A 71,424-nucleotide genomic window follows, 5' to 3' on the forward strand; every position below is an offset into this window, starting at 1 on the left:
AACGGAGCTTTCATAATGGGAAAAGAAGCCTTATGCCATCAGTCTCCAATTTCTAGGTTGACACGCAGCATACACACAGGACCAGAGCTTACTGTCTCTACGCAGTGTTCTGGTACCGAAACGGTTGCTTAAGCAAAGTCCCTAGGAGTCTTGGAAAGCTTACTACCATGAAACTAAAGCAGAACAGCGATGAAGGCCTCATGGAGCTGCTGCACGCCTCCCGTTTTGCCAGGATAATCTGGGCCTTACTTCGAGGCTAGTGCTCACATTGACTTTCACGTTTGGTATAGAGCAGAGCAGGGTGAGCTTCCAACTAGGAACTGGAAGCACAAGGTTTCTTTCGAGAAAACTCATTTTCTTCTATGAGCCATGCCGGCTGTAAGTAAAAGCACGGTAACAACAGTGCTTTTCAGGTAGCTTCGGGGCCGCATCAACGGAGCTTTCATAATGGGAAAACTAGCCTTGTGCCATCAGTCTCTAATTTCTAGGTTGACACGCAGCATACACGCAGGAGCAGAGCTTCCTGGTTCTACGCAGTGTTCTGGTACTGAAACGGGTGCTGAAGCAAGGCCCCTAGGAGTGTTGAAAAGCTTACTACCTTGACACTAAAGCAGAACAACGATGAAGGCCTCATGGAGCCGCTGCACGCCTCTCGTTTTGCAAGGATAATCAGGGCCTTACTTCGAAGCTTGGGCTCACGTTGACTTTCACTTTAGGTATAGAGCAGAGCAGGGTGAGCTTCCAACAAGGAACTGGAAACCCAAGGTTTCTTAGGAGAAAACTCATTTTCTTCTCAGAACCATGCCGGCAGTGAGGAAAACCCCGGCAACAACAATGCTTTTCAGGTAGCTTCGAGGCCGCATGAACGGAGCTTTCATAATGGGAAAAGAAGCCTTATGCCATCAGTCTCCAATTTCTAGGTTGACACGCAGCATACACGCAGGACCAGAGCTTACTGTCTCTACGCAGTGTTCTGGTACCGAAACGGTTGCTTAGGCAAAGTCCCTAGGAGTCTTGGAAAGCTTACTACCGTGAAACTAAAGCAGAACAGCGATGAAGGCCTCATGGAGCTGCTGCACGCCTCCCGTTTTGCCAGGATAATCAGGGCCTTACTTCGAGGCTAGTGCTCACATTGACTTTCACGTTTGGTATAGAGCAGAGCAGGGTGAGCTTCCAACTAGGAACTGGAAGCACAAGGTTTCTTTCGAGAAAACTCATTTTCTTCTATGAGCCATGCCGGCTGTAAGTAAAAGCACGGTAACAACAGTGCTTTTCACGTAGCTTCGGGGCCGCATCAACGGAGCTTTCATAATGGGAAAACTAGCCTTGTGTCATCAGTCTCTAATTTCTAGGTTGACAGGCAGCATACACGCAGGAGCAGGGCTTCCTGGTTCTACGCAGTCTTCTGGTACTGAAACGGGTGCTGAAGCAAGGCCCCTAGGAGTGTTGAAAAGCTTACTACCTTGACACTAAAGCAGAACAACGATGAAGGTCTCATGGAGCCGCTGCACGCCTCTCGTTTTGCAAGGATAATCAGGGCCTTACTTCGAAGCTTGGGCTCACGTTGACTTTCACTTTAGGTATAGAGCAGAGCAGGGTGAGCTTCCAACAAGGAACTGGAAACCCAAGGTTTCTTAGGAGAAAACTCATTTTCTTCTCAGAACCATGCCGGCAGTGAGGAAAACCCCGGCAACAACAATGCTTTTCAGGTAGCTTCGAGGCCGCATGAACGGAGCTTTCATAATGGGAAAAGAAGCCTTATGCCATCAGTCTCCAATTTCTAGGTTGACACGCAGCATACACGCAGGACCAGAGCTTACTGTCTCTACGCAGTGTTCTGGTACCGAAACGGTTGCTTAAGCAAAGTCCCTAGGAGTCGTGGAAAGCTTACTACCGTGAAACTAAAGCAGAACAGCGATGAAGGCCTCATGGAGCTGCTGCACGCCTCCCGTTTTGCCAGGATAATCAGGGCCTTACTTCGAGGCTAGTGCTCACATTGACTTTCACGTTTGGTATAGAGCAGAGCAGGGTGAGCTTCCAACTAGGAACTGGAAGCACAAGGTTTCTTTCGAGAAAACTCATTTTCTTCTATGAGCCATGCCGGCTGTAAGTAAAAGCACGGTAACAACAGTGCTTTTCAGGTAGCTTTGGGGCCGCATCAACGGAGCTTTCATAATGGGAAAACTAGCCTTGTGTCATCAGTCTCTAATTTCTAGGTTGACACGCAGCATACACGCAGGAGCAGGGCTTCCTGGTTCTACGCAGTCTTCTGGTACTGAAACGGGTGCTGAAGCAAGGCCCCTAGGAGTGTTGAAAAGCTTACTACCTTGACACTAAAGCAGAACAACGATGAAGGCCTCATGGAGCCGCTGCACGCCTCTCGTTTTGCAAGGATAATCAGGGCCTTACTTCGAAGCTTGGGCTCACGTTGACTTTCACTTTAGGTATAGAGCAGAGCAGGGTGAGCTTCCAACAAGGAACTGGAAACCCAAGGTTTCTTAGGAGAAAACTCATTTTCTTCTCAGAACCATGCCGGCAGTGAGGAAAACCCCGGCAACAACAATGCTTTTCAGGTAGCTTCGAGGCCGCATGAACGGAGCTTTCATAATGGGAAAAGAAGCCTTATGCCATCAGTCTCCAATTTCTAGGTTGACACGCAGCATACACGCAGGACCAGAGCTTACTGTCTCTACGCAGTGTTCTGGTACCGAAACGGTTGCTTAAGCAAAGTCCCTAGGAGTCTTGGAAAGCTTACTACCGTGAAACTAAAGCAGAACAGCGATGAAGGCCTCATGGAGCTGCTGCACGCCTCCCGTTTTGCCAGGATAATCAGGGCCTTACTTCGAGGCTAGTGCTCACATTGACTTTCACGTTTGGTATAGAGCAGAGCAGGGTGAGCTTCCAACTAGGAACTGGAAGCACAAGGTTTCTTTCGAGAAAACTCATTTTCTTCTATGAGCCATGCCGGCTGTAAGTAAAAGCACGGTAACAACAGTGCTTTTCAGGTAGCTTCGGGGCCGCATCAACGGAGCTTTCATAATGGGAAAACTAGCCTTGTGCCATCAGTCTCTAATTTCTAGGTTGACACGCAGCATACACGCAGGAGCAGGGCTTCCTGGTTCTACGCAGTCTTCTGGTACTGAAACGGGTGCTGAAGCAAGGCCCCTAGGAGTGTTGAAAAGCTTACTACCTTGACACTAAAGCAGAACAACGATGAAGGCCTCATGGAGCCGCTGCACGCCTCTCGTTTTGCAAGGATAATCAGGGCCTTACTTCGAAGCTTGGGCTCACGTTGACTTTCACTTTAGGTATAGAGCAGAGCAGGGTGAGCTTCCAACAAGGAACTGGAAACCCAAGGTTTCTTAGGAGAAAACTCATTTTCTTCTCAGAACCATGCCGGCAGTGAGGAAAACCCCGGCAACAACAATGCTTTTCAGGTAGCTTCGAGGCCGCATGAACGGAGCTTTCATAATGGGAAAAGAAGCCTTATGCCATCAGTCTCCAATTTCTAGGTTGACACGCAGCATACACGCAGGACCAGAGCTTACTGTCTCTACGCAGTGTTCTGGTACCGAAACGGTTGCTTAAGCAAAGTCCCTAGGAGTCGTGGAAAGCTTACTACCGTGAAACTAAAGCAGAACAGCGATGAAGGCCTCATGGAGCTGCTGCACGCCTCCCGTTTTGCCAGGATAATCAGGGCCTTACTTCGAGGCTAGTGCTCACATTGACTTTCACGTTTGGTATAGAGCAGAGCAGGGTGAGCTTCCAACTAGGAACTGGAAGCACAAGGTTTCTTTCGAGAAAACTCATTTTCTTCTATGAGCCATGCCGGCTGTAAGTAAAAGCACGGTAACAACAGTGCTTTTCAGGTAGCTTCGGGGCCGCATCAACGGAGCTTTCATAATGGGAAAACTAGCCTTGTGCCATCAGTCTCTAATTTCTAGGTTGACACGCAGCATACACGCAGGAGCAGGGCTTCCTGGTTCTACGCAGTCTTCTGGTACTGAAACGGGTGCTGAAGCAAGGCCCCTAGGAGTGTTGAAAAGCTTACTACCTTGACACTAAAGCAGAACCACGATGAAGGCCTCATGGAGCCGCTGCACGCCTCTCGTTTTGCAAGGATAATCAGGGCCTTACTTCGAAGCTTGGGCTCACGTTGACTTTCACTTTAGGTATAGAGCAGAGCAGGGTGAGCTTCCAACAAGGAACTGGAAACCCAAGGTTTCTTAGGAGAAAACTCATTTTCTTCTCAGAACCATGCCGGCAGTGAGGAAAACCCCGGCAACAACAATGCTTTTCAGGTAGCTTCGAGGCCGCATGAACGGAGCTTTCATAATGGGAAAAGAAGCCTTATGCCATCAGTCTCCAATTTCTAGGTTGACACGCAGCATACACGCAGGACCAGAGCTTACTGTCTCTACGCAGTGTTCTGGTACCGAAACGGTTGCTTAAGCAAAGTCCCTAGGAGTCTTGGAAAGCTTACTACCATGAAACTAAAGCAGAACAGCGATGAAGGCCTCATGGAGCTGCTGCACGCCTCCCGTTTTGCCAGGATAATCTGGGCCTTACTTCGAGGCTAGTGCTCACATTGACTTTCACGTTTGGTATAGAGCAGAGCAGGGTGAGCTTCCAACTAGGAACTGGAAGCACAAGGTTTCTTTCGAGAAAACTCATTTTCTTCTATGAGCCATGCCGGCTGTAAGTAAAAGCACGGTAACAACAGTGCTTTTCAGGTAGCTTCGGGGCCGCATCAACGGAGCTTTCATAATGGGAAAACTAGCCTTGTGCCATCAGTCTCTAATTTGTAGGTTGACACGCAGCATACACGCAGGAGCAGAGCTTCCTGGTTCTACGCAGTGTTCTGGTACTGAAACGGGTGCTGAAGCAAGGCCCCTAGGAGTGTTGAAAAGCTTACTACCTTGACACTAAAGCAGAACAACGATGAAGGCCTCATGGAGCCGCTGCACGCCTCTCGTTTTGCAAGGATAATCAGGGCCTTACTTCGAAGCTTGGGCTCACGTTGACTTTCACTTTAGGTATAGAGCAGAGCAGGGTGAGCTTCCAACAAGGAACTGGAAACCCAAGGTTTCTTAGGAGAAAACTCATTTTCTTCTCAGAACCATGCCGGCAGTGAGGAAAACCCCGGCAACAACAATGCTTTTCAGGTAGCTTCGAGGCCGCATGAACGGAGCTTTCATAATGGGAAAAGAAGCCTTATGCCATCAGTCTCCAATTTCTAGGTTGACACGCAGCATACACGCAGGACCAGAGCTTACTGTCTCTACGCAGTGTTCTGGTACCGAAACGGTTGCTTAAGCAAAGTCCCTAGGAGTCTTGGAAAGCTTACTACCGTGAAACTAAAGCAGAACAGCGATGAAGGCCTCATGGAGCTGCTGCACGCCTCCCGTTTTGCCAGGATAATCAGGGCCTTACTTCGAGGCTAGTGCTCACATTGACTTTCACGTTTGGTATAGAGCAGAGCAGGGTGAGCTTCCAACTAGGAACTGGAAGCACAAGGTTTCTTTCGAGAAAACTCATTTTCTTCTATGAGCCATGCCGGCTGTAAGTAAAAGCACGGTAACAACAGTGCTTTTCAGGTAGCTTCGGGGCCGCATCAACGGAGCTTTCATAATGGGAAAACTAGCCTTGTGCCATCAGTCTCTAATTTCTAGGTTGACACGCAGCATACACGCAGGAGCAGGGCTTCCTGGTTCTACGCAGTCTTCTGGTACTGAAACGGGTGCTGAAGCAAGGCCCCTAGGAGTGTTGAAAAGCTTACTACCTTGACACTAAAGCAGAACAACGATGAAGGCCTCATGGAGCCGCTGCACGCCTCTCGTTTTGCAAGGCTAATCAGGGCCTTACTTCGAAGCTTGGGCTCACGTTGACTTTCACTTTAGGTATAGAGCAGAGCAGGGTGAGCTTCCAACAAGGAACTGGAAACCCAAGGTTTCTTAGGAGAAAACTCATTTTCTTCTCAGAACCATGCCGGCAGTGAGGAAAACCCCGGCAACAACAATGCTTTTCAGGTAGCTTCGAGGCCGCATGAACGGAGCTTTCATAATGGGAAAAGAAGCCTTATGCCATCAGTCTCCAATTTCTAGGTTGACACGCAGCATACACGCAGGACCAGAGCTTACTGTCTCTACGCAGTGTTCTGGTACCGAAACGGTTGCTTAAGCAAAGTCCCTAGGAGTCTTGGAAAGCTTACTACCGTGAAACTAAAGCAGAACAGCGATGAAGGCCTCATGGAGCTGCTGCACGCCTCCCGTTTTGCCAGGATAATCAGGGCCTTACTTCGAGGCTAGTGCTCACATTGACTTTCACGTTTGGTATAGAGCAGAGCAGGGTGAGCTTCCAACTAGGAACTGGAAGCACAAGGTTTCTTTCGAGAAAACTCATTTTCTTCTATGAGCCATGCCGGCTGTAAGTAAAAGCACGGTAACAACAGTGCTTTTCAGGTAGCTTCGGGGCCGCATCAACGGAGCTTTCATAATGGGAAAACTAGCCTTGTGCCATCAGTCTCTAATTTCTAGGTTGACACGCAGCATACACGCAGGAGCAGGGCTTCCTGGTTCTACGCAGTCTTCTGGTACTGAAACGGGTGCTGAAGCAAGGCCCCTAGGAGTGTTGAAAAGCTTACTACCTTGACACTAAAGCAGAACCACGATGAAGGCCTCATGGAGCCGCTGCACGCCTCTCGTTTTGCAAGGATAATCAGGGCCTTACTTCGAACCTTGGGCTCACGTTGACTTTCACTTTAGGTATAGAGCAGAGCAGGGTGAGCTTCCAACAAGGAACTGGAAACCCAAGGTTTCTTAGGAGAAAACTCATTTTCTTCTCAGAACCATGCCGGCAGTGAGGAAAACCCCGGCAACAACAATGCTTTTCAGGTAGCTTCGAGGCCGCATGAACGGAGCTTTCATAATGGGAAAAGAAGCCTTATGCCATCAGTCTCCAATTTCTAGGTTGACACGCAGCATACACGCAGGACCAGAGCTTACTGTCTCTACGCAGTGTTCTGGTACCGAAACGGTTGCTTAAGCAAAGTCCCTAGGAGTCTTGGAAAGCTTACTACCATGAAACTAAAGCAGAACAGCGATGAAGGCCTCATGGAGCTGCTGCACGCCTCCCGTTTTGCCAGGATAATCTGGGCCTTACTTCGAGGCTAGTGCTCACATTGACTTTCACGTTTGGTATAGAGCAGAGCAGGGTGAGCTTCCAACTAGGAACTGGAAGCACAAGGTTTCTTTCGAGAAAACTCATTTTCTTCTATGAGCCATGCCGGCTGTAAGTAAAAGCACGGTAACAACAGTGCTTTTCAGGTAGCTTCGGGGCCGCATCAACGGAGCTTTCATAATGGGAAAACTAGCCTTGTGCCATCAGTCTCTAATTTCTAGGTTGACACGCAGCATACACGCAGGAGCAGAGCTTCCTGGTTCTACGCAGTCTTCTGGTACTGAAACGGGTGCTGAAGCAAGGCCCCTAGGAGTGTTGAAAAGCTTACTACCTTGACACTAAAGCAGAACCACGATGAAGGCCTCATGGAGCCGCTGCACGCCTCTCGTTTTGCAAGGATAATCAGGGCCTTACTTCGAAGCTTGGGCTCACGTTGACTTTCACTTTAGGTATAGAGCAGAGCAGGGTGAGCTTCCAACAAGGAACTGGAAACCCAAGGTTTCTTAGGAGAAAACTCATTTTCTTCTCAGAACCATGCCGGCAGTGAGGAAAACCCCGGCAACAACAATGCTTTTCAGGTAGCTTCGAGGCCGCATGAACGGAGCTTTCATAATGGGAAAAGAAGCCTTATGCCATCAGTCTCCAATTTCTAGGTTGACACGCAGCATACACGCAGGACCAGAGCTTACTGTCTCTACGCAGTGTTCTGGTACCGAAACGGTTGCTTAAGCAAAGTCCCTAGGAGTCTTGGAAAGCTTACTACCGTGAAACTAAAGCAGAACAGCGATGAAGGCCTCATGGAGCTGCTGCACGCCTCCCGTTTTGCCAGGATAATCAGGGCCTTACTTCGAGGCTAGTGCTCACATTGACTTTCACGTTTGGTATAGAGCAGAGCAGGGTGAGCTTCCAACTAGGAACTGGAAGCACAAGGTTTCTTTCGAGAAAACTCATTTTCTTCTATGAGCCATGCCGGCTGTAAGTAAAAGCACGGTAACAACAGTGCTTTTCAGGTAGCTTCGGGGCCGCATCAACGGAGCTTTCATAATGGGAAAACTAGCCTTGTGCCATCAGTCTCTAATTTCTAGGTTGACACGCAGCATACACGCAGGAGCAGAGCTTCCTGGTTCTACGCAGTCTTCTGGTACTGAAACGGGTGCTGAAGCAAGGCCCCTAGGAGTGTTGAAAAGCTTACTACCTTGACACTAAAGCAGAACCACGATGAAGGCCTCATGGAGCCGCTGCACGCCTCTCGTTTTGCAAGGATAATCAGGGCCTTACTTCGAAGCTTGGGCTCACGTTGACTTTCACTTTAGGTATAGAGCAGAGCAGGGTGAGCTTCCAACAAGGAACTGGAAACCCAAGGTTTCTTAGGAGAAAACTCATTTTCTTCTCAGAACCATGCCGGCAGTGAGGAAAACCCCGGCAACAACAATGCTTTTCAGGTAGCTTCGAGGCCGCATGAACGGCGCTTTCATAATGGGAAAAGAAGCCTTATGCCATCAGTCTCCAATTTCTAGGTTGACACGCAGCATACACGCAGGACCAGAGCTTACTGTCTCTACGCAGTGTTCTGGTACCGAAACGGTTGCTTAAGCAAAGTCCCTAGGAGTCTTGGAAAGCTTACTACCGTGAAACTAAAGCAGAACAGCGATGAAGGCCTCATGGAGCTGCTGCACGCCTCCCGTTTTGCCAGGATAATCAGGGCCTTACTTCGAGGCTAGTGCTCACATTGACTTTCACGTTTGGTATAGAGCAGAGCAGGGTGAGCTTCCAACTAGGAACTGGAAGCACAAGGTTTCTTTCGAGAAAACTCATTTTCTTCTATGAGCCATGCCGGCTGTAAGTAAAAGCACGGTAACAACAGTGCTTTTCACGTAGCTTCGGGGCCGCATCAACGGAGCTTTCATAATGGGAAAACTAGCCTTGTGTCATCAGTCTCTAATTTCTAGGTTGACAGGCAGCATACACGCAGGAGCAGGGCTTCCTGGTTCTACGCAGTCTTCTGGTACTGAAACGGGTGCTGAAGCAAGGCCCCTAGGAGTGTTGAAAAGCTTACTACCTTGACACTAAAGCAGAACAACGATGAAGGTCTCATGGAGCCGCTGCACGCCTCTCGTTTTGCAAGGATAATCAGGGCCTTACTTCGAAGCTTGGGCTCACGTTGACTTTCACTTTAGGTATAGAGCAGAGCAGGGTGAGCTTCCAACAAGGAACTGGAAACCCAAGGTTTCTTAGGAGAAAACTCATTTTCTTCTCAGAACCATGCCGGCAGTGAGGAAAACCCCGGCAACAACAATGCTTTTCAGGTAGCTTCGAGGCCGCATGAACGGAGCTTTCATAATGGGAAAAGAAGCCTTATGCCATCAGTCTCCAATTTCTAGGTTGACACGCAGCATACACGCAGGACCAGAGCTTACTGTCTCTACGCAGTGTTCTGGTACCGAAACGGTTGCTTAAGCAAAGTCCCTAGGAGTCTTGGAAAGCTTACTACCGTGAAACTAAAGCAGAACAGCGATGAAGGCCTCATGGAGCTGCTGCACGCCTCCCGTTTTGCCAGGATAATCAGGGCCTTACTTCGAGGCTAGTGCTCACATTGACTTTCACGTTTGGTATAGAGCAGAGCAGGGTGAGCTTCCAACTAGGAACTGGAAGCACAAGGTTTCTTTCGAGAAAACTCATTTTCTTCTATGAGCCATGCCGGCTGTAAGTAAAAGCACGGTAACAACAGTGCTTTTCAGGTAGCTTTGGGGCCGCATCAACGGAGCTTTCATAATGGGAAAACTAGCCTTGTGTCATCAGTCTCTAATTTCTAGGTTGACACGCAGCATACACGCAGGAGCAGGGCTTCCTGGTTCTACGCAGTCTTCTGGTACTGAAACGGGTGCTGAAGCAAGGCCCCTAGGAGTGTTGAAAAGCTTACTACCTTGACACTAAAGCAGAACAACGATGAAGGCCTCATGGAGCCGCTGCACGCCTCTCGTTTTGCAAGGATAATCAGGGCCTTACTTCGAACCTTGGGCTCACGTTGACTTTCACTTTAGGTATAGAGCAGAGCAGGGTGAGCTTCCAACAAGGAACTGGAAACCCAAGGTTTCTTAGGAGAAAACTCATTTTCTTCTCAGAACCATGCCGGCAGTGAGGAAAACCCCGGCAACAACAATGCTTTTCAGGTAGCTTCGAGGCCGCATGAACGGAGCTTTCATAATGGGAAAAGAAGCCTTATGCCATCAGTCTCCAATTTCTAGGTTGACACGCAGCATACACGCAGGACCAGAGCTTACTGTCTCTACGCAGTGTTCTGGTACCGAAACGGTTGCTTAAGCAAAGTCCCTAGGAGTCTTGGAAAGCTTACTACCGTGAAACTAAAGCAGAACAGCGATGAAGGCCTCATGGAGCTGCTGCACGCCTCCCGTTTTGCCAGGATAATCAGGGCCTTACTTCGAGGCTAGTGCTCACATTGACTTTCACGTTTGGTATAGAGCAGAGCAGGGTGAGCTTCCAACTAGGAACTGGAAGCACAAGGTTTCTTTCGAGAAAACTCATTTTCTTCTATGAGCCATGCCGGCTGTAAGTAAAAGCACGGTAACAACAGTGCTTTTCAGGTAGCTTCGGGGCCGCATCAACGGAGCTTTCATAATGGGAAAACTAGCCTTGTGCCATCAGTCTCTAATTTCTAGGTTGACACGCAGCATACACGCAGGAGCAGGGCTTCCTGGTTCTACGCAGTCTTCTGGTACTGAAACGGGTGCTGAAGCAAGGCCCCTAGGAGTGTTGAAAAGCTTACTACCTTGACACTAAAGCAGAACCACGATGAAGGCCTCATGGAGCCGCTGCACGCCTCTCGTTTTGCAAGGATAATCAGGGCCTTACTTCGAAGCTTGGGCTCACGTTGACTTTCACTTTAGGTATAGAGCAGAGCAGGGTGAGCTTCCAACAAGGAACTGGAAACCCAAGGTTTCTTAGGAGAAAACTCATTTTCTTCTCAGAACCATGCCGGCAGTGAGGAAAACCCCGGCAACAACAATGCTTTTCAGGTAGCTTCGAGGCCGCATGAACGGAGCTTTCATAATGGGAAAAGAAGCCTTATGCCATCAGTCTCCAATTTCTAGGTTGACACGCAGCATACACGCAGGACCAGAGCTTACTGTCTCTACGCAGTGTTCTGGTACCGAAACGGTTGCTTAAGCAAAGTCCCTAGGAGTCTTGGAAAGCTTACTACCGTGAAACTAAAGCAGAACAGCGATGAAGGCCTCATGGAGCTGCTGCACGCCTCCCGTTTTGCCAGGATAATCAGGGCCTTACTTCGAGGCTAGTGCTCACATTGACTTTCACGTTTGGTATAGAGCAGAGCAGGGTGAGCTTCCAACTAGGAACTGGAAGCACAAGGTTTCTTTCGAGAAAACTCATTTTCTTCTATGAGCCATGCCGGCTGTAAGTAAAAGCACGGTAACAACAGTGCTTTTCAGGTAGCTTCGGGGCCGCATCAACGGAGCTTTCATAATGGGAAAACTAACCTTGTGCCATCAGTCTCTAATTTCTAGGTTGACACGCAGCATACACGCAGGAGCAGGGCTTCCTGGTTCTACGCAGTCTTCTGGTACTGAAACGGGTGCTGAAGCAAGGCCCCTAGGAGTGTTGAAAAGCTTACTACCTTGACACTAAAGCAGAACAACGATGAAGGCCTCATGGAGCCGCTGCACGCCTCTCGTTTTGCAAGGATAATCAGGGCCTTACTTCGAAGCTTGGGCTCACGTTGACTTTCACTTTAGGTATAGAGCAGAGCAGGGTGAGCTTCCAACAAGGAACTGGAAACCCAAGGTTTCTTAGGAGAAAACTCATTTTCTTCTCAGAACCATGCCGGCAGTGAGGAAAACCCCGGCAACAACAATGCTTTTCAGGTAGCTTCGAGGCCGCATGAACGGAGCTTTCATAATGGGAAAAGAAGCCTTATGCCATCAGTCTCCAATTTCTAGGTTGACACGCAGCATACACGCAGGACCAGAGCTTACTGTCTCTACGTAGTGTTCTGGTACCGAAACGGTTGCTTAAGCAAAGTCCCTAGGAGTCTTGGAAAGCTTACTACCGTGAAACTAAAGCAGAACAGCGATGAAGGCCTCATGGAGCTGCTGCACGCCTCCCGTTTTGCCAGGATAATCAGGGCCTTACTTCGAGGCTAGTGCTCACATTGACTTTCACGTTTGGTATAGAGCAGAGCAGGGTGAGCTTCCAACTAGGAACTGGAAGCACAAGGTTTCTTTCGAGAAAACTCATTTTCTTCTATGAGCCATGCCGGCTGTAAGTAAAAGCACGGTAACAACAGTGCTTTTCAGGTAGCTTCGGGGCCGCATCAACGGAGCTTTCATAATGGGAAAACTAGCCTTGTGCCATCAGTCTCTAATTTCTAGGTTGACACGCAGCATACACGCAGGAGCAGAGCTTCCTGGTTCTACGCAGTCTTCTGGTACTGAAACGGGTGCTGAAGCAAGGCCCCTAGGAGTGTTGAAAAGCTTACTACCTTGACACTAAAGCAGAACAACGATGAAGGCCTCATGGAGCCGCTGCACGCCTCTCGTTTTGCAAGGATAATCAGGGCCTTACTTCGAAGCTTGGGCTCACGTTGACTTTCACTTTAGGTATAGAGCAGAGCAGGGTGAGCTTCCAACAAGGAACTGGAAACCCAAGGTTTCTTAGGAGAAAACTCATTTTCTTCTCAGAACCATGCCGGCAGTGAGGAAAACCCCGGCAACAACAATGCTTTTCAGGTAGCTTCGAGGCCGCATGAACGGAGCTTTCATAATGGGAAAAGAAGCCTTATGCCATCAGTCTCCAATTTCTAGGTTGACACGCAGCATACACGCAGGACCAGAGCTTACTGTCTCTACGCAGTGTTCTGGTACCGAAACGGTTGCTTAAGCAAAGTCCCTAGGAGTCTTGGAAAGCTTACTACCGTGAAACTAAAGCAGAACAGCGATGAAGGCCTCATGGAGCTGCTGCACGCCTCCCGTTTTGCCAGGATAATCAGGGCCTTACTTCGAGGCTAGTGCTCACATTGACTTTCACGTTTGGTATAGAGCAGAGCAGGGTGAGCTTCCAACTAGGAACTGGAAGCACAAGGTTTCTTTCGAGAAAACTCATTTTCTTCTATGAGCCATGCCGGCTGTAAGTAAAAGCACGGTAACAACAGTGCTTTTCAGGTAGCTTCGGGGCCGCATCAACGGAGCTTTCATAATGGGAAAACTAGCCTTGTGCCATCAGTCTCTAATTTCTAGGTTGACACGCAGCATACACGCAGGAGCAGAGCTTCCTGGTTCTACGCAGTGTTCTGGTACTGAAACGGGTGCTGAAGCAAGGCCCCTAGGAGTGTTGAAAAGCTTACTACCTTGACACTAAAGCAGAACAACGATGAAGGCCTCATGGAGCCGCTGCACGCCTCTCGTTTTGCAAGGATAATCAGGGCCTTACTTCGAAGCTTGGGCTCACGTTGACTTTCACTTTAGGTATAGAGCAGAGCAGGGTGAGCTTCCAACAAGGAACTGGAAACCCAAGGTTTCTTAGGAGAAAACTCATTTTCTTCTCAGAACCATGCCGGCAGTGAGGAAAACCCCGGCAACAACAATGCTTTTCAGGTAGCTTCGAGGCCGCATGAACGGAGCTTTCATAATGGGAAAAGAAGCCTTATGCCATCAGTCTCCAATTTCTAGGTTGACACGCAGCATACACGCAGGACCAGAGCTTACTGTCTCTACGCAGTGTTCTGGTACCGAAACGGTTGCTTAAGCAAAGTCCCTAGGAGTCTTGGAAAGCTTACTACCGTGAAACTAAAGCAGAACAGCGATGAAGGCCTCATGGAGCTGCTGCACGCCTCCCGTTTTGCCAGGATAATCAGGGCCTTACTTCGAGGCTAGTGCTCACATTGACTTTCACGTTTGGTATAGAGCAGAGCAGGGTGAGCTTCCAACTAGGAACTGGAAGCACAAGGTTTCTTTCGAGAAAACTCATTTTCTTCTATGAGCCATGCCGGCTGTAAGTAAAAGCACGGTAACAACAGTGCTTTTCAGGTAGCTTCGGGGCCGCATCAACGGAGCTTTCATAATGGGAAAACTAGCCTTGTGCCATCAGTCTCTAATTTCTAGGTTGACACGCAGCATACACGCAGGAGCAGAGCTTCCTGGTTCTACGCAGTCTTCTGGTACTGAAACGGGTGCTGAAGCAAGGCCCCTAGGAGTGTTGAAAAGCTTACTACCTTGACACTAAAGCAGAACCACGATGAAGGCCTCATGGAGCCGCTGCACGCCTCTCGTTTTGCAAGGATAATCAGGGCCTTACTTCGAAGCTTGGGCTCACGTTGACTTTCACTTTAGGTATAGAGCAGAGCAGGGTGAGCTTCCAACAAGGAACTGGAAACCCAAGGTTTCTTAGGAGAAAACTCATTTTCTTCTCAGAACCATGCCGGCAGTGAGGAAAACCCCGGCCACAACAATGCTTTTCAGGTAGCTTCGAGGCCGCATGAACGGAGCTTTCATAATGGGAAAAGAAGCCTTATGCCATCAGTCTCCAATTTCTAGGTTGACACGCAGCATACACGCAGGACCAGAGCTTACTGTCTCTACGCAGTGTTCTGGTACCGAAACGGTTGCTTAAGCAAAGTCCCTAGGAGTCTTGGAAAGCTTACTACCGTGAAACTAAAGCAGAACAGCGATGAAGGCCTCATGGAGCTGCTGCACGCCTCCCGTTTTGCCAGGATAATCAGGGCCTTACTTCGAGGCCAGTGCTCACATTGACTTTCACGTTTGGTATAGAGCAGAGCAGGGTGAGCTTCCAACTAGGAACTGGAAGCACAAGGTTTCTTTCGAGAAAACTCATTTTCTTCTATGAGCCATGCCGGCTGTAAGTAAAAGCACGGTAACAACAGTGCTTTTCAGGTAGCTTTGGGGCCGCATCAACGGAGCTTTCATAATGGGAAAACTAGCCTTGTGTCATCAGTCTCTAATTTCTAGGTTGACACGCAGCATACACGCAGGAGCAGGGCTTCCTGGTTCTACGCAGTCTTCTGGTACTGAAACGGGTGCTGAAGCAAGGCCCCTAGGAGTGTTGAAAAGCTTACTACCTTGACACTAAAGCAGAACAACGATGAAGGCCTCATGGAGCCGCTGCACGCCTCTCGTTTTGCAAGGATAATCAGGGCCTTACTTCGAACCTTGGGCTCACGTTGACTTTCACTTTAGGTATAGAGCAGAGCAGGGTGAGCTTCCAACAAGGAACTGGAAACCCAAGGTTTCTTAGGAGAAAACTCATTTTCTTCTCAGAACCATGCCGGCAGTGAGGAAAACCCCGGCAACAACAATGCTTTTCAGGTAGCTTCGAGGCCGCATGAACGGAGCTTTCATAATGGGAAAAGAAGCCTTATGCCATCAGTCTCCAATTTCTAGGTTGACACGCAGCATACACGCAGGACCAGAGCTTACTGTCTCTACGCAGTGTTCTGGTACCGAAACGGTTGCTTAAGCAAAGTCCCTAGGAGTCTTGGAAAGCTTACTACCGTGAAACTAAAGCAGAACAGCGATGAAGGCCTCATGGAGCTGCTGCACGCCTCCCGTTTTGCCAGGATAATCAGGGCCTTACTTCGAGGCTAGTGCTCACATTGACTTTCACGTTTGGTATAGAGCAGAGCAGGGTGAGCTTCCAACTAGGAACTGGAAGCACAAGGTTTCTTTCGAGAAAACTCATTTTCTTCTATGAGCCATGCCGGCTGTAAGTAAAAGCACGGTAACAACAGTGCTTTTCAGGTAGCTTCGGGGCCGCATCAACGGAGCTTTCATAATGGGAAAACTAGCCTTGTGCCATCAGTCTCTAATTTCTAGGTTGACACGCAGCATACACGCAGGAGCAGGGCTTCCTGGTTCTACGCAGTCTTCTGGTACTGAAACGGGTGCTGAAGCAAGGCCCCTAGGAGTGTTGAAAAGCTTACTACCTTGACACTAAAGCAGAACCACGATGAAGGCCTCATGGAGCCGCTGCACGCCTCTCGTTTTGCAAGGATAATCAGGGCCTTACTTCGAAGCTTGGGCTCACGTTGACTTTCACTTTAGGTATAGAGCAGAGCAGGGTGAGCTTCCAACAAGGAACTGGAAACCCAAGGTTTCTTAGGAGAAAACTCATTTTCTTCTCAGAACCATGCCGGCAGTGAGGAAAACCCCGGCAACAACAATGCTTTTCAGGTAGCTTCGAGGCCGCATGAACGGAGCTTTCATAATGGGAAAAGAAGCCTTATGCCATCAGTCTCCAATTTCTAGGTTGACACGCAGCATACACGCAGGACCAGAGCTTACTGTCTCTACGCAGTGTTCTGGTACCGAAACGGTTGCTTAAGCAAAGTCCCTAGGAGTCTTGGAAAGCTTACTACCGTGAAACTAAAGCAGAACAGCGATGAAGGCCTCATGGAGCTGCTGCACGCCTCCCGTTTTGCCAGGATAATCAGGGCCTTACTTCGAGGCTAGTGCTCACATTGACTTTCACGTTTGGTATAGAGCAGAGCAGGGTGAGCTTCCAACTAGGAACTGGAAGCACAAGGTTTCTTTCGAGAAAACTCATTTTCTTCTATGAGCCATGCCGGCTGTAAGTAAAAGCACGGTAACAACAGTGCTTTTCAGGTAGCTTCGGGGCCGCATCAACGGAGCTTTCATAATGGGAAAACTAACCTTGTGCCATCAGTCTCTAATTTCTAGGTTGACACGCAGCATACACGCAGGAGCAGGGCTTCCTGGTTCTACGCAGTCTTCTGGTACTGAAACGGGTGCTGAAGCAAGGCCCCTAGGAGTGTTGAAAAGCTTACTACCTTGACACTAAAGCAGAACAACGATGAAGGCCTCATGGAGCCGCTGCACGCCTCTCGTTTTGCAAGGATAATCAGGGCCTTACTTCGAAGCTTGGGCTCACGTTGACTTTCACTTTAGGTATAGAGCAGAGCAGGGTGAGCTTCCAACAAGGAACTGGAAACCCAAGGTTTCTTAGGAGAAAACTCATTTTCTTCTCAGAACCATGCCGGCAGTGAGGAAAACCCCGGCAACAACAATGCTTTTCAGGTAGCTTCGAGGCCGCATGAACGGAGCTTTCATAATGGGAAAAGAAGCCTTATGCCATCAGTCTCCAATTTCTAGGTTGACACGCAGCATACACGCAGGACCAGAGCTTACTGTCTCTACGTAGTGTTCTGGTACCGAAACGGTTGCTTAAGCAAAGTCCCTAGGAGTCTTGGAAAGCTTACTACCGTGAAACTAAAGCAGAACAGCGATGAAGGCCTCATGGAGCTGCTGCACGCCTCCCGTTTTGCCAGGATAATCAGGGCCTTACTTCGAGGCTAGTGCTCACATTGACTTTCACGTTTGGTATAGAGCAGAGCAGGGTGAGCTTCCAACTAGGAACTGGAAGCACAAGGTTTCTTTCGAGAAAACTCATTTTCTTCTATGAGCCATGCCGGCTGTAAGTAAAAGCACGGTAACAACAGTGCTTTTCAGGTAGCTTCGGGGCCGCATCAACGGAGCTTTCATAATGGGAAAACTAGCCTTGTGCCATCAGTCTCTAATTTCTAGGTTGACACGCAGCATACACGCAGGAGCAGAGCTTCCTGGTTCTACGCAGTCTTCTGGTACTGAAACGGGTGCTGAAGCAAGGCCCCTAGGAGTGTTGAAAAGCTTACTACCTTGACACTAAAGCAGAACAACGATGAAGGCCTCATGGAGCCGCTGCACGCCTCTCGTTTTGCAAGGATAATCAGGGCCTTACTTCGAAGCTTGGGCTCACGTTGACTTTCACTTTAGGTATAGAGCAGAGCAGGGTGAGCTTCCAACAAGGAACTGGAAACCCAAGGTTTCTTAGGAGAAAACTCATTTTCTTCTCAGAACCATGCCGGCAGTGAGGAAAACCCCGGCAACAACAATGCTTTTCAGGTAGCTTCGAGGCCGCATGAACGGAGCTTTCATAATGGGAAAAGAAGCCTTATGCCATCAGTCTCCAATTTCTAGGTTGACACGCAGCATACACGCAGGACCAGAGCTTACTGTCTCTACGCAGTGTTCTGGTACCGAAACGGTTGCTTAAGCAAAGTCCCTAGGAGTCTTGGAAAGCTTACTACCGTGAAACTAAAGCAGAACAGCGATGAAGGCCTCATGGAGCTGCTGCACGCCTCCCGTTTTGCCAGGATAATCAGGGCCTTACTTCGAGGCTAGTGCTCACATTGACTTTCACGTTTGGTATAGAGCAGAGCAGGGTGAGCTTCCAACTAGGAACTGGAAGCACAAGGTTTCTTTCGAGAAAACTCATTTTCTTCTATGAGCCATGCCGGCTGTAAGTAAAAGCACGGTAACAACAGTGCTTTTCAGGTAGCTTCGGGGCCGCATCAACGGAGCTTTCATAATGGGAAAACTAGCCTTGTGCCATCAGTCTCTAATTTCTAGGTTGACACGCAGCATACACGCAGGAGCAGAGCTTCCTGGTTCTACGCAGTGTTCTGGTACTGAAACGGGTGCTGAAGCAAGGCCCCTAGGAGTGTTGAAAAGCTTACTACCTTGACACTAAAGCAGAACAACGATGAAGGCCTCATGGAGCCGCTGCACGCCTCTCGTTTTGCAAGGATAATCAGGGCCTTACTTCGAAGCTTGGGCTCACGTTGACTTTCACTTTAGGTATAGAGCAGAGCAGGGTGAGCTTCCAACAAGGAACTGGAAACCCAAGGTTTCTTAGGAGAAAACTCATTTTCTTCTCAGAACCATGCCGGCAGTGAGGAAAACCCCGGCAACAACAATGCTTTTCAGGTAGCTTCGAGGCCGCATGAACGGAGCTTTCATAATGGGAAAAGAAGCCTTATGCCATCAGTCTCCAATTTCTAGGTTGACACGCAGCATACACGCAGGACCAGAGCTTACTGTCTCTACGCAGTGTTCTGGTACCGAAACGGTTGCTTAAGCAAAGTCCCTAGGAGTCTTGGAAAGCTTACTACCGTGAAACTAAAGCAGAACAGCGATGAAGGCCTCATGGAGCTGCTGCACGCCTCCCGTTTTGCCAGGATAATCAGGGCCTTACTTCGAGGCTAGTGCTCACATTGACTTTCACGTTTGGTATAGAGCAGAGCAGGGTGAGCTTCCAACTAGGAACTGGAAGCACAAGGTTTCTTTCGAGAAAACTCATTTTCTTCTATGAGCCATGCCGGCTGTAAGTAAAAGCACGGTAACAACAGTGCTTTTCAGGTAGCTTCGGGGCCGCATCAACGGAGCTTTCATAATGGGAAAACTAGCCTTGTGCCATCAGTCTCTAATTTCTAGGTTGACACGCAGCATACACGCAGGAGCAGAGCTTCCTGGTTCTACGCAGTCTTCTGGTACTGAAACGGGTGCTGAAGCAAGGCCCCTAGGAGTGTTGAAAAGCTTACTACCTTGACACTAAAGCAGAACCACGATGAAGGCCTCATGGAGCCGCTGCACGCCTCTCGTTTTGCAAGGATAATCAGGGCCTTACTTCGAAGCTTGGGCTCACGTTGACTTTCACTTTAGGTATAGAGCAGAGCAGGGTGAGCTTCCAACAAGGAACTGGAAACCCAAGGTTTCTTAGGAGAAAACTCATTTTCTTCTCAGAACCATGCCGGCAGTGAGGAAAACCCCGGCAACAACAATGCTTTTCAGGTAGCTTCGAGGCCGCATGAACGGAGCTTTCATAATGGGAAAAGAAGCCTTATGCCATCAGTCTCCAATTTCTAGGTTGACACGCAGCATACACGCAGGACCAGAGCTTACTGTCTCTACGCAGTGTTCTGGTACCGAAACGGTTGCTTAAGCAAAGTCCCTAGGAGTCTTGGAAAGCTTACTACCGTGAAACTAAAGCAGAACAGCGATGAAGGCCTCATGGAGCTGCTGCACGCCTCCCGTTTTGCCAGGATAATCAGGGCCTTACTTCGAGGCCAGTGCTCACATTGACTTTCACGTTTGGTATAGAGCAGAGCAGGGTGAGCTTCCAACTAGGAACTGGAAGCACAAGGTTTCTTTCGAGAAAACTCATTTTCTTCTATGAGCCATGCCGGCTGTAAGTAAAAGCACGGTAACAACAGTGCTTTTCAGGTAGCTTCGGGGCCGCATCAACGGAGCTTTCATAATGGGAAAACTAGCCTTGTGCCATCAGTCTCTAATTTCTAGGTTGACACGCAGCATACACGCAGGAGCAGAGCTTCCTGGTTCTACGCAGTCTTCTGGTACTGAAACGGGTGCTGAAGCAAGGCCCCTAGGAGTGTTGAAAAGCTTACTACCTTGACACTAAAGCAGAACAACGATGAAGGCCTCATGGAGCCGCTACACGCCTCTCGTTTTGCAAGGATAATCAGGGCCTTACTTCGAAGCTTGGGCTCACGTTGACTTTCACTTTAGGTATAGAGCAGAGCAGGGTGAGCTTCCAACAAGGAACTGGAAACCCAAGGTTTCTTAGGAGAAAACTCATTTTCTTCTCAGAACCATGCCGGCAGTGAGGAAAACCCCGGCAACAACAATGCTTTTCAGGTAGCTTCGAGGCCGCATGAACGGAGCTTTCATAATGGGAAAAGAAGCCTTATGCCATCAGTCTCCAATTTCTAGGTTGACACGCAGCATACACGCAGGACCAGAGCTTACTGTCTCTACGCAGTGTTCTGGTACCGAAACGGTTGCTTAAGCAAAGTCCCTAGGAGTCTTGGAAAGCTTACTACCGTGAAACTAAAGCAGAACAGCGATGAAGGCCTCCTGGAGCTGCTGCACGCCTCCCGTTTTGCCAGGATAATCTGGGCCTTACTTCGAGGCTAGTGCTCACATTGACTTTCACGTTTGGTATAGAGCAGAGCAGGGTGAGCTTCCAACTAGGAACTGGAAGCACAAGGTTTCTTTCAAGAAAACTCATTTTCTTCTATGAGCCATGCCGGCTGTAAGTAAAAGCACGGTAACAACAGTGCTTTTCAGGTAGCTTCGGGGCCGCATCAACGGAGCTTTCATAATGGGAAAACTAGCCTTGTGCCATCAGTCTCTAATTTCTAGGTTGACACGCAGCATACACGCAGGAGCAGAGCTTCCTGGTTCTACGCAGTGTTCTGGTACTGAAACGGGTGCTGAAGCAAGGCCCCTAGGAGTGTTGAAAAGCTTACTACCTTGACACTAAAGCAGAACAACGATGAAGGCCTCATGGAGCCGCTGCACGCCTCTCGTTTTGCAAGGATAATCAGGGCCTTACTTCGAAGCTTGGGCTCACGTTGACTTTCACTTTAGGTATAGAGCAGAGCAGGGTGAGCTTCCAACAAGGAACTGGAAACCCAAGGTTTCTTAGGAGAAAACTCATTTTCTTCTCAGAACCATGCCGGCAGTGAGGAAAACCCCGGCAACAACAATGCTTTTCAGGTAGCTTCGAGGCCGCATGAACGGAGCTTTCATAATGGGAAAAGAAGCCTTATGCCATCAGTCTCCAATTTCTAGGTTGACACGCAGCATACACGCAGGACCAGAGCTTACTGTCTCTACGCAGTGTTCTGGTACCGAAACGGTTGCTTAAGCAAAGTCCCTAGGAGTCTTGGAAAGCTTACTACCGTGAAACTAAAGCAGAACAGCGATGAAGGCCTCATGGAGCTGCTGCACGCCTCCCGTTTTGCCAGGATAATCAGGGCCTTACTTCGAGGCTAGTGCTCACATTGACTTTCACGTTTGGTATAGAGCAGAGCAGGGTGAGCTTCCAACTAGGAACTGGAAGCACAAGGTTTCTTTCGAGAAAACTCATTTTCTTCTATGAGCCATGCCGGCTGTAAGTAAAAGCACGGTAACAACAGTGCTTTTCAGGTAGCTTCGGGGCCGCATCAACGGAGCTTTCATAATGGGAAAACTAGCCTTGTGCCATCAGTCTCTAATTTCTAGGTTGACACGCAGCATACACGCAGGAGCAGGGCTTCCTGGTTCTACGCAGTCTTCTGGTACTGAAACGGGTGCTGAAGCAAGGCCCCTAGGAGTGTTGAAAAGCTTACTACCTTGACACTAAAGCAGAACAACGATGAAGGCCTCATGGAGCCGCTGCACGCCTCTCGTTTTGCAAGGATAATCAGGGCCTTACTTCGAAGCTTGGGCTCACGTTGACTTTCACTTTAGGTATAGAGCAGAGCAGGGTGAGCTTCCAACAAGGAACTGGAAACCCAAGGTTTCTTAGGAGAAAACTCATTTTCTTCTCAGAACCATGCCGGCAGTGAGGAAAACCCCGGCAACAACAATGCTTTTCAGGTAGCTTCGAGGCCGCATGAACGGAGCTTTCATAATGGGAAAAGAAGCCTTATGCCATCAGTCTCCAATTTCTAGGTTGACACGCAGCATACACGCAGGACCAGAGCTTACTGTCTCTACGCAGTGTTCTGGTACCGAAACGGTTGCTTAAGCAAAGTCCCTAGGAGTCTTGGAAAGCTTACTACCGTGAAACTAAAGCAGAACAGCGATGAAGGCCTCATGGAGCTGCTGCACGCCTCCCGTTTTGCCAGGATAATCTGGGCCTTACTTCGAGGCTAGTGCTCACATTGACTTTCACGTTTGGTATAGAGCAGAGCAGGGTGAGCTTCCAACTAGGAACTGGAAGCACAAGGTTTCTTTCGAGAAAACTCATTTTCTTCTATGAGCCATGCCGGCTGTAAGTAAAAGCACGGTAACAACAGTGCTTTTCAGGTAGCTTCGGGGCCGCATCAACGGAGCTTTCATAATGGGAAAACTAGCCTTGTGCCATCAGTCTCTAATTTCTAGGTTGACACGCAGCATACACGCAGGAGCAGAGCTTCCTGGTTCTACGCAGTCTTCTGGTACTGAAACGGGTGCTGAAGCAAGGCCCCTAGGAGTGTTGAAAAGCTTACTACCTTGACACTAAAGCAGAACCACGATGAAGGCCTCATGGAGCCGCTGCACGCCTCTCGTTTTGCAAGGATAATCAGGGCCTTACTTCGAAGCTTGGGCTCACGTTGACTTTCACTTTAGGTATAGAGCAGAGCAGGGTGAGCTTCCAACAAGGAACTGGAAACCCAAGGTTTCTTAGGAGAAAACTCATTTTCTTCTCAGAACCATGCCGGCAGTGAGGAAAACCCCGGCAACAACAATGCTTTTCAGGTAGCTTCGAGGCCGCATGAACGGAGCTTTCATAATGGGAAAAGAAGCCTTATGCCATCAGTCTCCAATTTCTAGGTTGACACGCAGCATACACGCAGGACCAGAGCTTACTGTCTCTACGCAGTGTTCTGGTACCGAAACGGTTGCTTAAGCAAAGTCCCTAGGAGTCTTGGAAAGCTTACTACCGTGAAACTAAAGCAGAACAGCGATGAAGGCCTCATGGAGCTGCTGCACGCCTCCCGTTTTGCCAGGATAATCAGGGCCTTACTTCGAGGCTAGTGCTCACATTGACTTTCACGTTTGGTATAGAGCAGAGCAGGGTGAGCTTCCAACTAGGAACTGGAAGCACAAGGTTTCTTTCGAGAAAACTCATTTTCTTCTATGAGCCATGCCGGCTGTAAGTAAAAGCACGGTAACAACAGTGCTTTTCAGGTAGCTTCGGGGCCGCATCAACGGAGCTTTCATAATGGGAAAACTAGCCTTGTGCCATCAGTCTCTAATTTCTAGGTTGACACGCAGCATACACGCAGGAGCAGGGCTTCCTGGTTCTACGCAGTCTTCTGGTACTGAAACGGGTGCTGAAGCAAGGCCCCTAGGAGTGTTGAAAAGCTTACTACCTTGACACTAAAGCAGAACAACGATGAAGGCCTCATGGAGCCGCTGCACGCCTCTCGTTTTGCAAGGATAATCAGGGCCTTACTTCGAAGCTTGGGCTCACGTTGACTTTCACTTTAGGTATAGAGCAGAGCAGGGTGAGCTTCCAACAAGGAACTGGAAACCCAAGGTTTCTTAGGAGAAAACTCATTTTCTTCTCAGAACCATGCCGGCAGTGAGGAAAACCCCGGCAACAACAATGCTTTTCAGGTAGCTTCGAGGCCGCATGAACGGAGCTTTCATAATGGGAAAAGAAGCCTTATGCCATCAGTCTCCAATTTCTAGGTTGACACGCAGCATACACGCAGGACCAGAGCTTACTGTCTCTACGTAGTGTTCTGGTACCGAAACGGTTGCTTAAGCAAAGTCCCTAGGAGTCTTGGAAAGCTTACTACCGTGAAACTAAAGCAGAACAGCGATGAAGGCCTCATGGAGCTGCTGCACGCCTCCCGTTTTGCCAGGATAATCAGGGCCTTACTTCGAGGCTAGTGCTCACATTGACTTTCACGTTTGGTATAGAGCAGAGCAGGGTGAGCTTCCAACTAGGAACTGGAAGCACAAGGTTTCTTTCGAGAAAACTCATTTTCTTCTATGAGCCATGCCGGCTGTAAGTAAAAGCACGGTAACAACAGTGCTTTTCAGGTAGCTTCGGGGCCGCATCAACGGAGCTTTCATAATGGGAAAACTAGCCTTGTGCCATCAGTCTCTAATTTCTAGGTTGACACGCAGCATACACGCAGGAGCAGAGCTTCCTGGTTCTATGCAGTCTTCTGGTACTGAAACGGGTGCTGAAGCAAGGCCCCTAGGAGTGTTGAAAAGCTTACTACCTTGACACTAAAGCAGAACCACGATGAAGGCCTCATGGAGCTGCTGCACGCCTCTCGTTTTGCAAGGATAATCAGGGCCTTACTTCGAAGCTTGGGCTCACGTTGACTTTCACTTTAGGTATAGAGCAGAGCAGGGTGAGCTTCCAACAAGGAACTGGAAACCCAAGGTTTCTTAGGAGAAAACTCATTTTCTTCTCAGAACCATGCCGGCAGTGAGGAAAACCCCGGCAACAACAATGCTTTTCAGGTAGCTTCGAGGCCGCATGAACGGAGCTTTCATAATGGGAAAAGAAGCCTTATGCCATCAGTCTCCAATTTCTAGGTTGACACGCAGCATACACGCAGGACCAGAGCTTACTGTCTCTACGCAGTGTTCTGGTACCGAAACGGTTGCTTAAGCAAAGTCCCTAGGAGTCTTGGAAAGCTTACTACCGTGAAACTAAAGCAGAACAGCGATGAAGGCCTCATGGAGCTGCTGCACGCCTCCCGTTTTGCCAGGATAATCAGGGCCTTACTTCGAGGCTAGTGCTCACATTGACTTTCACGTTTGGTATAGAGCAGAGCAGGGTGAGCTTCCAACTAGGAACTGGGAGCACAAGGTTTCTTTCGAGAAAACTCATTTTCTTCTATGAGCCATGCCGGCTGTAAGTAAAAGCACGGTAACAACAGTGCTTTTCAGGTAGCTTCGGGGCCGCATCAACGGAGCTTTCATAATGGGAAAACTAGCCTTGTGCCATCAGTCTCTAATTTCTAGGTTGACACGCAGCATACACGCAGGAGCAGAGCTTCCTGGTTCTACGCAGTCTTCTGGTACTGAAACGGGTGCTGAAGCAAGGCCCCTAGGAGTGTTGAAAAGCTTACTACCTTGACACTAAAGCAGAACAACGATGAAGGCCTCATGGAGCCGCTGCACGCCTCTCGTTTTGCAAGGATAATCAGGGCCTTACTTCGAAGCTTGGGCTCACGTTGACTTTCACTTTAGGTATAGAGCAGAGCAGGGTGAGCTTCCAACAAGGAACTGGAAACCCAAGGTTTCTTAGGAGAAAACTCATTTTCTTCTCAGAACCATGCCGGCAGTGAGGAAAACCCCGGCAACAACAATGCTTTTCAGGTAGCTTCGAGGCCGCATGAACGGAGCTTTCATAATGGGAAAAGAAGCCTTATGCCATCAGTCTCCAATTTCTAGGTTGACACGCAGCATACACGCAGGACCAGAGCTTACTGTCTCTACGCAGTGTTCTGGTACCGAAACGGTTGCTTAAGCAAAGTCCCTAGGAGTCTTGGAAAGCTTACTACCGTGAAACTAAAGCAGAACAGCGATGAAGGCCTCATGGAGCTGCTGCACGCCTCCCGTTTTGCCAGGATAATCAGGGCCTTACTTCGAGGCTAGTGCTCACATTGACTTTCACGTTTGGTATAGAGCAGAGCAGGGTGAGCTTCCAACTAGGAACTGGAAGCACAAGGTTTCTTTCGAGAAAACTCATTTTCTTCTATGAGCCATGCCGGCTGTAAGTAAAAGCACGGTAACAACAGTGCTTTTCAGGTAGCTTCGGGGCCGCATCAACGGAGCTTTCATAATGGGAAAACTAGCCTTGTGCCATCAGTCTCTAATTTCTAGGTTGACACGCAGCATACACGCAGGAGCAGAGCTTCCTGGTTCTACGCAGTGTTCTGGTACTGAAACGGGTGCTGAAGCAAGGCCCCTAGGAGTGTTGAAAAGCTTACTACCTTGACACTAAAGCAGAACAACGATGAAGGCCTCATGGAGCCGCTGCACGCCTCTCGTTTTGCAAGGATAATCAGGGCCTTACTTCGAAGCTTGGGCTCACGTTGACTTTCACTTTAGGTATAGAGCAGAGCAGGGTGAGCTTCCAACAAGGAACTGGAAACCCAAGGTTTCTTAGGAGAAAACTCATTTTCTTCTCAGAACCATGCCGGCAGTGAGGAAAACCCCGGCAACAACAATGCTTTTCAGGTAGCTTCGAGGCCGCATGAACGGAGCTTTCATAATGGGAAAAGAAGCCTTATGCCATCAGTCTCCAATTTCTAGGTTGACACGCAGCATACACGCAGGACCAGAGCTTACTGTCTCTACGCAGTGTTCTGGTACCGAAACGGTTGCTTAAGCAAAGTCCCTAGGAGTCTTGGAAAGCTTACTACCGTGAAACTAAAGCAGAACAGCGATGAAGGCCTCATGGAGCTGCTGCACGCCTCCCGTTTTGCCAGGATAATCAGGGCCTTACTTCGAGGCTAGTGCTCACATTGACTTTCACGTTTGGTATAGAGCAGAGCAGGGTGAGCTTCCAACTAGGAACTGGAAGCACAAGGTTTCTTTCGAGAAAACTCATTTTCTTCTATGAGCCATGCCGGCTGTAAGTAAAAGCACGGTAACAACAGTGCTTTTCAGGTAGCTTCGGGGCCGCATCAACGGAGCTTTCATAATGGGAAAACTAGCCTTGTGCCATCAGTCTCTAATTTCTAGGTTGACACGCAGCATACACGCAGGAGCAGGGCTTCCTGGTTCTACGCAGTCTTCTGGTACTGAAACGGGTGCTGAAGCAAGGCCCCTAGGAGTGTTGAAAATCTTACTACCTTGACACTAAAGCAGAACCACGATGAAGGCCTCATGGAGCCGCTGCACGCCTCTCGTTTTGCAAGGATAATCAGGGCCTTACTTCGAAGCTTGGGCTCACGTTGACTTTCACTTTAGGTATAGAGCAGAGCAGGGTGAGCTTCCAACAAGGAACTGGAAACCCAAGGTTTCTTAGGAGAAAACTCATTTTCTTCTCAGAACCATGCCGGCAGTGAGGAAAACCCCGGCAACAACAATGCTTTTCAGGTAGCTTCGAGGCCGCATGAACGGAGCTTTCATAATGGGAAAAGAAGCCTTATGCCATCAGTCTCCAATTTCTAGGTTGACACGCAGCATACACGCAGGACCAGAGCTTACTGTCTCTACGCAGTGTTCTGGTACCGAAACGGTTGCTTAAGCAAAGTCCCTAGGAGTCTTGGAAAGCTTACTACCGTGAAACTAAAGCAGAACAGCGATGAAGGCCTCATGGAGCTGCTGCACGCCTCCCGTTTTGCCAGGATAATCAGGGCCTTACTTCGAGGCTAGTGCTCACATTGACTTTCACGTTTGGTATAGAGCAGAGCAGGGTGAGCTTCCAACTAGGAACTGGAAGCACAAGGTTTCTTTCGAGAAAACTCATTTTCTTCTATGAGCCATGCCGGCTGTAAGTAAAAGCACGGTAACAACAGTGCTTTTCACGTAGCTTCGGGGCCGCATCAACGGAGCTTTCATAATGGGAAAACTAGCCTTGTGCCATCAGTCTCTAATTTCTAGGTTGACACGCAGCATACACGCAGGAGCAGGGCTTCCTGGTTCTACGCAGTCTTCTGGTACTGAAACGGGTGCTGAAGCAAGGCCCCTAGGAGTGTTGAAAAGCTTACTACCTTGACACTAAAGCAGAACCACGATGAAGGCCTCATGGAGCCGCTGCACGCCTCTCGTTTTGCAAGGATAATCAGGGCCTTACTTCGAAGCTTGGGCTCACGTTGACTTTCACTTTAGGTATAGAGCAGAGCAGGGTGAGCTTCCAACAAGGAACTGGAAACCCAAGGTTTCTTAGGAGAAAACTCATTTTCTTCTCAGAACCATGCCGGCAGTGAGGAAAACCCCGGCAACAACAATGCTTTTCAGGTAGCTTCGAGGCCCCATGAACGGAGCTTTCATAATGGGAAAAGAAGCCTTATGCCATCAGTCTCCAATTTCTAGGTTGACACGCAGCATACACGCAGGACCAGAGCTTACTGTCTCTCCGCAGTGTTCTGGTACCGAAACGGTTGCTTAAGCAAAGTCCCTAGGAGTCTTGGAAAGCTTACTACCGTGAAACTAAAGCAGAACAGCGATGAAGGCCTCATGGAGCTGCTGCACGCCTCCCGTTTTGCCAGGATAATCAGGGCCTTACTTCGAGGCTAGTGCTCACATTGACTTTCACGTTTGGTATAGAGCAGAGCAGGGTGAGCTTCCAACTAGGAACTGGAAGCACAAGGTTTCTTTCGAGAAAACTCATTTTCTTCTATGAGCCATGCCGGCTGTAAGTAAAAGCACGGTAACAACAGTGCTTTTCAGGTAGCTTCGGGGCCGCATCAACGGAGCTTTCATAATGGGAAAACTAGCCTTGTGCCATCAGTCTCTAATTTCTAGGTTGACACGCAGCATACACGCAGGAGCAGGGCTTCCTGGTTCTACGCAGTCTTCTGGTACTGAAACGGGTGCTGAAGCAAGGCCCCTAGGAGTGTTGAAAAGCTTACTACCTTGACACTAAAGCAGAACAACGATGAAGGTCTCATGGAGCCGCTGCACGCCTCTCGTTTTGCAAGGATAATCAGGGCCTTACTTCGAAGCTTGGGCTCACGTTGACTTTCACTTTAGGTATAGAGCAGAGCAGGGTGAGCTTCCAACAAGGAACTGGAAACCCAAGGTTTCTTAGGAGAAAACTCATTTTCTTCTCAGAACCATGCCGGCAGTGAGGAAAACCCCGGCAACAACAATGCTTTTCAGGTAGCTTCGAGGCCGCATGAACGGAGCTTTCATAATGGGAAAAGAAGCCTTATGCCATCAGTCTCCAATTTCTAGGTTGACACGCAGCATACACGCAGGACCAGAGCTTACTGTCTCTACGCAGTGTTCTGGTACCGAAACGGTTGCTTAAGCAAAGTCCCTAGGAGTCTTGTAAAGCTTACTACCGTGAAACTAAAGCAGAACAGCGATGAAGGCCTCATGGAGCTGCTGCACGCCTCCCGTTTTGCCAGGATAATCAGGGCCTTACTTCGAGGCTAGTGCTCACATTGACTTTCACGTTTGGTATAGAGCAGAGCAGGGTGAGCTTCCAACTAGGAACTGGGAGCACAAGGTTTCTTTCGAGAAAACTCATTTTCTTCTATGAGCCATGCCGGCTGTAAGTAAAAGCACGGTAACAACAGTGCTTTTCAGGTAGCTTCGGGGCCGCATCAACGGAGCTTTCATAATGGGAAAACTAGCCTTGTGCCATCAGTCTCTAATTTCTAGGTTGACACGCAGCATACACGCAGGAGCAGGGCTTCCTGGTTCTACGCAGTCTTCTGGTACTGAAACGGGTGCTGAAGCAAGGCCCCTAGGAGTGTTGAAAAGCTTACTACCTTGACACTAAAGCAGAACCACGATGAAGGCCTCATGGAGCCGCTGCACGCCTCTCGTTTTGCAAGGATAATCAGGGCCTTACTTCGAAGCTTGGGCTCACGTTGACTTTCACTTTAGGTATAGAGCAGAGCAGGGTGAGCTTCCAACAAGGAACTGGAAACCCAAGGTTTCTTAGGAGAAAACTCATTTTCTTCTCAGAACCATGCCGGCAGTGAGGAAAACCCCGGCAACAACAATGCTTTTCAGGTAGCTTCGAGGCCGCATGAACGGAGCTTTCATAATGGGAAAAGAAGCCTTATGCCATCAGTCTCCAATTTCTAGGTTGACACGCAGCATACACGCAGGACCAGAGCTTACTGTCTCTCCGCAGTGTTCTGGTACCGAAACGGTTGCTTAAGCAAAGTCCCTAGGAGTCTTGGAAAGCTTACTACCGTGAAACTAAAGCAGAACAGCGATGAAGGCCTCATGGAGCTGCTGCACGCCTCCCGTTTTGCCAGGATAATCAGGGCCTTACTTCGAGGCTAGTGCTCACATTGACTTTCACGTTTGGTATAGAGCAGAGCAGGGTGAGCTTCCAACTAGGAACTGGAAGCACAAGGTTTCTTTCGAGAAAACTCATTTTCTTCTATGAGCCATGCCGGCTGTAAGTAAAAGCACGGTAACAACAGTGCTTTTCAGGTAGCTTCGGGGCCGCATCAACGGAGCTTTCATAATGGGAAAACTAGCCTTGTGCCATCAGTCTCTAATTTCTAGGTTGACACGCAGCATACACGCAGGAGCAGAGCTTCCTGGTTCTACGCAGTGTTCTGGTACTGAAACGGGTGCTGAAGCAAGGCCCCTAGGAGTGTTGAAAAGCTTACTACCTTGACACTAAAGCAGAACAACGATGAAGGCCTCATGGAGCCGCTGCACGCCTCTCGTTTTGCAAGGATAATCAGGGCCTTACTTCGAAGCTTGGGCTCACGTTGACTTTCACTTTAGGTATAGAGCAGAGCAGGGTGAGCTTCCAACAAGGAACTGGAAACCCAAGGTTTCTTAGGAGAAAACTCATTTTCTTCTCAGAACCATGCCGGCAGTGAGGAAAACCCCGGCAACAACAATGCTTTTCAGGTAGCTTCGAGGCCGCATGAACGGAGCTTTCATAATGGGAAAAGAAGCCTTATGCCATCAGTCTCCAATTTCTAGGTTGACACGCAGCATACACGCAGGACCAGAGCTTACTGTCTCTACGCAGTGTTCTGGTACCGAAACGGTTGCTTAAGCAAAGTCCCTAGGAGTCTTGGAAAGCTTACTACCGTGAAACTAAAGCAGAACAGCGATGAAGGCCTCATGGAGCTGCTGCACGCCTCCCGTTTTGCCAGGATAATCTGGGCCTTACTTCGAGGCTAGTGCTCACATTGACTTTCACGTTTGGTATAGAGCAGAGCAGGGTGAGCTTCCAACTAGGAACTGGAAGCACAAGGTTTCTTTCGAGAAAACTCATTTTCTTCTATGAGCCATGCCGGCTGTAAGTAAAAGCACGGTAACAACAGTGCTTTTCAGGTAGCTTCGGGGCCGCATCAACGGAGCTTTCATAATGGGAAAACTAGCCTTGTGCCATCAGTCTCTAATTTCTAGGTTGACACGCAGCATACACGCAGGAGCAGGGCTTCCTGGTTCTACGCAGTCTTCTGGTACTGAAACGGGTGCTGAAGCAAGGCCCCTAGGAGTGTTGAAAAGCTTACTACCTTGACACTAAAGCAGAACAACGATGAAGGCCTCATGGAGCCGCTGCACGCCTCTCGTTTTGCAAGGATAATCAGGGCCTTACTTCGAAGCTTGGGCTCACGTTGACTTTCACTTTAGGTATAGAGCAGAGCAGGGTGAGCTTCCAACAAGGAACTGGAAACCCAAGGTTTCTTAGGAGAAAACTCATTTTCTTCTCAGAACCATGCCGGCAGTGAGGAAAACCCCGGCAACAACAATGCTTTTCAGGTAGCTTCGAGGCCGCATGAACGGAGCTTTCATAATGGGAAAAGAAGCCTTATGCCATCAGTCTCCAATTTCTAGGTTGACACGCAGCATACACGCAGGACCAGAGCTTACTGTCTCTCCGCAGTGTTCTGGTACCGAAACGGTTGCTTAAGCAAAGTCCCTAGGAGTCTTGGAAAGCTTACTACCGTGAAACTAAAGCAGAACAGCGATGAAGGCCTCATGGAGCTGCTGCACGCCTCCCGTTTTGCCAGGATAATCAGGGCCTTACTTCGAGGCTAGTGCTCACATTGACTTTCACGTTTGGTATAGAGCAGAGCAGGGTGAGCTTCCAACTAGGAACTGGAAGCACAAGGTTTCTTTCGAGAAAACTCATTTTCTTCTATGAGCCATGCCGGCTGTAAGTAAAAGCACGGTAACAACAGTGCTTTTCAGGTAGCTTCGGGGCCGCATCAACGGAGCTTTCATAATGGGAAAACTAGCCTTGTGCCATCAGTCTCTAATTTCTAGGTTGACACGCAGCATACACGCAGGAGCAGAGCTTCCTGGTTCTACGCAGTGTTCTGGTACTGAAACGGGTGCTGAAGCAAGGCCCCTAGGAGTGTTGAAAAGCTTACTACCTTGACACTAAAGCAGAACAACGATGAAGGCCTCATGGAGCCGCTGCACGCCTCTCGTTTTGCAAGGATAATCAGGGCCTTACTTCGAAGCTTGGGCTCACGTTGACTTTCACTTTAGGTATAGAGCAGAGCAGGGTGAGCTTCCAACAAGGAACTGGAAACCCAAGGTTTCTTAGGAGAAAACTCATTTTCTTCTCAGAACCATGCCGGCAGTGAGGAAAACCCCGGCAACAACAATGCTTTTCAGGTAGCTTCGAGGCCGCATGAACGGAGCTTTCATAATGGGAAAAGAAGCCTTATGCCATCAGTCTCCAATTTCTAGGTTGACACGCAGCATACACGCAGGACCAGAGCTTACTGTCTCTCCGCAGTGTTCTGGTACCGAAACGGTTGCTTAAGCAAAGTCCCTAGGAGTCTTGGAAAGCTTACTACCGTGAAACTAAAGCAGAACAGCGATGAAGGCCTCATGGAGCTGCTGCACGCCTCCCGTTTTGCCAGGATAATCTGGGCCTTACTTCGAGGCTAGTGCTCACATTGACTTTCACGTTTGGTATAGAGCAGAGCAGGGTGAGCTTCCAACTAGGAACTGGAAGCACAAGGTTTCTTTCGAGAAAACTCATTTTCTTCTATGAGCCATGCCGGCTGTAAGTAAAAGCACGGTAACAACAGTGCTTTTCAGGTAGCTTCGGGGCCGCATCAACGGAGCTTTCATAATGGGAAAACTAGCCTTGTGCCATCAGTCTCTAATTTCTAGGTTGACACGCAGCATACACGCAGGAGCAGGGCTTCCTGGTTCTACGCAGTCTTCTGGTACTGAAACGGGTGCTGAAGCAAGGCCCCTAGGAGTGTTGAAAAGCTTACTACCTTGACACTAAAGCAGAACCACGATGAAGGCCTCATGGAGCCGCTGCACGCCTCTCGTTTTGCAAGGATAATCAGGGCCTTACTTCGAAGCTTGGGCTCACGTTGACTTTCACTTTAGGTATAGAGCAGAGCAGGGTGAGCTTCCAACAAGGAACTGGAAACCCAAGGTTTCTTAGGAGAAAACTCATTTTCTTCTCAGAACCATGCCGGCAGTGAGGAAAACCCCGGCAACAACAATGCTTTTCAGGTAGCTTCGAGGCCGCATGAACGGAGCTTTCATAATGGGAAAAGAAGCCTTATGCCATCAGTCTCCAATTTCTAGGTTGACACGCAGCATACACGCAGGACCAGAGCTTACTGTCTCTACGCAGTGTTCTGGTACCGAAACGGTTGCTTAAGCAAAGTCCCTAGGAGTCTTGGAAAGCTTACTACCGTGAAACTAAAGCAGAACAGCGATGAAGGCCTCATGGAGCTGCTGCACGCCTCCCGTTTTGCCAGGATAATCAGGGCCTTACTTCGAGGCTAGTGCTCACATTGACTTTCACGTTTGGTATAGAGCAGAGCAGGGTGAGCTTCCAACTAGGAACTGGAAGCACAAGGTTTCTTTCGAGAAAACTCATTTTCTTCTATGAGCCATGCCGGCTGTAAGTAAAAGCACGGTAACAACAGTGCTTTTCAGGTAGCTTCGGGGCCGCATCAACGGAGCTTTCATAATGGGAAAACTAGCCTTGTGCCATCAGTCTCTAATTTCTAGGTTGACACGCAGCATACACGCAGGAGCAGAGCTTCCTGGTTCTACGCAGTCTTCTGGTACTGAAACGGGTGCTGAAGCAAGGCCCCTAGGAGTGTTGAAAAGCTTACTACCTTGACACTAAAGCAGAACCACGATGAAGGCCTCATGGAGCCGCTGCACGCCTCTCGTTTTGCAAGGATAATCAGGGCCTTACTTCGAAGCTTGGGCTCACGTTGACTTTCACTTTAGGTATAGAGCAGAGCAGGGTGAGCTTCCAACAAGGAACTGGAAACCCAAGGTTTCTTAGGAGAAAACTCATTTTCTTCTCAGAACCATGCCGGCAGTGAGGAAAACCCCGGCAACAACAATGCTTTTCAGGTAGCTTCGAGGCCGCATGAACGGAGCTTTCATAATGGGAAAAGAAGCCTTATGCCATCAGTCTCCAATTTCTAGGTTGACACGCAGCAAACACGCAGGACCAGAGCTTACTGTCTCTACGCAGTGTTCTGGTACCGAAACGGTTGCTTAAGCAAAGTCCCTAGGAGTCTTGGAAAGCTTACTACCGTGAAACTAAAGCAGAACAGCGATGAAGGCCTCATGGAGCTGCTGCACGCCTCCCGTTTTGCCAGGATAATCAGGGCCTTACTTCGAGGCTAGTGCTCACATTGACTTTCACGTTTGGTATAGAGCAGAGCAGGGTGAGCTTCCAACTAGGAACTGGAAGCACAAGGTTTCTTTCGAGAAAACTCATTTTCTTCTATGAGCCATGCCGGCTGTAAGTAAAAGCACGGTAACAACAGTGCTTTTCAGGTAGCTTCGGGGCCGCATCAACGGAGCTTTCATAATGGGAAAACTAGCCTTGTGCCATCAGTCTCTAATTTCTAGGTTGACACGCAGCATACACGCAGGAGCAGGGCTTCCTGGTTCTACGCAGTCTTCTGGTACTGAAACGGGTGCTGAAGCAAGGCCCCTAGGAGTGTTGAAAAGCTTACTACCTTGACACTAAAGCAGAACCACGATGAAGGCCTCATGGAGCCGCTGCACGCCTCTCGTTTTGCAAGGATAATCAGGGCCTTACTTCGAAGCTTGGGCTCACGTTGACTTTCACTTTAGGTATAGAGCAGAGCAGGGTGAGCTTCCAACAAGGAACTGGAAACCCAAGGTTTCTTAGGAGAAAACTCATTTTCTTCTCAGAACCATGCCGGCAGTGAGGAAAACCCCGGCAACAACAATGCTTTTCAGGTAGCTTCGAGGCCGCATGAACGGCGCTTTCATAATGGGAAAAGAAGCCTTATGCCATCAGTCTCCAATTTCTAGGTTGACACGCAGCATACACGCAGGAACAGAGCTTACTGTCTCTACGCAGTGTTCTGGTACCGAAACGGTTGCTTAAGCAAAGTCCCTAGGAGTCTTGGAAAGCTTACTACCGTGAAACTAAAGCAGAACAGCGATGAAGGCCTCATGGAGCTGCTGCACGCCTCCCGTTTTGCCAGGATAATCAGGGCCTTACTTCGAGGCTAGTGCTCACATTGACTTTCACGTTTGGTATAGAGCAGAGCAGGGTGAGCTTCCAACTAGGAACTGGAAGCACAAGGTTTCTTTCGAGAAAACTCATTTTCTTCTATGAGCCATGCCGCCTGTAAGTAAAAGCACGGTAACAACAGTGCTTTTCACGTAGCTTCGGGGCCGCATCAACGGAGCTTTCATAATGGGAAAACTAGCCTTGTGTCATCAGTCTCTAATTTCTAGGTTGACAGGCAGCATACACGCAGGAGCAGGGCTTCCTGGTTCTACGCAGTCTTCTGGTACTGAAACGGGTGCTGAAGCAAGGCCCCTAGGAGTGTTGAAAAGCTTACTACCTTGACACTAAAGCAGAACAACGATGAAGGTCTCATGGAGCCGCTGCACGCCTCTCGTTTTGCAAGGATAATCAGGGCCTTACTTCGAAGCTTGGGCTCACGTTGACTTTCACTTTAGGTATAGAGCAGAGCAGGGTGAGCTTCCAACAAGGAACTGGAAACCCAAGGTTTCTTAGGAGAAAACTCATTTTCTTCTCAGAACCATGCCGGCAGTGAGGAAAACCCCGGCAACAACAATGCTTTTCAGGTAGCTTCGAGGCCGCATGAACGGAGCTTTCATAATGGGAAAAGAAGCCTTATGCCATCAGTCTCCAATTTCTAGGTTGACACGCAGCATACACGCAGGACCAGAGCTTACTGTCTCTACGCAGTGTTCTGGTACCGAAACGGTTGCTTAAGCAAAGTCCCTAGGAGTCTTGGAAAGCTTACTACCGTGAAACTAAAGCAGAACAGCGATGAAGGCCTCATGGAGCTGCTGCACGCCTCCCGTTTTGCCAGGATAATCAGGGCCTTACTTCGAGGCTAGTGCTCACATTGACTTTCACGTTTGGTATAGAGCAGAGCAGGGTGAGCTTCCAACTAGGAACTGGAAGCACAAGGTTTCTTTCGAGAAAACTCATTTTCTTCTATGAGCCATGCCGGCTGTAAGTAAAAGCACGGTAACAACAGTGCTTTTCAGGTAGCTTTGGGGCCGCATCAACGGAGCTTTCATAATGGGAAAACTAGCCTTGTGTCATCAGTCTCTAATTTCTAGGTTGACACGCAGCATACACGCAGGAGCAGGGCTTCCTGGTTCTACGCAGTCTTCTGGTACTGAAACGGGTGCTGAAGCAAGGCCCCTAGGAGTGTTGAAAAGCTTACTACCTTGACACTAAAGCAGAACAACGATGAAGGCCTCATGGAGCCGCTGCACGCCTCTCGTTTTGCAAGGATAATCAGGGCCTTACTTCGAACCTTGGGCTCACGTTGACTTTCACTTTAGGTATAGAGCAGAGCAGGGTGAGCTTCCAACAAGGAACTGGAAACCCAAGGTTTCTTAGGAGAAAACTCATTTTCTTCTCAGAACCATGCCGGCAGTGAGGAAAACCCCGGCAACAACAATGCTTTTCAGGTAGCTTCGAGGCCGCATGAACGGAGCTTTCATAATGGGAAAAGAAGCCTTATGCCATCAGTCTCCAATTTCTAGGTTGACACGCAGCATACACGCAGGACCAGAGCTTACTGTCTCTACGCAGTGTTCTGGTACCGAAACGGTTGCTTAAGCAAAGTCCCTAGGAGTCTTGGAAAGCTTACTACCGTGAAACTAAAGCAGAACAGCGATGAAGGCCTCATGGAGCTGCTGCACGCCTCCCGTTTTGCCAGGATAATCAGGGCCTTACTTCGAGGCTAGTGCTCACATTGACTTTCACGTTTGGTATAGAGCAGAGCAGGGTGAGCTTCCAACTAGGAACTGGAAGCACAAGGTTTCTTTCGAGAAAACTCATTTTCTTCTATGAGCCATGCCGGCTGTAAGTAAAAGCACGGTAACAACAGTGCTTTTCAGGTAGCTTCGGGGCCGCATCAACGGAGCTTTCATAATGGGAAAACTAGCCTTGTGCCATCAGTCTCTAATTTCTAGGTTGACACGCAGCATACACGCAGGAGCAGGGCTTCCTGGTTCTACGCAGTCTTCTGGTACTGAAACGGGTGCTGAAGCAAGGCCCCTAGGAGTGTTGAAAAGCTTACTACCTTGACACTAAAGCAGAACAACGATGAAGGCCTCATGGAGCCGCTGCACGCCTCTCGTTTTGCAAGGATAATCAGGGCCTTACTTCGAAGCTTGGGCTCACGTTGACTTTCACTTTAGGTATAGAGCAGAGCAGGGTGAGCTTCCAACAAGGAACTGGAAACCCAAGGTTTCTTAGGAGAAAACTCATTTTCTTCTCAGAACCATGCCGGCAGTGAGGAAAACCCCGGCAACAACAATGCTTTTCAGGTAGCTTCGAGGCCGCATGAACGGAGCTTTCATAATGGGAAAAGAAGCCTTATGCCATCAGTCTCCAATTTCTAGGTTGACACGCAGCATACACGCAGGACCAGAGCTTACTGTCTCTACGTAGTGTTCTGGTACCGAAACGGTTGCTTAAGCAAAGTCCCTAGGAGTCTTGGAAAGCTTACTACCGTGAAACTAAAGCAGAACAGCGATGAAGGCCTCATGGAGCTGCTGCACGCCTCCCGTTTTGCCAGGATAATCAGGGCCTTACTTCGAGGCTAGTGCTCACATTGACTTTCACGTTTGGTATAGAGCAGAGCAGGGTGAGCTTCCAACTAGGAACTGGAAGCACAAGGTTTCTTTCTAGAAAACTCATTTTCTTCTATGAGCCATGCCGGCTGTAAGTAAAAGCACGGTAACAACAGTGCTTTTCAGGTAGCTTCGGGGCCGCATCAACGGAGCTTTCATAATGGGAAAACTAGCCTTGTGCCATCAGTCTCTAATTTCTAGGTTGACACGCAGCATACACGCAGGAGCAGGGCTTCCTGGTTCTACGCAGTCTTCTGGTACTGAAACGGGTGCTGAAGCAAGGCCCCTAGGAGTGTTGAAAAGCTTACTACCTTGACACTAAAGCAGAACCACGATGAAGGCCTCATGGAGCCGCTGCACGCCTCTCGTTTTGCAAGGATAATCAGGGCCTTACTTCGAAGCTTGGGCTCACGTTGACTTTCACTTTAGGTATAGAGCAGAGCAGGGTGAGCTTCCAACAAGGAACTGGAAACCCAAGGTTTCTTAGGAGAAAACTCATTTTCTTCTCAGAACCATGCCGGCAGTGAGGAAAACCCCGGCAACAACAATGCTTTTCAGGTAGCTTCGAGGCCGCATGAACGGAGCTTTCATAATGGGAAAAGAAGCCTTATGCCATCAGTCTCCAATTTCTAGGTTGACACGCAGCATACACGCAGGACCAGAGCTTACTGTCTCTACGCAGTGTTCTGGTACCGAAACGGTTGCTTAAGCAAAGTCCCTAGGAGTCTTGGAAAGCTTACTACCGTGAAACTAAAGCAGAACAGCGATGAAGGCCTCATGGAGCTGCTGCACGCCTCCCGTTTTGCCAGGATAATCAGGGCCTTACTTCGAGGCTAGTGCTCACATTGACTTTCACGTTTGGTATAGAGCAGAGCAGGGTGAGCTTCCAACTAGGAACTGGAAGCACAAGGTTTCTTTCGAGAAAACTCATTTTCTTCTATGAGCCATGCCGGCTGTAAGTAAAAGCACGGTAACAACAGTGCTTTTCAGGTAGCTTCGGGGCCGCATCAACGGAGCTTTCATAATGGGAAAACTAACCTTGTGCCATCAGTCTCCAATTTCTAGGTTGACACGCAGCATACACGCAGGAGCAGGGCTTCCTGGTTCTACGCAGTCTTCTGGTACTGAAACGGGTGCTGAAGCAAGGCCCCTAGGAGTGTTGAAAAGCTTACTACCTTGACACTAAAGCAGAACAACGATGAAGGCCTCATGGAGCCGCTGCACGCCTCTCGTTTTGCAAGGATAATCAGGGCCTTACTTCGAAGCTTGGGCTCACGTTGACTTTCACTTTAGGTATAGAGCAGAGCAGGGTGAGCTTCCAACAAGGAACTGGAAACCCAAGGTTTCTTAGGAGAAAACTCATTTTCTTCTCAGAACCATGCCGGCAGTGAGGAAAACCCCGGCAACAACAATGCTTTTCAGGTAGCTTCGAGGCCGCATGAACGGAGCTTTCATAATGGGAAAAGAAGCCTTATGCCATCAGTCTCCAATTTCTAGGTTGACACGCAGCATACACGCAGGACCAGAGCTTACTGTCTCTACGTAGTGTTCTAGTACCGAAACGGTTGCTTAAGCAAAGTCCCTAGGAGTCTTGGAAAGCTTACTACCGTGAAACTAAAGCAGAACAGCGATGAAGGCCTCATGGAGCTGCTGCACGCCTCCCGTTTTGCCAGGATAATCAGGGCCTTACTTCGAGGCTAGTGCTCACATTGACTTTCACGTTTGGTATAGAGCAGAGCAGGGTGAGCTTCCAACTAGGAACTGGAAGCACAAGGTTTCTTTCGAGAAAACTCATTTTCTTCTATGAGCCATGCCGGCTGTAAGTAAAAGCACGGTAACAACAGTGCTTTTCAGGTAGCTTCGGGGCCGCATCAACGGAGCTTTCATAATGGGAAAACTAGCCTTGTGCCATCAGTCTCTAATTTCTAGGTTGACACGCAGCATACACGCAGGAGCAGAGCTTCCTGGTTCTACGCAGTCTTCTGGTACTGAAACGGGTGCTGAAGCAAGGCCCCTAGGAGTGTTGAAAAGCTTACTACCTTGACACTAAAGCAGAACCACGATGAAGGCCTCATGGAGCTGCTGCACGCCTCTCGTTTTGCAAGGATAATCAGGGCCTTACTTCGAAGCTTGGGCTCACGTTGACTTTCACTTTAGGTATAGAGCAGAGCAGGGTGAGCTTCCAACAAGGAACTGGAAACCCAAGGTTTCTTAGGAGAAAACTCATTTTCTTCTCAGAACCATGCCGGCAGTGAGGAAAACCCCGGCAACAACAATGCTTTTCAGGTAGCTTCGAGGCCGCATGAACGGAGCTTTCATAATGGGAAAAGAAGCCTTATGCCATCAGTCTCCAATTTCTAGGTTGACACGCAGCATACACGCAGGACCAGAGCTTACTGTCTCTACGCAGTGTTCTGGTACCGAAACGGTTGCTTAAGCAAAGTCCCTAGGAGTCTTGGAAAGCTTACTACCGTGAAACTAAAGCAGAACAGCGATGAAGGCCTCATGGAGCTGCTGCACGCCTCCCGTTTTGCCAGGATAATCAGGGCCTTACTTCGAGGCTAGTGCTCACATTGACTTTCACGTTTGGTATAGAGCAGAGCAGGGTGAGCTTCCAACTAGGAACTGGAAGCACAAGGTTTCTTTCGAGAAAACTCATTTTCTTCTATGAGCCATGCCGGCTGTAAGTAAAAGCACGGTAACAACAGTGCTTTTCAGGTAGCTTCGGGGCCGCATCAACGGAGCTTTCATAATGGGAAAACTAGCCTTGTGCCATCAGTCTCTAATTTCTAGGTTGACACGCAGCATACACGCAGGAGCAGGGCTTCCTGGTTCTACGCAGTCTTCTGGTACTGAAACGGGTGCTGAAGCAAGGCCCCTAGGAGTGTTGAAAAGCTTACTACCTTGACACTAAAGCAGAACCACGATGAAGGCCTCATGGAGCCGCTGCACGCCTCTCGTTTTGCAAGGATAATCAGGGCCTTACTTCGAAGCTTGGGCTCACGTTGACTTTCACTTTAGGTATAGAGCAGAGCAGGGTGAGCTTCCAACAAGGAACTGGAAACCCAAGGTTTCTTAGGAGAAAACTCATTTTCTTCTCAGAACCATGCCGGCAGTGAGGAAAACCCCGGCAACAACAATGCTTTTCAGGTAGCTTCGAGGCCGCATGAACGGCGCTTTCATAATGGGAAAAGAAGCCTTATGCCATCAGTCTCCAATTTCTAGGTTGACACGCAGCATACACGCAGGAACAGAGCTTACTGTCTCTACGCAGTGTTCTGGTACCGAAACGGTTGCTTAAGCAAAGTCCCTAGGAGTCTTGGAAAGCTTACTACCGTGAAACTAAAGCAGAACAGCGATGAAGGCCTCATGGAGCTGCTGCACGCCTCCCGTTTTGCCAGGATAATCAGGGCCTTACTTCGAGGCTAGTGCTCACATTGACTTTCACGTTTGGTATAGAGCAGAGCAGGGTGAGCTTCCAACTAGGAACTGGAAGCACAAGGTTTCTTTCGAGAAAACTCATTTTCTTCTATGAGCCATGCCGCCTGTAAGTAAAAGCACGGTAACAACAGTGCTTTTCACGTAGCTTCGGGGCCGCATCAACGGAGCTTTCATAATGGGAAAACTAGCCTTGTGTCATCAGTCTCTAATTTCTAGGTTGACAGGCAGCATACACGCAGGAGCAGGGCTTCCTGGTTCTACGCAGTCTTCTGGTACTGAAACGGGTGCTGAAGCAAGGCCCCTAGGAGTGTTGAAAAGCTTACTACCTTGACACTAAAGCAGAACAACGATGAAGGTCTCATGGAGCCGCTGCACGCCTCTCGTTTTGCAAGGATAATCAGGGCCTTACTTCGAAGCTTGGGCTCACGTTGACTTTCACTTTAGGTATAGAGCAGAGCAGGGTGAGCTTCCAACAAGGAACTGGAAACCCAAGGTTTCTTAGGAGAAAACTCATTTTCTTCTCAGAACCATGCCGGCAGTGAGGAAAACCCCGGCAACAACAATGCTTTTCAGGTAGCTTCGAGGCCGCATGAACGGAGCTTTCATAATGGGAAAAGAAGCCTTATGCCATCAGTCTCCAATTTCTAGGTTGACACGCAGCATACACGCAGGACCAGAGCTTACTGTCTCTACGCAGTGTTCTGGTACCGAAACGGTTGCTTAAGCAAAGTCCCTAGGAGTCTTGGAAAGCTTACTACCGTGAAACTAAAGCAGAACAGCGATGAAGGCCTCATGGAGCTGCTGCACGCCTCCCGTTTTGCCAGGATAATCAGGGCCTTACTTCGAGGCTAGTGCTCACATTGACTTTCACGTTTGGTATAGAGCAGAGCAGGGTGAGCTTCCAACTAGGAACTGGAAGCACAAGGTTTCTTTCGAGAAAACTCATTTTCTTCTATGAGCCATGCCGGCTGTAAGTAAAAGCACGGTAACAACAGTGCTTTTCAGGTAGCTTTGGGGCCGCATCAACGGAGCTTTCATAATGGGAAAACTAGCCTTGTGTCATCAGTCTCTAATTTCTAGGTTGACACGCAGCATACACGCAGGAGCAGGGCTTCCTGGTTCTACGCAGTCTTCTGGTACTGAAACGGGTGCTGAAGCAAGGCCCCTAGGAGTGTTGAAAAGCTTACTACCTTGACACTAAAGCAGAACAACGATGAAGGCCTCATGGAGCCGCTGCACGCCTCTCGTTTTGCAAGGATAATCAGGGCCTTACTTCGAACCTTGGGCTCACGTTGACTTTCACTTTAGGTATAGAGCAGAGCAGGGTGAGCTTCCAACAAGGAACTGGAAACCCAAGGTTTCTTAGGAGAAAACTCATTTTCTTCTCAGAACCATGCCGGCAGTGAGGAAAACCCCGGCAACAACAATGCTTTTCAGGTAGCTTCGAGGCCGCATGAACGGAGCTTTCATAATGGGAAAAGAAGCCTTATGCCATCAGTCTCCAATTTCTAGGTTGACACGCAGCATACACGCAGGACCAGAGCTTACTGTCTCTACGCAGTGTTCTGGTACCGAAACGGTTGCTTAAGCAAAGTCCCTAGGAGTCTTGGAAAGCTTACTACCGTGAAACTAAAGCAGAACAGCGATGAAGGCCTCATGGAGCTGCTGCACGCCTCCCGTTTTGCCAGGATAATCAGGGCCTTACTTCGAGGCTAGTGCTCACATTGACTTTCACGTTTGGTATAGAGCAGAGCAGGGTGAGCTTCCAACTAGGAACTGGAAGCACAAGGTTTCTTTCGAGAAAACTCATTTTCTTCTATGAGCCATGCCGGCTGTAAGTAAAAGCACGGTAACAACAGTGCTTTTCAGGTAGCTTCGGGGCCGCATCAACGGAGCTTTCATAATGGGAAAACTAGCCTTGTGCCATCAGTCTCTAATTTCTAGGTTGACACGCAGCATACACGCAGGAGCAGGGCTTCCTGGTTCTACGCAGTCTTCTGGTACTGAAACGGGTGCTGAAGCAAGGCCCCTAGGAGTGTTGAAAAGCTTACTACCTTGACACTAAAGCAGAACAACGATGAAGGCCTCATGGAGCCGCTGCACGCCTCTCGTTTTGCAAGGATAATCAGGGCCTTACTTCGAAGCTTGGGCTCACGTTGACTTTCACTTTAGGTATAGAGCAGAGCAGGGTGAGCTTCCAACAAGGAACTGGAAACCCAAGGTTTCTTAGGAGAAAACTCATTTTCTTCTCAGAACCATGCCGGCAGTGAGGAAAACCCCGGCAACAACAATGCTTTTCAGGTAGCTTCGAGGCCGCATGAACGGAGCTTTCATAATGGGAAAAGAAGCCTTATGCCATCAGTCTCCAATTTCTAGGTTGACACGCAGCATACACGCAGGACCAGAGCTTACTGTCTCTACGTAGTGTTCTGGTACCGAAACGGTTGCTTAAGCAAAGTCCCTAGGAGTCTTGGAAAGCTTACTACCGTGAAACTAAAGCAGAACAGCGATGAAGGCCTCATGGAGCTGCTGCACGCCTCCCGTTTTGCCAGGATAATCAGGGCCTTACTTCGAGGCTAGTGCTCACATTGACTTTCACGTTTGGTATAGAGCAGAGCAGGGTGAGCTTCCAACTAGGAACTGGAAGCACAAGGTTTCTTTCTAGAAAACTCATTTTCTTCTATGAGCCATGCCGGCTGTAAGTAAAAGCACGGTAACAACAGTGCTTTTCAGGTAGCTTCGGGGCCGCATCAACGGAGCTTTCATAATGGGAAAACTAGCCTTGTGCCATCAGTCTCTAATTTCTAGGTTGACACGCAGCATACACGCAGGAGCAGGGCTTCCTGGTTCTACGCAGTCTTCTGGTACTGAAACGGGTGCTGAAGCAAGGCCCCTAGGAGTGTTGAAAAGCTTACTACCTTGACACTAAAGCAGAACCACGATGAAGGCCTCATGGAGCCGCTGCACGCCTCTCGTTTTGCAAGGATAATCAGGGCCTTACTTCGAAGCTTGGGCTCACGTTGACTTTCACTTTAGGTATAGAGCAGAGCAGGGTGAGCTTCCAACAAGGAACTGGAAACCCAAGGTTTCTTAGGAGAAAACTCATTTTCTTCTCAGAACCATGCCGGCAGTGAGGAAAACCCCGGCAACAACAATGCTTTTCAGGTAGCTTGGAGGCCGCATGAACGGAGCTTTCATAATGGGAAAAGAAGCCTTATGCCATCAGTCTCCAATTTCTAGGTTGACACGCAGCATACACGCAGGACCAGAGCTTACTGTCTCTACGCAGTGTTCTGGTACCGAAACGGTTGCTTAAGCAAAGTCCCTAGGAGTCTTGGAAAGCTTACTACCGTGAAACTAAAGCAGAACAGCGATGAAGGCCTCATGGAGCTGCTGCACGCCTCCCGTTTTGCCAGGATAATCAGGGCCTTACTTCGAGGCTAGTGCTCACATTGACTTTCACGTTTGGTATAGAGCAGAGCAGGGTGAGCTTCCAACTAGGAACTGGAAGCACAAGGTTTCTTTCGAGAAAACTCATTTTCTTCTATGAGCCATGCCGGCTGTAAGTAAAAGCACGGTAACAACAGTGCTTTTCAGGTAGCTTCGGGGCCGCATCAACGGAGCTTTCATAATGGGAAAACTAACCTTGTGCCATCAGTCTCCAATTTCTAGGTTGACACGCAGCATACACGCAGGAGCAGGGCTTCCTGGTTCTACGCAGTCTTCTGGTACTGAAACGGGTGCTGAAGCAAGGCCCCTAGGAGTGTTGAAAAGCTTACTACCTTGACACTAAAGCAGAACAACGATGAAGGCCTCATGGAGCCGCTGCACGCCTCTCGTTTTGCAAGGATAATCAGGGCCTTACTTCGAAGCTTGGGCTCACGTTGACTTTCACTTTAGGTATAGAGCAGAGCAGGGTGAGCTTCCAACAAGGAACTGGAAACCCAAGGTTTCTTAGGAGAAAACTCATTTTCTTCTCAGAACCATGCCGGCAGTGAGGAAAACCCCGGCAACAACAATGCTTTTCAGGTAGCTTCGAGGCCGCATGAACGGAGCTTTCATAATGGGAAAAGAAGCCTTATGCCATCAGTCTCCAATTTCTAGGTTGACACGCAGCATACACGCAGGACCAGAGCTTACTGTCTCTACGTAGTGTTCTAGTACCGAAACGGTTGCTTAAGCAAAGTCCCTAGGAGTCTTGGAAAGCTTACTACCGTGAAACTAAAGCAGAACAGCGATGAAGGCCTCATGGAGCTGCTGCACGCCTCCCGTTTTGCCAGGATAATCAGGGCCTTACTTCGAGGCTAGTGCTCACATTGACTTTCACGTTTGGTATAGAGCAGAGCAGGGTGAGCTTCCAACTAGGAACTGGAAGCACAAGGTTTCTTTCGAGAAAACTCATTTTCTTCTATGAGCCATGCCGGCTGTAAGTAAAAGCACGGTAACAACAGTGCTTTTCAGGTAGCTTCGGGGCCGCATCAACGGAGCTTTCATAATGGGAAAACTAGCCTTGTGCCATCAGTCTCTAATTTCTAGGTTGACACGCAGCATACACGCAGGAGCAGAGCTTCCTGGTTCTACGCAGTCTTCTGGTACTGAAACGGGTGCTGAAGCAAGGCCCCTAGGAGTGTTGAAAAGCTTACTACCTTGACACTAAAGCAGAACCACGATGAAGGCCTCATGGAGCTGCTGCACGCCTCTCGTTTTGCAAGGATAATCAGGGCCTTACTTCGAAGCTTGGGCTCACGTTGACTTTCACTTTAGGTATAGAGCAGAGCAGGGTGAGCTTCCAACAAGGAACTGGAAACCCAAGGTTTCTTAGGAGAAAACTCATTTTCTTCTCAGAACCATGCCGGCAGTGAGGAAAACCCCGGCAACAACAATGCTTTTCAGGTAGCTTCGAGGCCGCATGAACGGAGCTTTCATAATGGGAAAAGAAGCCTTATGCCATCAGTCTCCAATTTCTAGGTTGACACGCAGCATACACGCAGGACCAGAGCTTACTGTCTCTACGCAGTGTTCTGGTACCGAAACGGTTGCTTAAGCAAAGTCCCTAGGAGTCTTGGAAAGCTTACTACCGTGAAACTAAAGCAGAACAGCGATGAAGGCCTCATGGAGCTGCTGCACGCCTCCCGTTTTGCCAGGATAATCTGGGCCTTACTTCGAGGCTAGTGCTCACATTGACTTTCACGTTTGGTATAGAGCAGAGCAGGGTGAGCTTCCAACTAGGAACTGGAAGCACAAGGTTTCTTTCGAGAAAACTCATTTTCTTCTATGAGCCATGCCGGCTGTAAGTAAAAGCACGGTAACAACAGTGCTTTTCAGGTAGCTTCGGGGCCGCATCAACGGAGCTTTCATAATGGGAAAACTAGCCTTGTGCCATCAGTCTCTAATTTCTAGGTTGACACGCAGCATACACGCAGGAGCAGAGCTTCCTGGTTCTACGCAGTCTTCTGGTACTGAAACGGGTGCTGAAGCAAGGCCCCTAGGAGTGTTGAAAAGCTTACTACCTTGACACTAAAGCAGAACAACGATGAAGGCCTCATGGAGCCGTTGCACGCCTCTCGTTTTGCAAGGATAATCAGGGCCTTACTTCGAAGCTTGGGCTCACGTTGACTTTCACTTTAGGTATAGAGCAGAGCAGGGTGAGCTTCCAACAAGGAACTGGAAACCCAAGGTTTCTTAGGAGAAAACTCATTTTCTTCTCAGAACCATGCCGGCAGTGAGGAAAACCCCGGCAACAACAATGCTTTTCAGGTAGCTTCGAGGCCGCATGAACGGAGCTTTCATAATGGGAAAAGAAGCCTTATGCCATCAGTCTCCAATTTCTAGGTTGACACGCAGCATACACGCAGGACCAGAGCTTACTGTCTCTACGCAGTGTTCTGGTACCGAAACGGTTGCTTAAGCAAAGTCCCTAGGAGTCTTGGAAAGCTTACTACCGTGAAACTAAAGCAGAACAGCGATGAAGGCCTCATGGAGCTGCTGCACGCCTCCCGTTTTGCCAGGATAATCAGGGCCTTACTTCGAGGCTAGTGCTCACATTGACTTTCACGTTTGGTATAGAGCAGAGCAGGGTGAGCGTCCAACTAGGAACTGGAAGCACAAGGTTTCTTTCGAGAAAACTCATTTTCTTCTATGAGCCATGCCGGCTGTAAGTAAAAGCACGGTAACAACAGTGCTTTTCAGGTAGCTTCGGGGCCGCATCAACGGAGCTTTCATAATGGGAAAACTAGCCTTGTGCCATCAGTCTCTAATTTCTAGGTTGACACGCAGCATACACGCAGGAGCAGAGCTTCCTGGTTCTACGCAGTGTTCTGGTACTGAAACGGGTGCTGAAGCAAGGCCCCTAGGAGTGTTGAAAAGCTTACTACCTTGACACTAAAGCAGAACAACGATGAAGGCCTCATGGAGCCGCTGCACGCCTCTCGTTTTGCAAGGATAATCAGGGCCTTACTTCGAAGCTTGGGCTCACGTTGACTTTCACTTTAGGTATAGAGCAGAGCAGGGTGAGCTTCCAACAAGGAACTGGAAACCCAAGGTTTCTTAGGAGAAAACTCATTTTCTTCTCAGAACCATGCCGGCAGTGAGGAAAACCCCGGCAACAACAATGCTTTTCAGGTAGCTTCGAGGCCGCATGAACGGAGCTTTCATAATGGGAAAAGAAGCCTTATGCCATCAGTCTCCAATTTCTAGGTTGACACGCAGCATACACGCAGGACCAGAGCTTACTGTCTCTACGCAGTGTTCTGGTACCGAAACGGTTGCTTAAGCAAAGTCCCTAGGAGTCTTGGAAAGCTTACTACCGTGAAACTAAAGCAGAACAGCGATGAAGGCCTCATGGAGCTGCTGCACGCCTCCCGTTTTGCCAGGATAATCAGGGCCTTACTTCGAGGCTAGTGCTCACATTGACTTTCACGTTTGGTATAGAGCAGAGCAGGGTGAGCTTCCAACTAGGAACTGGAAGCACAAGGTTTCTTTCGAGAAAACTCATTTTCTTCTATGAGCCATGCCGGCTGTAAGTAAAAGCACGGTAACAACAGTGCTTTTCAGGTAGCTTCGGGGCCGCATCAACGGAGCTTTCATAATGGGAAAACTAGCCTTGTGCCATCAGTCTCTAATTTCTAGGTTGACACGCAGCATACACGCAGGAGCAGAGCTTCCTGGTTCTACGCAGTGTTCTGGTACTGAAACGGGTGCTGAAGCAAGGCCCCTAGGAGTGTTGAAAAGCTTACTACCTTGACACTAAAGCAGAACAACGATGAAGGCCTCATGGAGCCGCTGCACGCCTCTCGTTTTGCAAGGATAATCAGGGCCTTACTTCGAAGCTTGGGCTCACGTTGACTTTCACTTTAGGTATAGAGCAGAGCAGGGTGAGCTTCCAACAAGGAACTGGAAACCCAAGGTTTCTTAGGAGAAAACTCATTTTCTTCTCAGAACCATGCCGGCAGTGAGGAAAACCCCGGCAACAACAATGCTTTTCAGGTAGCTTCGAGGCCGCATGAACGGAGCTTTCATAATGGGAAAAGAAGCCTTATGCCATCAGTCTCCAATTTCTAGGTTGACACGCAGCATACACGCAGGACCAGAGCTTACTGTCTCTACGCAGTGTTCTGGTACCGAAACGGTTGCTTAAGCAAAGTCCCTAGGAGTCTTGGAAAGCTTACTACCGTGAAACTAAAGCAGAACAGCGATGAAGGCCTCATGGAGCTGCTGCACGCCTCCCGTTTTGCCAGGATAATCAGGGCCTTACTTCGAGGCTAGTGCTCACATTGACTTTCACGTTTGGTATAGAGCAGAGCAGGGTGAGCTTCCAACTAGGAACTGGAAGCACAAGGTTTCTTTCGAGAAAACTCATTTTCTTCTATGAGCCATGCCGGCTGTAAGTAAAAGCACGGTAACAACAGTGCTTTTCAGGTAGCTTCGGGGCCGCATCAACGGAGCTTTCATAATGGGAAAACTAGCCTTGTGCCATCAGTCTCTAATTTCTAGGTTGACACGCAGCATACACGCAGGAGCAGAGCTTCCTGGTTCTACGCAGTCTTCTGGTACTGAAACGGGTGCTGAAGCAAGGCCCCTAGGAGTGTTGAAAAGCTTACTACCTTGACACTAAAGCAGAACCACGATGAAGGCCTCATGGAGCCGCTGCACGCCTCTCGTTTTGCAAGGCTAATCAGGGCCTTACTTCGAAGCTTGGGCTCACGTTGACTTTCACTTTAGGTATAGAGCAGAGCAGGGTGAGCTTCCAACAAGGAACTGGAAACCCAAGGTTTCTTAGGAGAAAACTCATTTTCTTCTCAGAACCATGCCGGCAGTGAGGAAAACCCCGGCAACAACAATGCTTTTCAGGTAGCTTCGAGGCCGCATGAACGGAGCTTTCATAATGGGAAAAGAAGCCTTATGCCATCAGTCTCCAATTTCTAGGTTGACACGCAGCATACACGCAGGACCAGAGCTTACTGTCTCTACGCAGTGTTCTGGTACCGAAACGGTTGCTTAAGCAAAGTCCCTAGGAGTCTTGGAAAGCTTACTACCGTGAAACTAAAGCAGAACAGCGATGAAGGCCTCATGGAGCTGCTGCACGCCTCCCGTTTTGCCAGGATAATCAGGGCCTTACTTCGAGGCCAGTGCTCACATTGACTTTCACGTTTGGTATAGAGCAGAGCAGGGTGAGCTTCCAACTAGGAACTGGAAGCACAAGGTTTCTTTCGAGAAAACTCATTTTCTTCTATGAGCCATGCCGGCTGTAAGTAAAAGCACGGTAACAACAGTGCTTTTCAGGTAGCTTCGGGGCCGCATCAACGGAGCTTTCATAATGGGAAAACTAGCCTTGTGCCATCAGTCTCTAATTTCTAGGTTGACACGCAGCATACACGCAGGAGCAGAGCTTCCTGGTTCTACGCAGTCTTCTGGTACTGAAACGGGTGCTGAAGCAAGGCCCCTAGGAGTGTTGAAAAGCTTACTACCTTGACACTAAAGCAGAACCACGATGAAGGCCTCATGGAGCCGCTGCACGCCTCTCGTTTTGCAAGGATAATCAGGGCCTTACTTCGAAGCTTGGGCTCACGTTGACTTTCACTTTAGGTATAGAGCAGAGCAGGGTGAGCTTCCAACAAGGAACTGGAAACCCAAGGTTTCTTAGGAGAAAACTCATTTTCTTCTCAGAACCATGCCGGCAGTGAGGAAAACCCCGGCAACAACAATGCTTTTCAGGTAGCTTCGAGGCCGCATGAACGGAGCTTTCATAATGGGAAAAGAAGCCTTATGCCATCAGTCTCCAATTTCTAGGTTGACACGCAGCATACACGCAGGACCAGAGCTTACTGTCTCTACGCAGTGTTCTGGTACCGAAACGGTTGCTTAAGCAAAGTCCCTAGGAGTCTTGGAAAGCTTACTACCGTGAAACTAAAGCAGAACAGCGATGAAGGCCTCCTGGAGCTGCTGCACGCCTCCCGTTTTGCCAGGATAATCTGGGCCTTACTTCGAGGCTAGTGCTCACATTGACTTTCACGTTTGGTATAGAGCAGAGCAGGGTGAGCTTCCAACTAGGAACTGGAAGCACAAGGTTTCTTTCGAGAAAACTCATTTTCTTCTATGAGCCATGCCGGCTGTAAGTAAAAGCACGGTAACAACAGTGCTTTTCAGGTAGCTTCGGGGCCGCATCAACGGAGCTTTCATAATGGGAAAACTAGCCTTGTGCCATCAGTCTCTAATTTCTAGGTTGACACGCAGCATACACGCAGGAGCAGAGCTTCCTGGTTCTACGCAGTGTTCTGGTACTGAAACGGGTGCTGAAGCAAGGCCCCTAGGAGTGTTGAAAAGCTTACTACCTTGACACTAAAGCAGAACAACGATGAAGGCCTCATGGAGCCGCTGCACGCCTCTCGTTTTGCAAGGATAATCAGGGCCTTACTTCGAAGCTTGGGCTCACGTTGACTTTCACTTTAGGTATAGAGCAGAGCAGGGTGAGCTTCCAACAAGGAACTGGAAACCCAAGGTTTCTTAGGAGAAAACTCATTTTCTTCTCAGAACCATGCCGGAAGTGAGGAAAACCCCGGCAACAACAATGCTTTTCAGGTAGCTTCGAGGCCGCATGAACGGAGCTTTCATAATGGGAAAAGAAGCCTTATGCCATCAGTCTCCAATTTCTAGGTTGACACGCAGCATACACGCAGGACCAGAGCTTACTGTCTCTACGCAGTGTTCTGGTACCGAAACGGTTGCTTAAGCAAAGTCCCTAGGAGTCTTGGAAAGCTTACTACCGTGAAACTAAAGCAGAACAGCGATGAAGGCCTCATGGAGCTGCTGCACGCCTCCCGTTTTGCCAGGATAATCAGGGCCTTACTTCGAGGCTAGTGCTCACATTGACTTTCACGTTTGGTATAGAGCAGAGCAGGGTGAGCTTCCAACTAGGAACTGGAAGCACAAGGTTTCTTTCGAGAAAACTCATTTTCTTCTATGAGCCATGCCGGCTGTAAGTAAAAGCACGGTAACAACAGTGCTTTTCAGGTAGCTTCGGGGCCGCATCAACGGAGCTTTCATAATGGGAAAACTAGCCTTGTGCCATCAGTCTCTAATTTCTAGGTTGACACGCAGCATACACGCAGGAGCAGAGCTTCCTGGTTCTACGCAGTCTTCTGGTACTGAAACGGGTGCTGAAGCAAGGCCCCTAGGAGTGTTGAAAAGCTTACTACCTTGACACTAAAGCAGAACAACGATGAAGGCCTCATGGAGCCGCTGCACGCCTCTCGTTTTGCAAGGATAATCAGGGCCTTACTTCGAAGCTTGGGCTCACGTTGACTTTCACTTTAGGTATAGAGCAGAGCAGGGTGAGCTTCCAACAAGGAACTGGAAACCCAAGGTTTCTTAGGAGAAAACTCATTTTCTTCTCAGAACCATGCCGGCAGTGAGGAAAACCCCGGCAACAACAATGCTTTTCAGGTAGCTTCGAGGCCGCATGAACGGAGCTTTCATAATGGGAAAAGAAGCCTTATGCCATCAGTCTCCAATTTCTAGGTTGACACGCAGCATACACGCAGGACCAGAGCTTACTGTCTCTACGCAGTGTTCTGGTACCGAAACGGTTGCTTAAGCAAAGTCCCTAGGAGTCTTGGAAAGCTTACTACCGTGAAACTAAAGCAGAACAGCGATGAAGGCCTCATGGAGCTGCTGCACGCCTCCCGTTTTGCCAGGATAATCAGGGCCTTACTTCGAGGCTAGTGCTCACATTGACTTTCACGTTTGGTATAGAGCAGAGCAGGGTGAGCTTCCAACTAGGAACTGGAAGCACAAGGTTTCTTTCGAGAAAACTCATTTTCTTCTATGAGCCATGCCGGCTGTAAGTAAAAGCACGGTAACAACAGTGCTTTTCAGGTAGCTTCGGGGCCGCATCAACGGAGCTTTCATAATGGGAAAACTAGCCTTGTGCCATCAGTCTCTAATTTCTAGGTTGACACGCAGCATACACGCAGGAGCAGAGCTTCCTGGTTCTACGCAGTCTTCTGGTACTGAAACGGGTGCTGAAGCAAGGCCCCTAGGAGTGTTGAAAAGCTTACTACCTTGACACTAAAGCAGAACCACGATGAAGGCCTCATGGAGCCGCTGCACGCCTCTCGTTTTGCAAGGATAATCAGGGCCTTACTTCGAAGCTTGGGCTCACGTTGACTTTCACTTTAGGTATAGAGCAGAGCAGGGTGAGCTTCCAACAAGGAACTGGAAACCCAAGGTTTCTTAGGAGAAAACTCATTTTCTTCTCAGAACCATGCCGGCAGTGAGGAAAACCCCGGCAACAACAATGCTTTTCAGGTAGCTTCGAGGCCGCATGAACGGAGCTTTCATAATGGGAAAAGAAGCCTTATGCCATCAGTCTCCAATTTCTAGGTTGACACGCAGCATACACGCAGGACCAGAGCTTACTGTCTCTACGCAGTGTTCTGGTACCGAAACGGTTGCTTAAGCAAAGTCCCTAGGAGTCTTGGAAAGCTTACTACCGTGAAACTAAAGCAGAACAGCGATGAAGGCCTCATGGAGCTGCTGCACGCCTCCCGTTTTGCCAGGATAATCAGGGCCTTACTTCGAGGCTAGTGCTCACATTGACTTTCACGTTTGGTATAGAGCAGAGCAGGGTGAGCTTCCAACTAGGAACTGGAAGCACAAGGTTTCTTTCGAGAAAACTCATTTTCTTCTATGAGCCATGCCGGCTGTAAGTAAAAGCACGGTAACAACAGTGCTTTTCAGGTAGCTTCGGGGCCGCATCAACGGAGCTTTCATAATGGGAAAACTAGCCTTGTGCCATCAGTCTCTAATTTCTAGGTTGACACGCAGCATACACGCAGGAGCAGGGCTTCCTGGTTCTACGCAGTCTTCTGGTACTGAAACGGGTGCTGAAGCAAGGCCCCTAGGAGTGTTGAAAAGCTTACTACCTTGACACTAAAGCAGAACAACGATGAAGGCCTCATGGAGCCGCTGCACGCCTCTCGTTTTGCAAGGATAATCAGGGCCTTACTTCGAAGCTTGGGCTCACGTTGACTTTCACTTTAGGTATAGAGCAGAGCAGGGTGAGCTTCCAACAAGGAACTGGAAACCCAAGGTTTCTTAGGAGAAAACTCATTTTCTTCTCAGAACCATGCCGGCAGTGAGGAAAACCCCGGCAACAACAATGCTTTTCAGGTAGCTTCGAGGCCGCATGAACGGAGCTTTCATAATGGGAAAAGAAGCCTTATGCCATCAGTCTCCAATTTCTAGGTTGACACGCAGCATACACGCAGGACTAGAGCTTACTGTCTCTACGTAGTGTTCTGGTACCGAAACGGTTGCTTAAGCAAAGTCCCTAGGAGTCTTGGAAAGCTTACTACCGTGAAACTAAAGCAGAACAGCGATGAAGGCCTCATGGAGCTGCTGCACGCCTCCCGTTTTGCCAGGATAATCAGGGCCTTACTTCGAGGCTAGTGCTCACATTGACTTTCACGTTTGGTATAGAGCAGAGCAGGGTGAGCTTCCAACTAGGAACTGGAAGCACAAGGTTTCTTTCGAGAAAACTCATTTTCTTCTATGAGCCATGCCGGCTGTAAGTAAAAGCACGGTAACAACAGTGCTTTTCAGGTAGCTTCGGGGCCGCATCAACGGAGCTTTCATAATGGGAAAACTAGCCTTGTGCCATCAGTCTCTAATTTCTAGGTTGACACGCAGCATACACGCAGGAGCAGAGCTTCCTGGTTCTACGCAGTCTTCTGGTACTGAAACGGGTGCTGAAGCAAGGCCCCTAGGAGTGTTGAAAAGCTTACTACCTTGACACTAAAGCAGAACCACGATGAAGGCCTCATGGAGCCGCTGCACGCCTCTCGTTTTGCAAGGATAATCAGGGCCTTACTTCGAAGCTTGGGCTCACGTTGACTTTCACTTTAGGTATAGAGCAGAGCAGGGTGAGCTTCCAACAAGGAACTGGAAACCCAAGGTTTCTTAGGAGAAAACTCATTTTCTTCTCAGAACCATGCCGGCAGTGAGGAAAACCCCGGCAACAACAATGCTTTTCAGGTAGCTTCGAGGCCGCATGAACGGAGCTTTCATAATGGGAAAAGAAGCCTTATGCCATCAGTCTCCAATTTCTAGGTTGACACGCAGCATACACGCAGGACCAGAGCTTACTGTCTCTACGCAGTGTTCTGGTACCGAAACGGTTGCTTAAGCAAAGTCCCTAGGAGTCTTGGAAAGCTTACTACCGTGAAACTAAAGCAGAACAGCGATGAAGGCCTCATGGAGCTGCTGCACGCCTCCCGTTTTGCCAGCATAATCAGGGCCTTACTTCGAGGCTAGTGCTCACATTGACTTTCACGTTTGGTATAGAGCAGAGCAGGGTGAGCTTCCAACTAGGAACTGGAAGCACAAGGTTTCTTTCGAGAAAACTCATTTTCTTCTATGAGCCATGCCGGCTGTAAGTAAAAGCACGGTAACAACAGTGCTTTTCAGGTAGCTTCGGGGCCGCATCAACGGAGCTTTCATAATGGGAAAACTAGCCTTGTGCCATCAGTCTCTAATTTCTAGGTTGACACGCAGCATACACGCAGGAGCAGGGCTTCCTGGTTCTACGCAGTCTTCTGGTACTGAAACGGGTGCTGAAGCAAGGCCCCTAGGAGTGTTGAAAAGCTTACTACCTTGACACTAAAGCAGAACCACGATGAAGGCCTCATGGAGCCGCTGCACGCCTCTCGTTTTGCAAGGATAATCAGGGCCTTACTTCGAAGCTTGGGCTCACGTTGACTTTCACTTTAGGTATAGAGCAGAGCAGGGTGAGCTTCCAACAAGGAACTGGAAACCCAAGGTTTCTTAGGAGAAAACTCATTTTCTTCTCAGAACCATGCCGGCAGTGAGGAAAACCCCGGCAACAAAAATGCTTTTCAGGTAGCTTCGAGGCCGCATGAACGGAGCTTTCATAATGGGAAAAGAAGCCTTATGCCATCAGTCTCCAATTTCTAGGTTGACACGCAGCATACACGCAGGACCAGAGCTTACTGTCTCTACGCAGTGTTCTGGTACCGAAACGGTTGCTTAAGCAAAGTCCCTAGGAGTCTTGGAAAGCTTACTACCGTGAAACTAAAGCAGAACAGCGATGAAGGCCTCATGGAGCTGCTGCACGCCTCCCGTTTTGCCAGGATAATCAGGGCCTTACTTCGAGGCTAGTGCTCACATTGACTTTCACGTTTGGTATAGAGCAGAGCAGGGTGAGCTTCCAACTAGGAACTGGGAGCACAAGGTTTCTTTCGAGAAAACTCATTTTCTTCTATGAGCCATGCCGGCTGTAAGTAAAAGCACGGTAACAACAGTGCTTTTCAGGTAGCTTCGGGGCCGCATCAACGGAGCTTTCATAATGGGAAAACTAGCCTTGTGCCATCAGTCTCTAATTTCTAGGTTGACACGCAGCATACACGCAGGAGCAGAGCTTCCTGGTTCTACGCAGTCTTCTGGTACTGAAACGGGTGCTGAAGCAAGGCCCCTAGGAGTGTTGAAAAGCTTACTACCTTGACACTAAAGCAGAACAACGATGAAGGCCTCATGGAGCCGCTGCACGCCTCTCGTTTTGCAAGGATAATCAGGGCCTTACTTCGAAGCTTGGGCTCACGTTGACTTTCACTTTAGGTATAGAGCAGAGCAGGGTGAGCTTCCAACAAGGAACTGGAAACCCAAGGTTTCTTAGGAGAAAACTCATTTTCTTCTCAGAACCATGCCGGCAGTGAGGAAAACCCCGGCAACAACAATGCTTTTCAGGTAGCTTCGAGGCCGCATGAACGGAGCTTTCATAATGGGAAAAGAAGCCTTATGCCATCAGTCTCCAATTTCTAGGTTGACACGCAGCATACACGCAGGACCAGAGCTTACTGTCTCTACGCAGTGTTCTGGTACCGAAACGGTTGCTTAAGCAAAGTCCCTAGGAGTCTTGGAAAGCTTACTACCGTGAAACTAAAGCAGAACAGCGATGAAGGCCTCATGGAGCTGCTGCACGCCTCCCGTTTTGCCAGGATAATCAGGGCCTTACTTCGAGGCTAGTGCTCACATTGACTTTCACGTTTGGTATAGAGCAGAGCAGGGTGAGCTTCCAACTAGGAACTGGAAGCACAAGGTTTCTTTCGAGAAAACTCATTTTCTTCTATGAGCCATGCCGGCTGTAAGTAAAAGCACGGTAACAACAGTGCTTTTCAGGTAGCTTCGGGGCCGCATCAACGGAGCTTTCATAATGGGAAAACTAGCCTTGTGCCATCAGTCTCTAATTTCTAGGTTGACACGCAGCATACACGCAGGAGCAGAGCTTCCTGGTTCTACGCAGTGTTCTGGTACTGAAACGGGTGCTGAAGCAAGGCCCCTAGGAGTGTTGAAAAGCTTACTACCTTGACACTAAAGCAGAACAACGATGAAGGCCTCATGGAGCCGCTGCACGCCTCTCGTTTTGCAAGGATAATCAGGGCCTTACTTCGAAGCTTGGGCTCACGTTGACTTTCACTTTAGGTATAGAGCAGAGCAGGGTGAGCTTCCAACAAGGAACTGGAAACCCAAGGTTTCTTAGGAGAAAACTCATTTTCTTCTCAGAACCATGCCGGCAGTGAGGAAAACCCCGGCAACAACAATGCTTTTCAGGTAGCTTCGAGGCCGCATGAACGGAGCTTTCATAATGGGAAAAGAAGCCTTATGCCATCAGTCTCCAATTTCTAGGTTGACACGCAGCATACACGCAGGACCAGAGCTTACTGTCTCTACGCAGTGTTCTGGTACCGAAACGGTTGCTTAAGCAAAGTCCCTAGGAGTCTTGGAAAGCTTACTACCGTGAAACTAAAGCAGAACAGCGATGAAGGCCTCATGGAGCTGCTGCACGCCTCCCGTTTTGCCAGGATAATCAGGGCCTTACTTCGAGGCTAGTGCTCACATTGACTTTCACGTTTGGTATAGAGCAGAGCAGGGTGAGCTTCCAACTAGGAACTGGAAGCACAAGGTTTCTTTCGAGAAAACTCATTTTCTTCTATGAGCCATGCCGGCTGTAAGTAAAAGCACGGTAACAACAGTGCTTTTCAGGTAGCTTCGGGGCCGCATCAACGGAGCTTTCATAATGGGAAAACTAGCCTTGTGCCATCAGTCTCTAATTTCTAGGTTGACACGCAGCATACACGCAGGAGCAGGGCTTCCTGGTTCTACGCAGTCTTCTGGTACTGAAACGGGTGCTGAAGCAAGGCCCCTAGGAGTGTTGAAAAGCTTACTACCTTGACACTAAAGCAGAACCACGATGAAGGCCTCATGGAGCCGCTGCACGCCTCTCGTTTTGCAAGGATAATCAGGGCCTTACTTCGAAGCTTGGGCTCACGTTGACTTTCACTTTAGGTATAGAGCAGAGCAGGGTGAGCTTCCAACAAGGAACTGGAAACCCAAGGTTTCTTAGGAGAAAACTCATTTTCTTCTCAGAACCATGCCGGCAGTGAGGAAAACCCCGGCAACAACAATGCTTTTCAGGTAGCTTCGAGGCCGCATGAACGGAGCTTTCATAATGGGAAAAGAAGCCTTATGCCATCAGTCTCCAATTTCTAGGTTGACACGCAGCATACACGCAGGACCAGAGCTTACTGTCTCTACGCAGTGTTCTGGTACCGAAACGGTTGCTTAAGCAAAGTCCCTAGGAGTCTTGGAAAGCTTACTACCGTGAAACTAAAGCAGAACAGCGATGAAGGCCTCATGGAGCTGCTGCACGCCTCCCGTTTTGCCAGGATAATCAGGGCCTTACTTCGAGGCTAGTGCTCACATTGACTTTCACGTTTGGTATAGAGCAGAGCAGGGTGAGCTTCCAACTAGGAACTGGAAGCACAAGGTTTCTTTCGAGAAAACTCATTTTCTTCTATGAGCCATGCCGGCTGTAAGTAAAAGCACGGTAACAACAGTGCTTTTCAGGTAGCTTCGGGGCCGCATCAACGGAGCTTTCATAATGGGAAAACTAGCCTTGTGCCATCAGTCTCTAATTTCTAGGTTGACACGCAGCATACACGCAGGAGCAGGGCTTCCTGGTTCTACGCAGTCTTCTGGTACTGAAACGGGTGCTGAAGCAAGGCCCCTAGGAGTGTTGAAAAGCTTACTACCTTGACACTAAAGCAGAACCACGATGAAGGCCTCATGGAGCCGCTGCACGCCTCTCGTTTTGCAAGGATAATCAGGGCCTTACTTCGAAGCTTGGGCTCACGTTGACTTTCACTTTAGGTATAGAGCAGAGCAGGGTGAGCTTCCAACAAGGAACTGGAAACCCAAGGTTTCTTAGGAGAAAACTCATTTTCTTCTCAGAACCATGCCGGCAGTGAGGAAAACCCCGGCAACAACAATGCTTTTCAGGTAGCTTCGAGGCCGCATGAACGGAGCTTTCATAATGGGAAAAGAAGCCTTATGCCATCAGTCTCCAATTTCTAGGTTGACACGCAGCATACACGCAGGACCAGAGCTTACTGTCTCTCCGCAGTGTTCTGGTACCGAAACGGTTGCTTAAGCAAAGTCCCTAGGAGTCTTGGAAAGCTTACTACCGTGAAACTAAAGCAGAACAGCGATGAAGGCCTCATGGAGCTGCTGCACGCCTCCCGTTTTGCCAGGATAATCAGGGCCTTACTTCGAGGCTAGTGCTCACATTGACTTTCACGTTTGGTATAGAGCAGAGCAGGGTGAGCTTCCAACTAGGAACTGGAAGCACAAGGTTTCTTTCGAGAAAACTCATTTTCTTCTATGAGCCATGCCGGCTGTAAGTAAAAGCACGGTAACAACAGTGCTTTTCAGGTAGCTTCGGGGCCGCATCAACGGAGCTTTCATAATGGGAAAACTAGCCTTGTGCCATCAGTCTCTAATTTCTAGGTTGACACGCAGCATACACGCAGGAGCAGAGCTTCCTGGTTCTACGCAGTGTTCTGGTACTGAAACGGGTGCTGAAGCAAGGCCCCTAGGAGTGTTGAAAAGCTTACTACCTTGACACTAAAGCAGAACAACGATGAAGGCCTCATGGAGCCGCTGCACGCCTCTCGTTTTGCAAGGATAATCAGGGCCTTACTTCGAAGCTTGGGCTCACGTTGACTTTCACTTTAGGTATAGAGCAGAGCAGGGTGAGCTTCCAACAAGGAACTGGAAACCCAAGGTTTCTTAGGAGAAAACTCATTTTCTTCTCAGAACCATGCCGGCAGTGAGGAAAACCCCGGCAACAACAATGCTTTTCAGGTAGCTTCGAGGCCGCATGAACGGAGCTTTCATAATGGGAAAAGAAGCCTTATGCCATCAGTCTCCAATTTCTAGGTTGACACGCAGCATACACGCAGGACCAGAGCTTACTGTCTCTACGCAGTGTTCTGGTACCGAAACGGTTGCTTAAGCAAAGTCCCTAGGAGTCTTGGAAAGCTTACTACCGTGAAACTAAAGCAGAACAGCGATGAAGGCCTCATGGAGCTGCTGCACGCCTCCCGTTTTGCCAGGATAATCAGGGCCTTACTTCGAGGCTAGTGCTCACATTGACTTTCACGTTTGGTATAGAGCAGAGCAGGGTGAGCTTCCAACTAGGAACTGGAAGCACAAGGTTTCTTTCGAGAAAACTCATTTTCTTCTATGAGCCATGCCGGCTGTAAGTAAAAGCACGGTAACAACAGTGCTTTTCAGGTAGCTTCGGGGCCGCATCAACGGAGCTTTCATAATGGGAAAACTAGCCTTGTGCCATCAGTCTCTAATTTCTAGGTTGACACGCAGCATACACGCAGGAGCAGGGCTTCCTGGTTCTACGCAGTCTTCTGGTACTGAAACGGGTGCTGAAGCAAGGCCCCTAGGAGTGTTGAAAAGCTTACTACCTTGACACTAAAGCAGAACCACGATGAAGGCCTCATGGAGCCGCTGCACGCCTCTCGTTTTGCAAGGATAATCAGGGCCTTACTTCGAAGCTTGGGCTCACGTTGACTTTCACTTTAGGTATAGAGCAGAGCAGGGTGAGCTTCCAACAAGGAACTGGAAACCCAAGGTTTCTTAGGAGAAAACTCATTTTCTTCTCAGAACCATGCCGGCAGTGAGGAAAACCCCGGCAACAACAATGCTTTTCAGGTAGCTTCGAGGCCGCATGAACGGAGCTTTCATAATGGGAAAAGAAGCCTTATGCCATCAGTCTCCAATTTCTAGGTTGACACGCAGCATACACGCAGGACCAGAGCTTACTGTCTCTCCGCAGTGTTCTGGTACCGAAACGGTTGCTTAAGCAAAGTCCCTAGGAGTCTTGGAAAGCTTACTACCGTGAAACTAAAGCAGAACAGCGATGAAGGCCTCATGGAGCTGCTGCACGCCTCCCGTTTTGCCAGGATAATCAGGGCCTTACTTCGAGGCTAGTGCTCACATTGACTTTCACGTTTGGTATAGAGCAGAGCAGGGTGAGCTTCCAACTAGGAACTGGAAGCACAAGGTTTCTTTCGAGAAAACTCATTTTCTTCTATGAGCCATGCCGGCTGTAAGTAAAAGCACGGTAACAACAGTGCTTTTCAGGTAGCTTCGGGGCCGCATCAACGGAGCTTTCATAATGGGAAAACTAGCCTTGTGCCATCAGTCTCTAATTTCTAGGTTGACACGCAGCATACACGCAGGAGCAGGGCTTCCTGGTTCTACGCAGTCTTCTGGTACTGAAACGGGTGCTGAAGCAAGGCCCCTAGGAGTGTTGAAAAGCTTACTACCTTGACACTAAAGCAGAACCACGATGAAGGCCTCATGGAGCCGCTGCACGCCTCTCGTTTTGCAAGGATAATCAGGGCCTTACTTCGAAGCTTGGGCTCACGTTGACTTTCACTTTAGGTATAGAGCAGAGCAGGGTGAGCTTCCAACAAGGAACTGGAAACCCAAGGTTTCTTAGGAGAAAACTCATTTTCTTCTCAGAACCATGCCGGCAGTGAGGAAAACCCCGGCAACAACAATGCTTTTCAGGTAGCTTCGAGGCCGCATGAACGGAGCTTTCATAATGGGAAAAGAAGCCTTATGCCATCAGTCTCCAATTTCTAGGTTGACACGCAGCATACACGCAGGACCAGAGCTTACTGTCTCTACGCAGTGTTCTGGTACCGAAACGGTTGCTTAAGCAAAGTCCCTAGGAGTCTTGGAAAGCTTACTACCGTGAAACTAAAGCAGAACAGCGATGAAGGCCTCATGGAGCTGCTGCACGCCTCCCGTTTTGCCAGGATAATCAGGGCCTTACTTCGAGGCTAGTGCTCACATTGACTTTCACGTTTGGTATAGAGCAGAGCAGGGTGAGCTTCCAACTAGGAACTGGGAGCACAAGGTTTCTTTCGAGAAAACTCATTTTCTTCTATGAGCCATGCCGGCTGTAAGTAAAAGCACGGTAACAACAGTGCTTTTCAGGTAGCTTCGGGGCCGCATCAACGGAGCTTTCATAATGGGAAAACTAGCCTTGTGCCATCAGTCTCTAATTTCTAGGTTGACACGCAGCATACACGCAGGAGCAGGGCTTCCTGGTTCTACGCAGTCTTCTGGTACTGAAACGGGTGCTGAAGCAAGGCCCCTAGGAGTGTTGAAAAGCTTACTACCTTGACACTAAAGCAGAACAACGATGAAGGCCTCATGGAGCCGCTGCACGCCTCTCGTTTTGCAAGGATAATCAGGGCCTTACTTCGAAGCTTGGGCTCACGTTGACTTTCACTTTAGGTATAGAGCAGAGCAGGGTGAGCTTCCAACAAGGAACTGGAAACCCAAGGTTTCTTAGGAGAAAACTCATTTTCTTCTCAGAACCATGCCGGCAGTGAGGAAAACCCCGGCAACAACAATGCTTTTCAGGTAGCTTCGAGGCCGCATGAACGGAGCTTTCATAATGGGAAAAGAAGCCTTATGCCATCAGTCTCCAATTTCTAGGTTGACACGCAGCATACACGCAGGACCAGAGCTTACTGTCTCTCCGCAGTGTTCTGGTACCGAAACGGTTGCTTAAGCAAAGTCCCTAGGAGTCTTGGAAAGCTTACTACCGTGAAACTAAAGCAGAACAGCGATGAAGGCCTCATGGAGCTGCTGCACGCCTCCCGTTTTGCCAGGATAATCAGGGCCTTACTTCGAGGCTAGTGCTCACATTGACTTTCACGTTTGGTATAGAGCAGAGCAGGGTGAGCTTCCAACTAGGAACTGGAAGCACAAGGTTTCTTTCGAGAAAACTCATTTTCTTCTATGAGCCATGCCGGCTGTAAGTAAAAGCACGGTAACAACAGTGCTTTTCAGGTAGCTTCGGGGCCGCATCAACGGAGCTTTCATAATGGGAAAACTAGCCTTGTGCCATCAGTCTCTAATTTCTAGGTTGACACGCAGCATACACGCAGGAGCAGGGCTTCCTGGTTCTACGCAGTCTTCTGGTACTGAAACGGGTGCTGAAGCAAGGCCCCTAGGAGTGTTGAAAAGCTTACTACCTTGACACTAAAGCAGAACCACGATGAAGGCCTCATGGAGCCGCTGCACGCCTCTCGTTTTGCAAGGATAATCAGGGCCTTACTTCGAAGCTTGGGCTCACGTTGACTTTCACTTTAGGTATAGAGCAGAGCAGGGTGAGCTTCCAACAAGGAACTGGAAACCCAAGGTTTCTTAGGAGAAAACTCATTTTCTTCTCAGAACCATGCCGGCAGTGAGGAAAACCCCGGCAACAACAATGCTTTTCAGGTAGCTTCGAGGCCGCATGAACGGAGCTTTCATAATGGGAAAAGAAGCCTTATGCCATCAGTCTCCAATTTCTAGGTTGACACGCAGCATACACGCAGGACCAGAGCTTACTGTCTCTACGCAGTGTTCTGGTACCGAAACGGTTGCTTAAGCAAAGTCCCTAGGAGTCTTGGAAAGCTTACTACCGTGAAACTAAAGCAGAACAGCGATGAAGGCCTCATGGAGCTGCTGCACGCCTCCCGTTTTGCCAGCATAATCAGGGCCTTACTTCGAGGCTAGTGCTCACATTGACTTTCACGTTTGGTATAGAGCAGAGCAGGGTGAGCTTCCAACTAGGAACTGGAAGCACAAGGTTTCTTTCGAGAAAACTCATTTTCTTCTATGAGCCATGCCGGCTGTAAGTAAAAGCACGGTAACAACAGTGCTTTTCAGGTAGCTTCGGGGCCGCATCAACGGAGCTTTCATAATGGGAAAACTAGCCTTGTGCCATCAGTCTCTAATTTCTAGGTTGACACGCAGCATACACGCAGGAGCAGAGCTTCCTGGTTCTACGCAGTCTTCTGGTACTGAAACGGGTGCTGAAGCAAGGCCCCTAGGAGTGTTGAAAAGCTTACTACCTTGACACTAAAGCAGAACCACGATGAAGGCCTCATGGAGCTGCTGCACGCCTCCCGTTTTGCCAGGATAATCAGGGCCTTACTTCGAGGCTAGTGCTCACATTGACTTTCACGTTTGGTATAGAGCAGAGCAGGGTGAGCTTCCAACTAGGAACTGGAAGCACAAGGTTTCTTTCGAGAAAACTCATTTTCTTCTATGAGCCATGCCGGCTGTAAGTAAAAGCACGGTAACAACAGTGCTTTTCAGGTAGCTTCGAGGCCGCATCAACGGAGCTTTCATAATGGGAAAACTAGCCTTGTGCCATCAGTCTCTAATTTCTAGGTTGACACGCAGCATACACGCAGGAGCAGAGCTTCCTGGTTCTACGCAGTGTTCTGGTACTGAAACGGGTGCTGAAGCAAGGCCCCTAGGAGTGTTGAAAAGCTTACTACCTTGACACTAAAGCAGAACAACGATGAAGGCCTCATGGAGCCGCTGCACGCCTCTCGTTTTGCAAGGATAATCAGGGCCTTACTTCGAAGCTTGGGCTCACGTTGACTTTCACTTTAGGTATAGAGCAGAGCAGGGTGAGCTTCCAACAAGGAACTGGAAACCCAAGGTTTCTTAGGAGAAAACTCATTTTCTTCTCAGAACCATGCCGGCAGTGAGGAAAACCCCGGCAACAACAATGCTTTTCAGGTAGCTTCGAGGCCGCATGAACGGAGCTTTCATAATGGGAAAAGAAGCCTTATGCCATCAGTCTCCAATTTCTAGGTTGACACGCAGCATACACGCAGGACCAGAGCTTACTGTCTCTACGCAGTGTTCTGGTACCGAAACGGTTGCTTAAGCAAAGTCCCTAGGAGTCTTGGAAAGCTTACTACCGTGAAACTAAAGCAGAACAGCGATGAAGGCCTCATGGAGCTGCTGCACGCCTCCCGTTTTGCCAGGATAATCAGGGCCTTACTTGGAGGCTAGTGCTCACATTGACTTTCACGTTTGGTATAGAGCAGAGCAGGGTGAGCTTCCAACTAGGAACTGGAAGCACAAGGTTTCTTTCGAGAAAACTCATTTTCTTCTATGAGCCATGCCGGCTGTAAGTAAAAGCACGGTAACAACAGTGCTTTTCAGGTAGCTTCGGGGCCGCATCAACGGAGCTTTCATAATGGGAAAACTAGCCTTGTGCCATCAGTCTCTAATTTCTAGGTTGACACGCAGCATACACGCAGGAGCAGGGCTTCCTGGTTCTACGCAGTCTTCTGGTACTGAAACGGGTGATGAAGCAAGGCCCCTAGGAGTGTTGAAAAGCTTACTACCTTGACACTAAAGCAGAACCACGATGAAGGCCTCATGGAGCCGCTGCACGCCTCTCGTTTTGCAAGGATAATCAGGGCCTTACTTCGAAGCTTGGGCTCACGTTGACTTTCACTTTAGGTATAGAGCAGAGCAGGGTGAGCTTCCAACAAGGAACTGGAAACCCAAGGTTTCTTAGGAGAAAACTCATTTTCTTCTCAGAACCATGCCGGCAGTGAGGAAAACCCCGGCAACAACAATGCTTTTCAGGAGCTTCGAGGCCGCATGAACGGAGCTTTCATAATGGGAAAAGAAGCCTTATGCCATCAGTCTCCAATTTCTAGGTTGACACGCAGCATACACGCAGGACCAGAGCTTACTGTCTCTACGCAGTGTTCTGGTACCGAAACGGTTGCTTAAGCAAAGTCCCTAGGAGTCTTGGAAAGCTTACTACCGTGAAACTAAAGCAGAACAGCGATGAAGGCCTCATGGAGCTGCTGCACGCCTCCCGTTTTGCCAGGATAATCAGGGCCTTACTTCGAGGCTAGTGCTCACATTGACTTTCACGTTTGGTATAGAGCAGAGCAGGGTGAGCTTCCAACTAGGAACTGGAAGCACAAGGTTTCTTTCGAGAAAACTCATTTTCTTCTATGAGCCATGCCGGCTGTAAGTAAAAGCACGGTAACAACAGTGCTTTTCAGGTAGCTTCGGGGCCGCATCAACGGAGCTTTCATAATGGGAAAACTAGCCTTGTGCCATCAGTCTCTAATTTCTAGGTTGACACGCAGCATACACGCAGGAGCAGGGCTTCCTGGTTCTACGCAGTCTTCTGGTACTGAAACGGGTGCTGAAGCAAGGCCCCTAGGAGTGTTGAAAAGCTTACTACCTTGACACTAAAGCAGAACCACGATGAAGGCCTCATGGAGCCGCTGCACGCCTCTCGTTTTGCAAGGATAATCAGGGCCTTACTTCGAAGCTTGGGCTCACGTTGACTTTCACTTTAGGTATAGAGCAGAGCAGGGTGAGCTTCCAACAAGGAACTGGAAACCCAAGGTTTCTTAGGAGAAAACTCATTTTCTTCTCAGAACCATGCCGGCAGTGAGGAAAACCCCGGCAACAACAATGCTTTTCAGGAGCTTCGAGGCCGCATGAACGGAGCTTTCATAATGGGAAAAGAAGCCTTATGCCATCAGTCTCCAATTTCTAGGTTGACACGCAGCATACACGCAGGACCAGAGCTTACTGTCTCTACGCAGTGTTCTGGTACCGAAACGGTTGCTTAAGCAAAGTCCCTAGGAGTCTTGGAAAGCTTACTACCGTGAAACTAAAGCAGAACAGCGATGAAGGCCTCATGGAGCTGCTGCACGCCTCCCGTTTTGCCAGGATAATCAGGGCCTTACTTCGAGGCTAGTGCTCACATTGACTTTCACGTTTGGTATAGAGCAGAGCAGGGTGAGCTTCCAACTAGGAACTGGAAGCACAAGGTTTCTTTCGAGAAAACTCATTTTCTTCTATGAGCCATGCCGGCTGTAAGTAAAAGCACGGTAACAACAGTGCTTTTCAGGTAGCTTCGGGGCCGCATCAACGGAGCTTTCATAATGGGAAAACTAGCCTTGTGCCATCAGTCTCTAATTTCTAGGTTGACACGCAGCATACACGCAGGAGCAGAGCTTCCTGGTTCTACGCAGTGTTCTGGTACTGAAACGGGTGCTGAAGCAAGGCCCCTAGGAGTGTTGAAAAGCTTACTACCTTGACACTAAAGCAGAACCACGATGAAGGCCTCATGGAGCCGCTGCACGCCTCTCGTTTTGCAAGGATAATCAGGGCCTTACTTCGAAGCTTGGGCTCACGTTGACTTTCACTTTAGGTATAGAGCAGAGCAGGGTGAGCTTCCAACAAGGAACTGGAAACCCAAGGTTTCTTAGGAGAAAACTCATTTTCTTCTCAGAACCATGCCGGCAGTGAGGAAAACCCCGGCAACAACAATGCTTTTCAGGTAGCTTCGAGGCCGCATGAACGGAGCTTTCATAATGGGAAAAGAAGCCTTATGCCATCAGTCTCCAATTTCTAGGTTGACACGCAGCATACACGCAGGACCAGAGCTTACTGTCTCTACGCAGTGTTCTGGTACCGAAACGGTTGCTTAAGCAAAGTCCCTAGGAGTCTTGGAAAGCTTACTACCGTGAAACTAAAGCAGAACAGCGATGAAGGCCTCATGGAGCTGCTGCACGCCTCCCGTTTTGCCAGGATAATCTGGGCCTTACTTCGAGGCTAGTGCTCACATTGACTTTCACGTTTGGTATAGAGCAGAGCAGGGTGAGCTTCCAACTAGGAACTGGAAGCACAAGGTTTCTTTCGAGAAAACTCATTTTCTTCTATGAGCCATGCCGGCTGTAAGTAAAAGCACGGTAACAACAGTGCTTTTCAGGTAGCTTCGGGGCCGCATCAACGGAGCTTTCATAATGGGAAAACTAGCCTTGTGCCATCAGTCTCTAATTTCTAGGTTGACACGCAGCATACACGCAGGAGCAGAGCTTCCTGGTTCTACGCAGTCTTCTGGTACTGAAACGGGTGCTGAAGCAAGGCCCCTAGGAGTGTTGAAAAGCTTACTACCTTGACACTAAAGCAGAACAACGATGAAGGCCTCATGGAGCCGCTGCACGCCTCTCGTTTTGCAAGGATAATCAGGGCCTTACTTCGAAGATTGGGCTCACGTTGACTTTCACTTTAGGTATAGAGCAGAGCAGGGTGAGCTTCCAACAAGGAACTGGAAACCCAAGGTTTCTTAGGAGAAAACTCATTTTCTTCTCAGAACCATGCCGGCAGTGAGGAAAACCCCGGCAACAACAATGCTTTTCAGGTAGCTTCGAGGCCGCATGAACGGAGCTTTCATAATGGGAAAAGAAGCCTTATGCCATCAGTCTCCAATTTCTAGGTTGACACGCAGCATACACGCAGGACCAGAGCTTACTGTCTCTACGCAGTGTTCTGGTACCAAAACGGTTGCTTAAGCAAAGTCCCTAGGAGTCTTGGAAAGCTTACTACCGTGAAACTAAAGCAGAACAGCGATGAAGGCCTCATGGAGCTGCTGCACGCCTCCCGTTTTGCCAGGATAATCAGGGCCTTACTTCGAGGCTAGTGCTCACATTGACTTTCACGTTTGGTATAGAGCAGAGCAGGGTGAGCTTCCAACTAGGAACTGGAAGCACAAGGTTTCTTTCGAGAAAACTCATTTTCTTCTATGAGCCATGCCGGCTGTAAGTAAAAGCACGGTAACAACAGTGCTTTTCAGGTAGCTTCGGGGCCGCATCAACGGAGCTTTCATAATGGGAAAACTAGCCTTGTGCCATCAGTCTCTAATTTCTAGGTTGACACGCAGCATACACGCAGGAGCAGAGCTTCCTGGTTCTACGCAGTCTTCTGGTACTGAAACGGGTGCTGAAGCAAGGCCCCTAGGAGTGTTGAAAAGCTTACTACCTTGACACTAAAGCAGAACCACGATGAAGGCCTCATGGAGCTGCTGCACGCCTCTCGTTTTGCAAGGATAATCAGGGCCTTACTTCGAAGCTTGGGCTCACGTTGACTTTCACTTTAGGTATAGAGCAGAGCAGGGTGAGCTTCCAACAAGGAACTGGAAACCCAAGGTTTCTTAGGAGAAAACTCATTTTCTTCTCAGAACCATGCCGGCAGTGAGGAAAACCCCGGCAACAACAATGCTTTTCAGGTAGCTTCGAGGCCGCATGAACGGAGCTTTCATAATGGGAAAAGAAGCCTTATGCCATCAGTCTCCAATTTCTAGGTTGACACGCAGCATACACGCAGGACCAGAGCTTACTGTCTCTACGCAGTGTTCTGGTACCGAAACGGTTGCTTAAGCAAAGTCCCTAGGAGTCTTGGAAAGCTTACTACCGTGAAACTAAAGCAGAACAGCGATGAAGGCCTCATGGAGCTGCTGCACGCCTCCCGTTTTGCCAGGATAATCAGGGCCTTACTTCGAGGCTAGTGCTCACATTGACTTTCACGTTTGGTATAGAGCAGAGCAGGGTGAGCTTCCAACTAGGAACTGGAAGCACAAGGTTTCTTTCGAGAAAACTCATTTTCTTCTATGAGCCATGCCGGCTGTAAGTAAAAGCACGGTAACAACAGTGCTTTTCAGGTAGCTTCGGGGCCGCATCAACGGAGCTTTCATAATGGGAAAACTAGCCTTGTGCCATCAGTCTCTAATTTCTAGGTTGACACGCAGCATACACGCAGGAGCAGAGCTTCCTGGTTCTACTCAGTGTTCTGGTACTGAAACGGGTGCTGAAGCAAGGCCCCTAGGAGTGTTGAAAAGCTTACTACCTTGACACTAAAGCAGAACCACGATGAAGGTCTCATGGAGCCGCTGCACGCCTCTCGTTTTGCAAGGATAATCAGGGCCTTACTTCGAAGCTTGGGCTCACGTTGACTTTCACTTTAGGTATAGAGCAGAGCAGGGTGAGCTTCCAACAAGGAACTGGAAACCCAAGGTTTCTTAGGAGAAAACTCATTTTCTTCTCAGAACCATGCCGGCAGTGAGGAAAACCCCGGCAACAACAATGCTTTTCAGGTAGCTTCGAGGCCGCATGAACGGAGCTTTCATAATGGGAAAAGAAGCCTTATGCCATCAGTCTCCAATTTCTAGGTTGACACGCAGCATACACGCAGGACCAGAGCTTACTGTCTCTACGCAGTGTTCTGGTACCGAAACGGTTGCTTAAGCAAAGTCCCTAGGAGTCTTGGAAAGCTTACTACCGTGAAACTAAAGCAGAACAGCGATGAAGGCCTCATGGAGCTGCTGCACGCCTCCCGTTTTGCCAGGATAATCTGGGCCTTACTTCGAGGCTAGTGCTCACATTGACTTTCACGTTTGGTATAGAGCAGAGCAGGGTGAGCTTCCAACTAGGAACTGGAAGCACAAGGTTTCTTTCGAGAAAACTCATTTTCTTCTATGAGCCATGCCGGCTGTAAGTAAAAGCACGGTAACAACAGTGCTTTTCAGGTAGCTTCGGGGCCGCATCAACGGAGCTTTCATAATGGGAAAACTAGCCTTGTGCCATCAGTCTCTAATTTCTAGGTTGACACGCAGCATACACGCAGGAGCAGAGCTTCCTGGTTCTACGCAGTCTTCTGGTACTGAAACGGGTGCTGAAGCAAGGCCCCTAGGAGTGTTGAAAAGCTTACTACCTTGACACTAAAGCAGAACCACGATGAAGGCCTCATGGAGCCGCTGCACGCCTCTCGTTTTGCAAGGATAATCAGGGCCTTACTTCGAAGCTTGGGCTCACGTTGACTTTCACTTTAGGTATAGAGCAGAGCAGGGTGAGCTTCCAACAAGGAACTGGAAACCCAAGGTTTCTTAGGAGAAAACTCATTTTCTTCTCAGAACCATGCCGGCAGTGAGGAAAACCCCGGCAACAACAATGCTTTTCAGGTAGCTTCGAGGCCGCATGAACGGAGCTTTCATAATGGGAAAAGAAGCCTTATGCCATCAGTCTCCAATTTCTAGGTTGACACGCAGCATACACGCAGGACCAGAGCTTACTGTCTCTACGCAGTGTTCTGGTACCGAAACGGTTGCTTAAGCAAAGTCCCTAGG

Source organism: Eubalaena glacialis, chromosome 11, assembly GCF_028564815.1.
Source record: "Eubalaena glacialis isolate mEubGla1 chromosome 11, mEubGla1.1.hap2.+ XY, whole genome shotgun sequence".
Classification (NCBI taxonomy): Eukaryota; Metazoa; Chordata; class Mammalia; order Artiodactyla; family Balaenidae; genus Eubalaena; species Eubalaena glacialis.